Here is a 60,948-nt window from a genome sequence, read left to right as displayed (position 1 = left end):
TGTGAAATAATGTCCAGGGTGGAAGAAAAGACCCTTGTCTGTTTAAAGGGGGTGAGAAAAGTAGGGTATAAGTTCAGAAAATAAATAAATAAATATGTTTGAATGTTGTAATTAGCAAGCTTGAATAGCACTGAGTAGCCTTGTAAAGTCAATCAGTGAGCGTGTCTGGATAGAGGTAGCCTGGCCTCTGTTACCTGGGGACAACCTCTGTTTAGGAGGTGTTAACTGGCACTTGGTTGTTTGCTCTCTGGAGTTCTCCTGTACCTGAGTGTTGTTCCAAACAGAGGATGCCTTTAGGCAACAATAGCCAGGCTACCTCTATGCAGATTCCCTGATTGACTTTGTATCTGCAAAGCTACTCAGGCTACTCAATACACAACTCCACTGGACTGGCCACGTTGTTCAGATGCCCGACCACCGTCTCCCAAAGCAGTTGCTCTTCTCCGAACTCAAGAACGGAAAATGGAACATTAGTGGACAGGAAAAGAGATTGAAAGATGGGCTCAAAGCCAACCTCAAAAACTCTGGCATAGACATTGAGATCTGGGAGCGAACCCTTGAGCGCTCCAGCTGGAGGTCAGCTGTGACCAGCAGTGCTGCAGAATTCGAGGAGGCAAGAATGGAGGGTGAAAGAAACGTGCCAAGAGGAAGGCGAGTCAAGCCAAGCCTGACCGGGACATGGAAACCAATGCCCTCACTGAGGGAGACGATGCAGGTCAAGAATAGGGCTCCACGGTCACATACGGACCCACCCCCAAGACACCAAACTTGGGGGACCATCATCCTCGGACTACAAGGGATCACCTATGTAAGTAAGTAAGTAAGTACAGTAAGTAACTCAATGCTCATTAAGCTGCTAATTGCAACATTCCCCTTTGCTTCAAACAGACAATGATTCTTTCTCCCACCCTGGACATTATTCCACAGGTATATATATTACGGTACATAAGAATTGTTGCTGTTTACAGGTAGGCCTTGGTTTCCCTGTGGCCACTTCCTGCCTCTGTGATGTTATTGGTTCAGGTGATGAGGTCATCGGTCAGCCTCCTAGCAACCAGGGGGGCGGGGTCAGAACCTGAGCAGCGGAAGAAGTGGCCACAGCCTCACCTGGAGGTCAACCCCAAGGCCAGCCTTTCCCCTTTGAGGTGAGATGGTTTGGAGGGTGGGGGTGGGTGGGACCCCAATACTCCCACCAGAGCATCGAAGAATCCCCCAACATATACAGGTTTGAGGATGCTGGGATTCTGAGTCCCCAAATGTAACTTATCCCCAACTTGCTTTATTTATTTCTGATGCCATGAATCTGAAAGTTCCCCCACTCGTTGGCCTGATCGGTGTCTTGTGTCCAAATTTGGTGTCAATTCGCCCAGTGGTTTCTAAGTTATGTTAATCCAACAAACGAACATTACAAGTTTGGTCCAGATCCATCATTGCTTGAGTCCGCAGTGCTCTCTGGATGTAGGTGAACTACAACTCCCAAACTCAAGGTCAATGCCCACCAAATCCTTCCAGTATTTCCCGTTGGTCATGGGAGTTCAGCGTGCCAAGTTTGCTTCAATTCCATGGCGCAAAACAGTTCTGCGTTTGGGATTCGCAGCATTAAAATGGGCCTCGGGGGCACTGTTCTGCAGTGGCTCCGGTCATTTCTGGAGGGCCGCACCCAGAAGGTGTTATTGGGGGACACCTGTTCAACGCCACAGCCTTTGACTTGTGGGGTTCCACAGGGCTCTATACTGTCCCCCATGCTGTTTAATATCTACATGAAGCCGCTGGGTGAGATCATCCGGAGTTTCGGGGTGCGGTGTCATCTGTACGCAGATGATGTCCAACTCTGTCACTCCTTCCCACCTGTCACTAAGGAGGCTGTCGAGGTCCTGAACCGGTGCTTGGCCGCTGTGATGGTCTGGATGAGGGCGAACAAACTGAAATTGAATCCAGACAAGACAGAGGTCCTCCTGGTCAGTTGCAAGGCCGAACAGGGTATAGGGTTACAGCCTGTGCTGGATGGGGTCGCACTCCCCTTGAAGGCGCAGGTTCGCAGCTTGGGTGTGATCCTGGACTCATCGCTGAGCCTGGACCCCCAGGTCTCAGCAGTGACCAGGGGAGCATTTGCACAGCTCAGGCTCGTGCGCCAGCTGCGCCTGTATCTTGGGAAGTCTGACTTGGTCACGGTAGTCCACGCTCTGGTCACATCCCACCTTGACTACTGCAACGCTCTCTACGTGGGGCTGCCCTTGAAGACGGCCCGGAAACTCCAGCTAGTCCAGCGCGCGGCAGCCATGTTACTAACGGGAGTGGGACGCAGGGAGCACACAACGCCCTTGTTGTCCCAGCTCCACTGGCTGCCGATCTGCTACCGGGCCCAATTCAAGGTGCTGGTGTTGGCCTACAAAGCCCTAAACGGTTCCGGCCCAAAATACCTTTCGGACCGCATCTCGGCCTACGAGCCCACGAGGACCTTGAGATCGTCTGGGGAGGCCCTTCTCTCGATCCCGCCTGCCTCACAGGCACGCCTGGCGGGGACGAGGGACAGGGCCTTCTCGGTGGTGGCACCCCGGCTGTGGAACACCCTCCCTGTAGACATCAGACAGGCGCCCTCCCTTATGACATTCCGCAAGAGCCTAAAGACGTGGTTGTTTGAGAAGGCGTTTGAGTAAGTGCTACAACAAATTGGCAATGATGAGTGGAACGGAATATGGATAACGAGATTGGATTGTGATTCTATGATGAGATGTCGCGAATGATTTAGTGTAATGGTATTATTGATAGTGATGTTGTTATTGTTGTTTATGATATTGCTTTCATTGTAAATTGTCTTTTTATATGTTGTACACCGCCGTGAGTCGCCCTAGGGCTGAGAACGGCGGTCAACAAATGCAGTAAATAAATAAATAAATAAATAAAAGGGAGCCAGTTTGCCACCCTCCGCTTCTCCAAAACGCTTGTCTCTCTGCATTTGGGGAAGTGTGGAAACCCCCTTGCAAGCGCAAAACCAGAGGAATCAAAAGCTTGCTTCTCTCCCATTGAAGGCCTGCTGCTTTGGACAGCTCCCTGTCTCTTAAGTGGGCCTTTCCCACAAATCTCACCCACTTCCCTTTAAGCTTCTTCAACTTGTTTATGTTTCATTATTTCTGTTCTTTGAAAACAGTTTGCACTTGTTTACCCTGACTTTGGAAACAAGGCATTCAATTGTGGGCTAGGGTTACGGTTCTTGGCAGAATGAGGTTGGACTGGATGGCCCACGACGTCTCTTCCAACTCTAGCATTCTAAGAGAGATTGGATTGTGTCTTCTTGCCTGGCAGAGGGACTTGGGCTGGATTCTAACCCAATAATTTTCCCAATTTATTTATTATAAATTCTGGGCACCACAATTCAAGAGAGATATTGACAAGCTGGAATGTGTCCAGAGGAGGGCAATTCAAATGATCAAGGGTCTGGGGAACAACCCCTATGAGGAGCAGCTTAAGGAGCTGGGCATGTTTAGCCTGAAGAAGAGAAGGCTGAGAGGAGATATGATGAGGGCCATGTATAAATATGTGAGAGGAAGTCACGGGGGGGGGGGGGGGAGGGAGCAAGTTTCCTTTCTGCTTCCCTGGAGACTAGGACGCAAGGGAGGAATGGCTTCAAACTACAAGAGAGGAGATTCCACCTGAACACGAGGAAGAACTTCCTGACTGTGAGAGCTGTTCAGCAGTGGAACTCTCTGCCCCGGAATGTGGTGGAGGCTCCTTCTTTGGAAGCTTTTAAGTAGAGGCTGGATGGCCATCTGTCAGGGGTGATTTGAATGCAATATTCCTGCTTCTTGGCAGGGGGTTGGACTGGATGGCCCATGAGGTCTCTTCCAACTCTTTGATTCTAGGATTCTATGATTCTATGATTTATTTACCATATTTGTATACCGCCTTTCTCAGCCCTCAGGCGACTCAATCAAGTATTTCTATGCTGCCCTGAGATTTTTTCATATATGTGGAGTAGAAATATTGTACTAAATCTATATAAATAAAAATGTAATGTTCGTTTGTGGAATTAACATAACTCATAAACCACTGGACGAATTGACACCAAATTTGGACAGCATACACCTAACAACCCAATGTATGTCCTCCATTCAAAAAATTGATTTTGTCTTTTGGGGGTTGTGGTTGCTTTCACCTACAATCAAATTGAATGATAGAATTGAACCAAACGGGGCATATAGGACTCCCATGACCAACAGAAAACACCAGAAGGGTTTGGTGAGCATTGACCTTGAGTTTGGGAGTTGTAGTTCACCTATATCCAGAGAGCACCATGGACTCAAACAATGATGGATCTGGACCAAACTTGTCTATATAAATAAAAATATAATGTTCGTTTGTTGGATTAACATAACTTAAAAACCACTGGGCAAATTGACACCAAATTTGGACACAAGACACTGATCAGGCCAACTAGTGACCATCACTCCTCAAAACACTGAAAAACACAGCAAAAGAGATTTAAAAAGCCAACCCCCCCCAAAAAAAATACATTACAACGCATGCACAAAACCACATATATACATGCAAACACACATGTACAGAAATATATACACACATACACAGAAAGGAGGAAGGAAGGATGGAAGGAAGGAAGGAGAGAAAGAAGAAGAAAAAGAGGGAAAGAAGGAGGGAAGGAAGGAAAGATAGAAAAGGAAGGAATGAGAGAAGGAAATTAAAAAGTGAAAGAAGGAAGGAAAGAGAGAAGGAAGGAAGGAAGGAAGGAAGGAAGGAGAGAAGGAACGAAAGAGAGAAAGAGAGAGGGAGGGAGGGAAGGAAGGAAAGAGACAAGGAAGGATGGAATCAAGGAGCAAAGGAAAGGAGCAAAGAAACAGGTAGAGAAGGATGAAAGAAGAAGGGAAAGTGGAAGGGAAAGAAAAAGAGATAATAAAGGAAAGAGGGAGGGAGAGAAAGAGGGAAAGGAGGGAAGGAGAGAAGGAAGGAAAGAAAAAAAGCAGAGAAGGAAGGAAGGAGAGAAGGAAATAAAAAAGTGAAAGAAGGAAGGAAAGAGAGAGGGAAGGAAGGAGAGAAAGAACAAAAGAGAGAAAGAGGGAGGGAAGGAAAGAGACAAGGGAGGGTGGAACCAAAGAGCAAAATAAGGGAGCAAAGAAACAGGTAGAGAAGGAGGAAAGAAGAAGGGAAAGGAGAAGGGAAAGAAAAAGAGGGAATAAAGGAAAGAGGGAGGGAAGGAAGGAGAGAAGGAACGAAAGAGAGAAAGAGGGAGGGAAGGAAGGAAAGAGACAAGGAAGGATAGAACCAAAGAGCAAAGGAAGGGAGCAAAGAAACAGATAGAGAAGGAGGAAAGAAGACGGGAAAGGAGAAGGGAAAGAAAAAAAGGGAATAAAGGAAAGAGGGAGGGAAGGAGGGAGAGAAAGAGGGAAAGAAGGAGGGAGAGAAAGAGGGAAAGAAGGAGGGAGAGTAGGAAAGAGAGAAAGAAGGGAGGAAAGAAAGAAGGAAGGAAAGAGGTAGAGAAGGAAGAAAGGAGAGGGGGAAAGGGAAAGAAAAAGGGAGGGGAAGGAAGGAAAGAGGTAGAGAAGAAAGGAAGGAGAGAAAGAAAGAAAGAAGAGAAAGAGGGAGAGAACGTTGGCCACAGCAATGCGTGGCGGGTACAGCTAGTTATAAATAAATGCATCTCTGTGGTGTGGTATCAGATGCTTCCATTTGAAGTCCTTCAGGTGGAGGCAGGGATGGACCAGTCTAAGCAGGTAAGGCTGCTTCCACCCTGACCAGGTAACAAGTTTGAACTGCATCGAACCCCATTATACTCTCAGTGTAGAACCATATAATGCAGTTCAAGGTGCATGAGATGCTCCTTATAGAACAAGCCTGTGTTCCTCATTCAGGAAAAATGCTCTTTTCCTGCCATCTGCTGGAAGGACATCCTACTGTTCTTGAAAGTGAATGCTAGGCTGACCCCTTGTGTTCATCTGGGCCAAATGACACATACTCTGCTTGGACCTACTCCAAGCCGTCCATGCAATGCACAGCTGGTTCTGCAGCAGAAGTTAATCTTTGAATCCAAAGGGTGGGAGAGGGGTGGGAGGGTTAAGCACTTTATTTATTTATTTATTTATTTATTTAGGGCTTTTATATCCCAGCCTTTCTCAACCTCCAGAGAGGGACTCAGGTTATGAAGATCGTCTGGAGAGGCCCTGCTCTCGGTTCCACCGGCTTTGCAAGCACGTCTGGTGGGGACGAGGGACAGGGCCTTCTCGGTGGTGGCCCCTCGACTCTGGAACTCTCTCCCATTGGAGATCAGAACCGCCTCTTCTATCCTGACATTTAGGAAACAGGTGAAGACGTGGTTATGGAGACAGGCATTCGACGAGTGAGCCAACACCCTGAGATATGAATGGAGGAGGATGAGCAACGACTTTAGTGTGACGACTATTGGGAGGGATAGCCAATAGTCCAGAGGACAGGAGCAGGATTCAAAACGATCTTGACAGGTTAGAGAGATAATTGGCCAAAACTAACAAAATGAAGTTCAACAGTGACAAATGCAAGATACTCCACTTTGGCAGAAAAAATGAAATGCAAAGATACAGAATGGGGGATGCCTGGATTGAGAGCAGGACGTGTGAAAAAGATCTTGGAGTCCTCGTGGACAACAAGTTAAACATGAGCCAACAATATGATGTGGCGGCAAAAAAAGCCAATGGGATTTTGGCCTGCATCAATAGGAGCATAGTGTCTAGATCTAAGGAAGTAATGCTCCCCATGCTCTATTCCGCTTTGGTTAAACCACACCTGGAATATTGTGTCCAATTCTGGGCACCACAATTCAAGAGAGATATTGACTCTAAGCTGGAATGTGTCCAGAGGAGGGCGACTAAAATGATCAAGGGTCTGGAGAACAAGCCCTATGAGGAGCGGCTTAGGGAACTGGGCATGTTTAGCCTGAAGAAGAGAAGGCTGAGAGGAGATATGATAGCCATGTATAAATATGTGAGAGGAAGCCACAGGGAGGAGGAGGGAGCAAGCTTGTTTTCTGCTTCCTTGGAGACTAGGACGCAATGGAGCAATGGCTTCAAACTACAAGAGAGGAGATTCCATCTGAACATGAGGAAGAACTTCCTGACTGTGAGAGCTGTTCAGCAGTGGAACTCTCTGCCCCGGAGGGAGTGTGGTGGAGGCTCCTTCTTTGGAAGCTTTTAAGCAGAGGCTGGATGGCCATCTGTCAGGGGTGATTTGAATGCAACATTCCTGCTTCTTGGCAGAATGGGGTTGGACTGGATGGCCCACGAGGTCTCTTCCAACTCTTTGATTCTATGATTCTATGATTTTATGATTCTATGACTGACCATTATAGTTATTGACTGTAATTGCTGTTTTAATGTTTTACTGTAATATGTATTATGATGTTTTATTGATTTATGTGATATTATGGTTGGAAACCTCAAGAAAGGTGAGAAGGCCGGGATACAAAACTTTTAAATAAATAAATAAATAAATGGCTAACAAAGTGGCACCCCATGGCGCCCACATCAAAACATAAATATACAATTAACAGTAATGTAATAATAACAATATAAAACAGTATAAACAGTATAAAAACGTATAAACAATATAAAAACAATATACTTTCATCCCATTTCCTTGCTCCTTAGCTACAATTTGCATTATCCCATTCCCTTGTCTTGTTCACACTCTGGCCACGTCTTACGATAGTTGTCACTATAGGTTTTGGGTGTTATTCTGAATGTTAAATGGTTGTTTTAAATACTATATGCTTTACTTTAGGTGTATGGTACTGTGTGTTTATTTTATGCTCTGTTTTAGGCACTTTGTGCCATATGTAAGCCACCCTGAGTCCCTTCGGGGAGATGGAAGTGGGGTACAAAAATAAACCTATTATTATTATTATTAGTAGTAGTAGTAGTAGTAGTAGTAGTAAATTAATAAATGTTAATAGTAAATGAATAAATGCTAAAAATTTCTAATAAATCATCAAGAGAGAGGAGAGTGATATGGAGGGTGTGACAGAAAAAACTAATTATAATTGAGATTTTGGCTGAGAAGAAATTACATTTGAAAGGAAGTTGCCTAACTAAGTTGATATAAGTTAAACTATTCTGAAGATTATATCAGTTTTATGTATTCTAAAGAGTAAAGGACAGATGTAATAATATCCAAGTGGAACTGAAGTAAAGTACTGTGTAACAAATACACTTTATGTGCACAAGAATTCATAAATAAACATTACTTTGTTTCACCTAAGATATTAAAGTCTTGTGTCAAGTTACAGAACTGAAGTTAAACTTCTGAAAGTCAGCTGGAGATTATATTGATGTGACCTGTGAGGAGAAGTTGGAAGCTCCATACTGACTACAGTATTGGGTTACACATCAAAGAGACATATACAGACGTTTAGGATTAAACCCTGTAATAAACATAAAGAAAGGTGACACAGAGAGAAAGATAAAGTATTTCAAGGTGTGAACCGCAAGTTGCTGAGTTTCTGCGAGGTTTATTCTTCTCTCTCTCCTTATCAGCATTATTGCCTTGTGTACACATATGCATATAGGTTTATTGGCGGCAGAGGGTGAGATATATATATATATATATATATATATATATATATATATGATAGAAGTTCCCCCTCTTGCCAGAAAGTGTTATTGGCATCACAGAAGACAAGGAAAAATCATTTTACTGTGTTACTTCCTGTTTTTACTAGGCTGTTGTAGGTTTTTTGGGCTATATGGCCATGTTCTAGAAGCATTCTCTCCTGACGTTTTGTCTGCATCTATGGCAGGCATCCTCAGAGGTAGTGACCTCACAACCTCTGAGGATGCCTGCCATAGATGCAGGTGAAACAGGTAAATGTAACCTCCAAGAATGAAAAAATTTCCAAACACAATTCAAAATGCTGGTCTTGGCCTATAAAGCCCTATAAAGCCCTATACGGCTCCGGCCCAGCTTACTTGTCTGAACATATATCCCTCTACATTCCGCCTCATAGTTTAAGATCCACTGGCCCTGCTCTTGGTCCCACCAGCCTCACAAATGCGTCTGGTGGGGACGAGGGACAGGGCCTTCTCGGTGGTGACCCCCTGCTTGTGGAATTCCCTCCCCAGTGAGATTAGATCGGCATCCTCCCTCCTTTCCTTTAGGAAAAAACTAAAACCGTCGTTTTGGAACCAGGTTTTCGGTGAGTGAGCACAACAGCAACAGAGACTTTGAACTCAACCATACGACTGTTATGATAATTGGAAATGGCTATGTGATGTAATTGGAAACTGTTATGTGATGTGATTATTTACTTAATGCTACTATTTAATTTTTTTATATATTCTTGGTTTTATATTGTTGTCTATTGATATTGTGGCATTGAATTGTTGCCTATGTTAGCCTCTCTGAGTCCCCCCCCCCCCCGCCCCAGGGTGTGTGTGTGTGTGTGTATGAGAAGCACGGGGTAAAAATGCTGTAAATAATAAATAATAATAAAAACTCATGGTGCCCCCTTAAGGAGTGCCACCTGTCACTCAAAACTCCCTTTTTGTTTTCTTCTAGCCTTCAGGTCATGGAGAACCGGGGCCCTCTCTCCCCCAGCCTCCCAGGTAAGAGGGCTGGATTTGGGGATAAAGGGGAATTCGAAAGCGGAAGGAGGGGAGCTGATGGCCATCAATGGGGCCATGACATGGGGGACACCGCAAGAGTTGTATGGCATTGCAATAAAATGGAGATTCCATCTGAACACGAGGAAGAACTTCCTGACTGTGAGAGCTGTTCAGCAGTGGAACTCTCTGCCCCGGAGTGTGGTGGAGGCTCCTTCTTTGGAAGCTTTTAAGCAGAGGCTGGATGGCCATCTGTCAGGGGTGATTTGAATGCAACATTCCTGCTTCTTGGCAGAATGGGGTTGGACTGGATGGCCCACGAGGTCTCTTCCAACTCTTTGATTCTAGGATTCTATGATTCTATAAGTACATTCCAGGCCTTTGCACCTGAGAGCAGACAAACACGTTTTTCCAGGCAGATAAAATAGTCCCCAAAGAATCATCCATCTGGTAGTTGAGAGAGTGACGCCTTTGCTTCCTGATAGTTCAACAAATGCAAGCTTTGTTTCATGCCCAAAAATGTCAAAACAACCTTCAGGCTGCGTGTATAAAACATACACGAGTTTAGTGCTTAGACTTGGGTCTCATCCCCAAGATATTGGTATATTTCTGCAAGTATTCTAAAATTCCCAAAAGTAATCTGGAATATGGAACACCAGCATAAGGGAGACGCAATCTGTTTTCAGCAAAGTGAAGTGTTTCAATATAGGGTACATCTGTAGAATGAATGCAGCCTGAAACCTCTTTAGCTACCATGGCTCAATGCTATGAGATCCTGGGAGATGTAGTGTTGTGACTCAGGTAACAGAGATTGTCTTACACAGCAATTGAAGTGTTAATAGCAGTATTTAATAAGTCTCCAACTGAAAACAGCACTTAACAGCAGTGTAATTAGCAAAACAAAAGAGCCTTCAAGCAGGTAAACAAAGAAGTGATAAGCCGGATCTTCCAGGACTTGAGCTCAGCAAAAAGGAAAGCAGAAGTTAACTTGAGCGTGTGGCAAACACAAAATCAAAACAGCTTCAATATCAAGCAGAGTCCAGAACAATAACAAAGTCCGATAAGCAGTTGAGTAGTCCAAAGCCGATTCCAAGGTCAGAGGCAGGATGAAGTCACTCACGTAGAACGGTTCCGAAGTCAAGATACACAAGGCAGGAAAGCTGGATACCAGGGACCCAAACAGAGGTTAGGCAGCACAAAGCACATAAGCAACACTTTGTCTTCTGCAAACTTACACATCCCAGCGTGCTCAATTTATTCACAGTCACTATCACTTGATTGATCTTCATTACTAGCTTCTGACTTATTTCCCTCAGCTGCTGCCTCTTGGCCACACCAACACTGCCATCGTTGGTCTAATTCCTGATCCTGCCAAGATGAGCCTTCCTTCCAAGTATTTTGGAACCCTTCGAACTCATCGCTGGATGTAGCTTGGGTGCATATGTCCCTAATGTTCTTAACAAGAGTCCAATCCAGTTCATCCTCACTGGCTTCCAATTCCCCTGAACTGGAATTGTCAGCTGTATCTTTAAGTCTCTTATTCAGGGAATCATTATCACTGTCAGACTCACTGGCCACCCGCTTTACTCCCCGGTAATCTGACTCTACTAGGTCCTCAGGGCTGAACCCTGCAAAGTCCTCCGAATCGCTCAGGGACAAAATGATATCACGAATGCGCTTCAGCTGACGCTGATGCAAGTCTGACTCAGCATCACTCCTCCTTCTCCTGCAACTGGTAGTAGATACGTTGCTTTGACGCTGAGCCTCAACATGTAGCCCGACGAGGGCTTGAGCCTTCTTTGCCTGAGTGCTACAGCCTCACCAAACTGCATCTCCCAGGACTGCCTGCTCTTGGGCCGTGGCAGTGAAAGTGGTGTCAGACTGCATTCATTCTATAGTGTCAATGCACCCAAAGACCAGGTATGGAGAATGCTCAACCCAGTGTGCATCATGCGTTTCTAGGAGCCTTTCCTTTGCAAATCTGGGTCCCTCTGCCCCCTTTCCTGACCCTTTCCTCCCTTCCCCACAGAGCCTCGGTCTTCCATGACTGACATCCCCAGTTATGTGGACGAAGAGCTGGATCAGGACACGATGTAAGTAGTATCTTCTTAATGCAGGTATGGGTAAACCCAGGCCGGGGGGGGGGGGGGTGTGCTTTGGGCTCTTTTCTCAGAAAAACAATCCATCCCTCAGCACTAAACTCCTTCTGTACTTTCCAGTTGCAGTCCCCTTGTATACAAAACAACACGAGGCTTGCAGTAGGCTTGAGCAAAAGAAAATACTTTATTCTTTCCAGCAGAGAAAATACTTTACAGAGTTCCAGCAGAGAAACTAAACAGGCTTCTGTAATTGGTTAAATGGACGAACCCAGAGGGCGATTCTCCCCAAGGCTTCCTCCTCTTCATCCTGGAAAGAAATTACGAGTGGAGTGCCATCAGGAGGGTTCCCCCCTGTTTAGGATCTTTATTAATGACTTAGATGAAGGGCTAGAAGGCATGATCCTCAAGTTTGCAGATGACACCAAATGGGGAGGGAGAGCCAAGACTCCAGAGGACAGGAGCAGGATTCAAAACGATCTTGACAGATGAGAGAGATAATTGGCCAAAACTAAACAAAATGAAGTTCAACAGGTACAAATGCAAGAGACTCCACTTAGGCAGAAAAAATGAAATGCAAAGAGACAGAATGGGGGACGATGAGGCCTGGCTCGAGAGCAGGATGTGTGAAAAAGATCTTGGAGTCCTCGTGGGGAGGAAGTTAAACATGAGCCAGGAATGCGATGTGGCGGCAAAAAAAGCCAATGGGATTTTGGCCTACATCCATAGGAGCATAGTGTCTAGATCTAGGGAAGTTATGCTCCCCATGCTCTATTCTGCTTTGGTTAGACCACTGTACCTGGAATATTGTGTCCACTTCTGGGCACCACAATTCAAGAGAGATATTGACAAGCTGGAATGTGTCCAGAGGAGGGCAACCAAAATGATCAAGGGTCTGGAAAACAAGCCCTATGAGGAGCGGCTTAAGGAGCTGGGTATGTTTAGCCTGAAGAAGAGAAGGCTGAGAGGAGATATGATAGCCATGTAGAAATATGTGAGATGAAGCCACAGGGAGGAGGAGGGAGCAAGCTTGTTTTCTGCTTCCCTGGAGACTAGGACATGAAACAATGGCTTCAAACTACAAGAAAGGAGATTCCATCTGAACATGAGGAAGAACTTCCTGACTGTGAGAGCCATTCAGCAGTGGAACTCTCTGCCCCGGAGGGAGTGCAGTGGAGGCTCCTTCTTTGGAAGCTTTGAAACAGAGGCTGGATGGCCATCTGTCAGGGGGGATTTGAATGCAATATTCCTGCTTCTTGGCAGAATGGGGTTGGACTGGATGGCCCATGAGGTCTCTTCCAACTCTTTGATTCTAGGATTCTATGATTCTGCAAAAATAGCAAAAATACAGTCCTTCAGTAATGCAAAATATAGCACAGCTTAATTCAGCTTAGCAAACGTGTACGCAAAACAGATGACCTTTTCCAGAGTGCATGGTACCTACAATGTACAGTAAAACGCAGAGTTTGGCAGGTTACAGCAAGGGTTTGTAAAGAACTCCAAATGGTATCATGTAACCTTCCTTGATTGTAGTAAAAGGGGGGGGGGGGATCATTTGCTTTTATTGACACCTGCAATGCACCTGCATATGGATTCTTTCTGTCTTTGCACACATACATCTGCAGTAAGCTTAGTACTGATCCTCACAAAAGCTTGCCCAGTTTTCTATATACCTTAACCATACCTGCAGCTGGCACCAAATTGGGAGTAGAACAGGGTTTCTCAACCTGGGGGTCGGGACCCCTGTGGAGGTCCTGAGGGTGTATCAGAGGGGTTGCCAAAGACAATTAGAAAACACAGTATTTTCTGTTAGTCATGGGGTTTCTCTGTGGGAAGTTTGGCCCAATTCTATTGTTGGTGAGGTTCAGAATGCTCTTTGATTGTAGGTGAACTATAAATCCCAGCAACTATAACTCCCATATGTCAAGGTCTATTTTCCCCCAAACTCCACCAGTGTTCACGTTTGGGCATATTGAGTATTTGTGTAGAGTTTGGTCCAGATCCATCATTGTTTGAGTCCACAGGGCAAAGAAGGGGAAAGACCTTGTCAAACTATAAACTCTAAGACATTAGGGAGAGGAAATAGCATTTGGGGATTAGAGTCCCCAGAACAGTTCCACTCTCCCAAGCCCTGGGAATGATAGAATCCTAGAGTAGGAAGGGAACCCCAAAGGTCATCCAGTCCAACCCCCTTCTTTCTGCCAGCAGGAAGACACCATCCAAGCCCTCCAGACAGATGGCCATCTAGCCTCTGCTTAAAAGCATTATGGCTCCAGATCCATCATTGTTTGAGTGCACAGTGCTCTCTGAATGTAGGTGAACTACAATTCCAAAACTCAAGGTCAATGGCCACCAAACCCTTCCGATATTTTCTATTGGTCATGGGAGTTGTGTATGGCAAGTTTGGTTCCAGTTCATCATTGGTGGAGTTCAGAATGCGCTTTGATTGTGGGTGGACTATCAATCCCAGCAACTACAACTCCCAAAATCAATTTGCCTAGACCCCACCAATATTCAAATTTGGTTGTATTAGGTATCTGTGCCAAATTTGGTCCAGTGAATGAAAATCCATCCTGCATATCAGATATTTACATTACAGTTCATAACAGGAGCAAAATCATATTTGTGAAGTAGCAACGACAATAACGTTATGGTTGGGGGTCACCACAACATGAGGAACTGTATTCACGGCATTTGGAAGGTGGAGAAACACTGGAGTAGAAGAAAAAGGACGAGGGGACAGAATCAGAATCAGTATAGTGTTGAGACTGAGGGAAGATAGAGCCCCCTTCTATTCCAATTTGCTCAGGTCTCACCTGCAACAACAACAACAACAACAACAACAATAATAATAGCAAGAATGATGAACACGTCAAAACACGATTACATTCAACTAAATGTACAATGTTGGATATTGGTTGGATAATGGGGTTGTAAAATATGTAGAAAATGCCTAACAGCTACAACGACAAAACTAGGTACTCCATTCCAACCAGCTACGTTCTCTGCAGGAAAGGGCCTACAGGAAAGGGCCGGCTTCCCATGGCCTTCCATGAGGATTGTGGGCAGCAATTCTGGCTACTGCAAGAAAGTGATGCCACTAAAACAGATAGCCTGGTCCAGCAGGACTTTCTGGCCACAACCTTCTATGGTCCAGTCTAGCAGGCCCATCTTCACTGACATCTGTTGAGGTTCTCCAGGAATCTCAGCAGATGATCATCTTCCACTGAGGATATCTTCCACTGAGATCTGTTGAGGTTCTCCAGGAATCTCAGCAGATGGCCATCTTCCACTGAGATCCCTTTGAGGTTCTCCAGAGATCTCAGCAGATAACCATCTCCCACTGAGGATGTTGTCTACTGAGCTCCATTGAGGTTCTCCAGAAATCTCATCAGATGACCATCTTCCACTGAAGACATATTCCATTGAGCTCCATTGAGGTTCTCCAGGGATCTCAGCAAATGACCATCGTCCACAGAAGACAACATCTACTGAGAGCTGTTTAAGTTTTCCAGGGATCTCAGCAAATGACCATCTTCCACGGAGGATATCTTTCACTGAGATCTGTTGAAGTTTTCCAGAGATCTTAGCACATGGCTATCTCCCGCTGAGGATGTTGCCTACCGAGGTTCTCTAGAGATCTCATCAGATGACCATCTTCCACTGAAGACATCTTCCATTGAGATAAATTGAGGTTCTCCAGGGATCTCAGCAGATGACCATCTTCCACAGAAGACATCATCTACTGAGATCTGTTGAAGTTTTCAAGGGATCTCAGCAGATGATCATCTTTCATGGAGGATATTGTCTATTGACATTCATTGAGGTTCTCCAGAGACCTCAGCAGATAACTGTCTTCCTCTGAGGACATTGTCTACCAAGATCAGTTGAGGTTCTCCAGAGATCTTAGCAGATAGCTATTTTCCACTGAGCTCTATAAAGGTTCTCAAGATGTTTCAGCAGATGACCGAAACAGGAGCTTCTCTGATTCCCCATCATTCTCACCAGGCATGGGATAGCTGTTGGACTAAGGGTGGGAGGCAGTGTGATGGGAGGAAGGTGATACTAACCTCCTCTTGGGCTACACTGGGCTACCGAGATGGCACTCTCTTGATGTCCTTGAATGCTGGAGAGTTCCTTGCCAAGCCAAGCTTAACCTGGCACCTCTTCTCAGGAACTTCATCTCTGCCCTGTACTCTGCTCTGGGGCCCCTCCTGCCAGAAGTGACGCAACTGCAGATCCACCAGGACCCCCCTGCCCACCTGATGGTTGACATGAAGGCCAAGCTGAGGGAACTGGGCTCCAGTGTCTCAGATGCCAGGAAGAGGCTGCTGAGGTACAACATCTACCTGGTGAGTAGCCTCCCCAAGTACTGATTGCATGTATCCAAGGAAGCAGAGTTTGGGTATGTCTACACTGAAGAGTGAATGCATACCATTTGAACTTCCATGGCTCAATGCTGTGGAATCACAAGAGTTGTATTTCTAGGACTTTAGCTTGCCTTGGCCAAGAGTGCAATGAGAATTCTCTCCCTTAAAATATATTTGGTTTGAAATCATGCTCTCAAGAGACAAAAATAAATAGTCTTCGTTAAAAGTGACATAGTTGGCTTACTTAAAGACTTCATACATTTATTTATTTATTTATTTAGAGTTTTTATAATCCGGTCTTCTTGACCTCCGAAGAGGGACTCAGGCCAGCTAACAACAGGAATTCATACACAAGTAGGATAAAACATAATAGCGTCATAATACATTAATACATAAACTACATTAAAATACAGATCATACAATTACAAAAAGCCAGGTCGTCAAAGTAAAATCACAAATTCATCACCATCTGCCAGTGGGGTCAGCAGTTATTGACTCGATCATCATTCTGCAAATGTTATATTCCAAAACCAAGATTTTACCAGCTTTCTGAAAGTCAGGAGGGAAGGGAGAGAGTTCCAGCAGGAGAGAGTTCCAGAGCCGAGGGGCCACCACCGAGAAAGCCCTGTCCCTCATCCCCATCAAATGCGATTGCGAGGGTGGTGGGACTGAAAGCACGGCCCCTCCAGAAGATCTTAACAACCTTGATGGTTCATAGGGGAGAATCTGTTTGGACAGGTAAACTGGGCCGGAGTCATTTAGGGATTTATAGGGATTAATGTATTGTCGAAGGCTTTCATGGCCGGAATCACTCAGTTCTTGTGGGTTTTTTCGGGCTATATGGCCATGTTCTAGAGGCATTTCTCCTGACGTTTTGCCTGCATCTATGGCAGGCTTCCTCAGAGGTCTGCTGGAGCTGGGAAAAAAGGGGTTTATATATCTGTGGACTGACCAGGGTGAGACAAAAGGCTTTTGTAAGTTGGGCTAGGTGTGAATCTTTTCAACTGACCACCTTGATTAGCATACAATGGGCTGACTGTGCCTGGAGGAAACTCTTCTTGAAAGGTGCTTAGATGTCCCTGCCTGTTTTTCTCTCTGCTGTTTTAATTTTAGAATTTTTTAATACTGGTAGCCAGATTTTGTTCATTTTCATGGTTTCTTCCTTTCTGTTGAAATTGTCCACATGTTTGTGGATTTCAATGGCTTCTCTGTGTAGTCTGACATGGTGGTTGTGAGAGTGGTCCAGCATTTCTGTGTTCTCAAATAAAATGCTGTGTCCAGGTTGGTTCCTCAGGTGCTCTGCTATGGCTGACTTCTCTGGTTGAGTTAGTCTGCAGTGCCTTTCATGTTCCTGGATTCTTGTTTGGGCAATGCTGCGTTTGGTGGTCCCTATGGAGACTTGTCCACAGCTGCATGGTATACGGGATTATAGGGATTTATATATATTCAGCATTGTTGGACTGACTGGCCCACGAGGTCTCTTCCAACTCTAGGATTCCATGATTCTATACAGGTACATAACTTATCAATCCAGTTGCAGATAGGATTTCAAGTGGTTTCTCTGTGCAGATAACCCAGGACATCTTTCTCAGAATCAACAGCAACATCTTTACATTCTGAGGGTCTAATGGAGTCTGCCCTCTCAAATGGAGTGTTGGGGTTCAGCCTGAGTTTGAACTTGAACCTAATTCTCTGTTTGTTCCTCCTGATGCTAATGAAAGTATATTTACTGATGCTAGTGGAAATGTACCTTTCGATGCCAATGCTCCTGAAATTAGTGAGGAAGAAACTGCTGTAGGTTTGGAAAATGCCAATGTTCCTGAAATTAGTGAGGAAGGAACTTCTGTAGATTTGGAAAATGAAAGTACCAGTGTTCATGAGAATGTTTCAGAGGGAGACCTTGACCTTTCCCTCCCTTCTGCACCTGTTAACTGTAATGACAACAGAAGGGGCCAAATTTGGGAAGACAGAAATAAATCACTCAGTTTGCGTCGATCCTCCCGAATTCAAGAATTAAAAACATTGGCTTCAAAACAGAAGGGCGGTTCACGGAACCGATTCTTGAGTTTTAATTGCAATACGCCGAGCTGATTGTCTCAGTTCATCGTTTCAGAATTGATGAAGACCTTGGCAGTTCTCCCGGTTCCCTGGCCATAGTCTGGGAAGATTTCTAGGATATCAAGTACGGTTAGTGGATTGCTAACAGGTTCCAGTATTTCCCAGTGAGGCTTTTGGTTTTGCTTTGTCCATTTAAATTCATGTTTGCTGATTTTGCTGTGGCTTTTGACTTGCATTTTTCCTTTATTTCGTAACCATTTTTCTTCAATAAAAAAGGATTGTTTTTCACAGCCAAGTGTGGTGGATAGTTATCTGAGGGCCTCGTTCCCTGCTCTGGATTGCAACATGGAGTTTCAGTTGAAAAGTTCCAGATCTGATCACATGGTCTGCAGCCCCTCCCACAACCTCAAACATAGAGTTAAGGGAAGCTGCATACCCAATCATACACATACAATACAGTAAACCAGTGGTTCTCAGCCTTTCTAATGCCGTGACCCCTAAATAAAGTTCCTCATGTTGTGGTGACCCCCAACCACATTTTCGGGTAATTTTGCAACGAGGTCGGAAGGGCACGGGGGTGGGCAGAAAAGGCTTCCCAAGCCGCAAGGCCGTGCAGGGGAAGCCCTCCACCTGGCCCCCGTGCCCTTCTGAGGTCGGAGGGGGGGGGGGGCGAGGGCCAGGCAGCAATGGCTCCCCAGGTGGCCAGGCCATGAAGATGGCAGGAAGAAGTTAGAAGTCTCCCGGCTTGGCCTGGCTGTCTGGGGAGCCTTCGATACCCTGCAGGCCAGAACCAAAGGTCTCAAGAAATGGTGAGACTAGGTTCTTGTGGGTTTTTTCGGGCTGTAGAGCCATGTTCTAGAGGCATTTCTCCTGACGTTTCGCCTGCATCTATGGCAAGCATCCTCAGAGGTTGTGAGGTCTGTTGGCATTAGGACAATGGGTTTATATATCTGTGGAATGGCCGGGGTGGGGCAAGGAGCTCTTCCCTGCTGGAGCTAGGGGTGAATGTTTCCACTGATCACCTTCATTAGCATTTGGAGGCCTGCCTGAGCCTGGGAAAGTCTGTTGCTGGGAGGTGTTAATCTGTGCCTGGTTTTTTCCTCTCTGTTGTTTAGCTGTTATAATTTTAGAGTTTTTTAATACTGGTAGCCAGATTTTGTTCATTTTCATGGTCTCTTCCTTTCTGTTGAAATTGTCCACATGCTTGTGGATGTCAATGGCTTCTCTGTGTTGCCTGATATGTTGGTTGTTGGTGTGGTCCAGCATTTCTGTGTTCTCAAATAATATGCTGTGTCCAGGTTGGTTCATCGTGTGCTCTGCTATGGCTGACTTCTCTGGTTGGAGTAGTCTGCAGTGCCTTTCATGTTCCTTGATGCGTGTCTGGGCAATGCTGCTGCATTTGGTGGTCCCTATGGAGACTTGTCCACACTGCATGGTACACGGTAGACTCCTGCAGAGGTGAGAGGATCCCTCTTGTCCTTTGCTGAACGGAGCATTGGTTGGATTTTCTTGGTGGGTTTGTAGATGGTGAGACTTCTTCCTGCACCTGCTCCTCTTGCCTCCCCACAGCCCTGTGGGAAGAGGAGGAGCTGACCTGTAGTGCCAGCTTTTTGACTGGCACAGGGGGTCGGCAGCTATCTTGGAGGGGGCGGGGCCAACCAAGGCGGCTTCGCCTCCCCTCGAAAATGGCCCAACGACCCCCCTGGGGGTCGCAACCCCCAGGTTGAGAACTGCTGCAATAAACAATCTGAATTACATTCAAAAACCAATAACTATCATAGGAGGCTTGTGTTGTTGTTCATTTGTTCAGTCGTCTCCGACTCCTCGTGACCTCATGGACCAGCCCACGCCAGAGCTCCCTGTCGGCCGTTACCACCCCCAGCTCCCTCAAGGTCAGTCCAGTCACTTCAAGGATGCCATCCATCCATCTTGCCCTTGGTCGGCCCCTCTTCCTTTTGCCTTCCACTTTCCCCAGCATAATTGTCTTCTCTAGGCTTTGCTGTCTCCTCATGATGTGGCCAAAGTACTTCCGCTTTCCCTCTAGTCTCCTTCCCTCCAGTGAGCAGTCGGGCTTTCTTTCCTGGAGGATGGACTGGTTGGATCTTCTCGCAGTCCAAGGCACTCTCAGCACTTTCCTCCAACACCACAGCTCAAAAGCATCGATCTTCCTTCGCTCAGCCTTCCCGAAGGTCCAGCTCTCACATCCGTAGATGTGACTACAGGGAAGACCATGGCTTGGACTAGGCAATGGATCTTGGTTGCCAGTCTGATGTCTCTACTCTTCACTATGTTATTGAGACTGGACATTGCTCTCCTCCCAAGAAGTAAGCGTCTCCTGATTTCCTGGCCACATTCTGCATCTGCACTCATCTTTGCACCTAGAAATACAAAGTCTGTCACAGCCTCCACGGTTTCTCCCTCTATTTTCCAGTTGTCAATCATTCTTGTTGCCATAATCTTGGTTTTTTTGACGGAGGCTTGTAGAAGGTTGCTATTTCCAACCGTTTCTGCATTGCTCCTTGCAGAAGAAGAGGCTGGCCCGGGCGATCCAGGAGAAGGCGGCCTGGAGGGAGCAGCAGGCACAGTTGGCCCAGATGGCACAAATGGCACAGGCGGTGCAGATGGCGGACCTTGGCACCCAGCAGGTGGGCCACCTCAACCCACCCCTAGTCCCCCGTGGCACCCCAGTTTCCCTCTGCATTGCCCTGACCCTCTCTGTTCTCTTTCCCCACAGCCCCCAGTGCAGAGGGGGGTCAAGACAGAGGCGGCACCAGGGAAGTCCAGCGCTGGGACGGAGAAGAACATCCAGGTGAGTGGCCAAGGAACCCAGAAACTTTGGGTACCTTAAACTTGCTAAGAGGCCAACACGTAAGCGAATGGTTGACCAAACTACCAAACTTTGCAGAATGTTGATAAATTGACTTGTCTCCTTAGAAATAAGACAAGGCAATGTTTTATAATAATAATAATAATAATAATCCTTTATTTATACTCCGCTATCATCTGATATTGACAAGCTGGAATGATATTGACAAGCTGGAATGTGTCCAGAGGAGGGCGACTAAAATGATCAAGGGTCTGGAGAACAAGCCCTATGAGGAGCGGCTTAGGGAACTGGGCATGTTTAGCCTGAAGAAGAGAAGGCTGAGAGGAGATATGATAGCCATGTATAAATATGTGAGAGGAAGCCACAGGGAGGAGGAGGGAGCAAGCTTGTTTTCTGCTTCCTTGGAGAGAGACTAGGACGCAATGGAACAATGGCTTCAAACTACAAGAGAGGAGATTCCATCTGAACATGAGGAAGAACTTCCTGACTGTGAGAGCCGTTCAGCAGTGGAACTCTCTGCCCCGGAGTGTGGTGGAGGCTCCTTCTTTGGAAGCTTTGAAGCAGAGGCTGGATGGCCATTTGTCAGGGGTGATTTGAATGCAATATTCCTGCTTCTTGGCAGAATGGGGTGGGACTGGATGGCCCAGGAGGTCTCTTCCAACTCTTGGATTCTATGATTCTATGATTCTATGATTCTATGATCTCCCGAAGGACTCGGTGCGGCTTACAAGAGGCCGAGCCCAAGTACATCAGTAAAAACAACAACAACAGCAATACAGACAATAAACAAACTCATAAACAAAACAATAAACAGTAACAATAACCACGATGCATTAAAAACCTATGGCAGGGCCAAATGTAATAATTAAAAATTTTAAAAATGCTGGGCATGACCAGGTGACATATAACTAGGATGGGTATTTGGAGAGAGATGGAGCGAGCAGACAATCCTAGATCATTAGTAAAGTGCGATTAGGGACATGTTGCTTAGGCTTTCCTTATTCTGGGAAGGCACACTGGAACAACCATGTTTTCAGGCTCCTCTTAAAGACTGCCAAAGTTGGGGCATGCCTAATGTCCTTGGGGAGTGAGTTCCAAAGTCGAGGGGCCACCACCGAGAAGGCCCTGTCCCTCGTCCCCACCAATTGTGCTTGCGATGGAGGTGGGATCATGAGCAGGGCATCTCCAGATGAAAGAAGAGATCGTGTGGGTTCATACACAGATATGCGGTCACGCAAGTAGGTGGGCCCCAAACCGTTTAGGGCTTTGTAGGTAAGCACCCGCACCTTGAATTGGGACCGGAAAATGAACGGCAGCCAATGGAGCTCCTTAAACAGAAGGGTTGACCTGTCCCTGTAAAGAGCACCAGTTAACATCCTGGCTCCCGCCTGTTGGACCAGTTGAAATTTCTGGGCTGTTTTTAAGGGGAAGCCCACATAGAGTGCATTACAGTAATCTAATCTGGAGGTGACTAAGGCATGTTTTCAAAATAACTGGAAGCCTTTTACAGATTGTATAGGTAGAACATGTAAAGACTGGTACCTCGGGAAGTCTGACTTGGCCACGGTAGTACACGCTCTGGTCACATCCCGCCTTGACTACTGCAATGCTCTCTACGTGGGGCTGCCCTTGAAGACAGCCCGGAAGCTTCAGCTAGTCTAGCGCGCGGCAGCCATGTTACTAACAGGAGCGGGACGCAGGGAGCATACAACGCCCTTGTTGTACCAGCTCCACTGGCTGCCGATATGCTACCGGGCCCAATTCAAGGTGCTGGTGTTGGCCTACAAAGCCCTAAACGGTTCCGGCCCAAAATACCTGTCTGACCGCATCTCGGCCTATGAGCCCACGAGGACCTTGAGATCGTCTGGGGAGGCCCTTCTCTCGATCCGGCCTGCCTCACAGGCACGCCTGGCGGGGACGAGGGACAGGGCCTTCTCGGTGGTGGCCCCCCAGCTGTGGAACACCCTTCCTGTGGACATCAGACTGGCGCCCTCCCTTATGACATTCCGCAAGAGACTAAAGACGTGGTTGTTTGAGAAGGCGTTTGAGTAAGTGCTGCAACAATTGGCAATGACGATTGGAACGGAACATGGATAACGAGATTTGGATTGTGATTCAACGATGAGACGTTGCGAATGACTTAGTGTAATTGTATTATTGATAGTGATGCTGTTTAATGTTGTTTTTGATATTGCTTATGTTGTAAATTGTACCTGTTTTTACATGTTGTACACCGCCGTGAGTCGCCCCAGGGCTGAGAACGGCGGTCTACAAGTGCAGCAAATAAATAAATAAATAAATAATGGCATTGAGTGACTAAAAATACACTGACAGAAAGAAGAGCAGGATTATGATAAGTGTTATACCCTCTTTGGATAAAATCTATTCTTGTATCTATTCCAAACGTGCAACAGTCATCTCCTAATGAAGTGGTTTATTAACGTGAATCTGCTATTATTTTTATTAGGCCACTTCAGTTTGGTAAGCGATGGAACGTTTCCATTTGGCTCCCTCTGATCTCGTCCTAAAGAGGGCCAAGTTTGGGAAACTAGATTCTTCATGGACAGTTCAAAGAGATTTCCAGCTAATGGAATTGAGGTTGGAATTTAGGTTGCAAAAGACTGCGGATAACGAGGGCTGCCTGGTGGGTTCCACTAACCGCCAAAGTTCCAGAACAGAGATCCGGACCCAGCAGTTGAAGGCCAATGACAGAAGCTTTATTCAGCAGTGGAACTCTCTGCCCCGGAGTGTGGTGGAGGCTCCTTCTTTGGAAGCTTTTAAACAGAGGCTGGATGGCCATCTGTCAGGGGTGATTTGAATGCAATTGTTGGGGTTCAGCCTGAGTTTGAACTTGAACCTGATTCTGTGTTTGTTCCTTCTGATGCTAATGAAAATATATTTACTGAAGCTAATGGAAATGTACCTCTTGATGCCAATGCTCCTGAAATTAGTGAGGAAGGAACTTCTGTAGATTTGGAAAATGAAAGTACCAGTGTTCATGAGAATGTTTCAGAGGGAGACCTTGACCTTTCCCTCCCTTCTGCACCTGTTAACTGTAATGACAACAGAAGGGGCCAAATTTGGGAAGATAGAAATAAATCACTCAGCTTGCGTCGATCCTCCCGAATTCAAGAATTAAAAACATTGGCTTCAAAGAAGAAGGGCGGTTCACGGAACCAATTCTTGAGCTTTAATTGCCTTACGCCGAGCTGACTTTCTCAGTTCAGGCATCGTTTCAGAATTGATGAAGACCTTGGCAGTTCTCCCGGTTCCCTGGCCATAGTTTGGGAAGATTTCTAGGATATCAAGTACGGTTAGTGGATTGCTAACAGGTTCCAGTATTTCTCAGAGAGGCTTTTGGTTTTGCTTTGTCCATTTAAATTCATGTTTGCTGATTTTGCTGTGGCTTTTGACTTGCATTTTTCCTTTATTTTGTAACCATTTTTCTTCAATAAAAAAGGATTGTTTTTCACAGTCAAGTGTGGTGGAGAGTTATCTTAGGGCCTCGTTCCCTGCTCTGGATTGCAACAGCAATTTTCCTGCTTCTTGGCAGAATGGGGTTGGACTGGATGGCCCATGAGGTCTCTTCCCACTCTAGGATTCTATGATTCTATGATTCTAGGAGGGATTGGATGGTGTCTTCCTGAAGAATGGGGTACGGCTGGATGGCCTCTGGAGGTCCCTTCCAGCTCTAGGATTCTATGATGTTATATATTGGACTTCTTTGCTAAGAGCCCGTCTTCTAGCTATCGCCACATGCCTTGCTCTCATTAGGCTCCATGTAACGCCGTTAAGGGGTAAATTAGTCATGAAGAGCAATTATCTTTCGCAGGCAGGAAGCGCAGCTTGCCTCCGTAAGGCTTGGCAGGCCCGCAGAGCGGTACAAAACAGCACACGCATGCAGCCTTTGCTCTAAGCAGAAGGAGAGACATAAACAGGCTCCTAGACAAGCAAACACTGAGTAGAAATCTTGAATGCTCTGGAAATCTCTTTCTTTATTGGGGATAATGGGCATCCTCTGCTCCCTGTTTAGTCAACCCAGCCAGCAAGTTTGAACCTTCTCTGTTGCCCAAAATCATTCGCCCATCCTGCTGTTCACGGGGCATTGATTAATTCATTGTTTACTTATTAGAGACAAGTCTTCCCCTCCCTCTGCCTTGATATCTCAAAGCTTTGCACAAATAGGCCATCACTTACTTACTACTTGGGTGATCCCTCATTGTCCGAGTAGGATAATCCTCCAGGGTCAGTGTGCTGGCGGTGTGTCCATAGGTGACCGTGGAGCCCTATTCTTGATCTGCATCATTTCCCGTAGTGAGGGCATTGGTTTCCAGGGGTTGGCTTGACACGCCTTCCTCTTGGCATGTTTCTCTCTTTTGCCCTCCATTCAAGCCTCTTCAAATTCATCAGCACTGCTGGTCACAGCTGACCTCCAACTGGAGCACTCAAGGTCCAGGGATTTCCAGTTCTAAGTGTCTATGCCAGAGTTTTTAAGGTTGGCTTTGAGCCCATCTTTAAACCTCTTTTCCTGTCCTCCAACATTCCATTCAAAATAGTGGCATGAATGGGGAGAAGACTGATAGAGAATGATGGGAACTGTACCCCATCTCTATTTGGAGAGCCACAAGAAGCCCATCCACAATGAATCAGGACCAACTCCATCAAATCTGGGGCTGAAGGGAGCTGCAAGTTGTCCCTGGGTTATAAACGTCATTCCCTAATTGGGTCTATCAAAAAACTTACTTACTTACTTAGGCAATCCCTCTTTTTCCAAGGATGATTGTCTTCCAGTGTTCTTGTGGGTCCGTATGTGTCTGTGGAGCCCTCTTCCTGCTCTGCATCTTCTTCCGCAGTGAGGGCATCGGTTTCCAGGTGGAAGACGGTCTCGGTTGGGGTTGGCTTGACGCGCCTTCCTCTTGGCACACTTCTCCCTTTCGCCCTCCATTCGTGCCTCTTCAAATTCATCAGCACTGCTGGTCACAGCTGACCTCCAGCTGGAGCGCTCAAGGTCTAGGGATTTCCAGTTCTCAGTGTCTATGCCAGAGTTTTTAAGGTTGACTTTGAGCCCATCTTTCAATCTCTTTTCCTGACCACCAACATTCCGTTTTCCATTCTTGAGTTCGGAGTAGAGCAACTGCTTTGGGAGACGGTGGTCAGGCATCTGAACAACTTGGCTGGTCCAGTGGAGTTGATGGTGGAGAAGCATCGCTTCAGTGCCAGCATGCTGACATTTGTCTGCTTGTCTTCCCAAGAGATTTGCAGGATTTTCCAGAGACTGTGCTGATGGAATTGTTCTAGGAGTTGCATGTGATGTCTGTAGACAGTCCACGTTTTGCAGGCTCATAGCAGGGTTGGAAGGACAATAGCTTTATAAACAAGCCCCTTGGTCTCCCTCTGGATGTCCCTCAAACACTCTCTGCTTCATTCGGAAAAATGTTGCACGCACAGAGTTCAGGCGGTGTTGTATTTCGGTGTCGATGTTGTCTTTGGTGGAGAGGTGGCTGCCAAGAGAGCGGAAATGGTCAATATTTTCTAATGTTACACTATTAAGCTGTATTTCTGGCATTGGAGAGGGATTGCCCTCTCCAATTAGGCCATATAAACTGCAGGCTGTAGGAGCAGTTGACTGAAAATACTGTGCAGGAAGAAGCTACTGGAAAGCGCTGAAGTTGTGCAACTGATCTGCTGCTGAATTGTATATAAGGAAGTCATGTACAGTGTGTATTTCTCTCCTTGTGCTGTGATGTTGTTAGTCTTCATTTCTGGTGAGTCTTTCACCTGGAACTCTGATCATTAATTTGGGTTAGAAATGCTCATCTCAACTATAAATCTCAAGATTCCATAGCCCTGAGCCATAGCAGTTCAACTGGTATCAAAGAGCAATCATTCTACGGTGTAGATGCACCCACTGAGCTCAATGTGTCCCAGAGGGCATCTAGTCCAGGCATTAAAATGCTTTAAAGAAACACTCTCTCGTCTTTCTAATGCTGTGCCTTTCTTCTCTTTTAGGAGGCCCCAGTCCCTGATTTCCCACGGATCAAGCCCCCCGAGAGAGTTCATCGGCGGACTGGGAGCCTGCAAGACCCCCGTTTTCCTACAGTGGGGCAGGAAAGCATGAGGGCACATGTAAGGGAGCGGCTTGGCTGAGCGGGAGACCTAGTGGTGAAGGGGGTCAGGACCAAGGGCCCAGAGGGTGAAGAGTTCAGCATGACACATTCCACTAGAGTCCAAAACTGTTGTATGTCAGCCTGTTCAGCCTGTGATTGTGTCTGATGATCAGGTTGCTTTGGATAATGGGAATGACAATGATGTTCATGTTCAAGATGATTTCCGTGATGGAGATGTCAGGTTTTACAATGTATTGTAATGTAATATAGCTAAGTCATGCACTGCTAATGGGCTTCTATTGGTAATGCTGAGTCATGCATTAACTGTATATAGGGAATCATTTGGGGAATGTGTTCTGGCCTAGTCCAGGTGATTGTGAATGATGTAATCCTGGGTCTGAGTTAAGTTAATGAGTTGGGAACCAATCAGAGATTACTATGTGTAATTGTATAGAATTGTATATAAGGAAGTCATGTACAGTGTGTATTTCTCTCCTTGTGCTGTGATGTTGTTCGTCGAAGGCTACATGTAATTGATTAAAAGAACCTGTCTGCTAAGACAAGATATAACTGTATGCTGTGGTAAGTTTGTAATGTTATCTAGACTGGGGGAAAGACAATAGTAAAAATGACAATGGCTGGGCATGTGCTCAAGTGTCTGTAAAAGGTTCCAGAGTGACTGCAGGCTGTAGGAGCAGTTGACTGAAAATACTGTGCAGGAAGAAGCTACTGGAAAGTGCTGAAGTTGTGCAACTGATCTGCTGCTGAATTGTGAAGTTAATCTCAACAGGTTATGGGCCCAGAACCAGAAAGCTGTCTCTGCCATTATGGTCTTCAGTGGTCTCTGCTGCTAGTCCAGGAGGAATCTCTTTGAGCTAGATTGTCTGTGTTTTGTCAGTTTTTCTGTTGGTTTTTTTTTTCTTTTCTAGTGGCAGTACATTCTGCTCAGCCAGGAAATTATATTATCTTGTCTAGATAGGGTTTTCAAAAATTACTAACCTTATCTGGTGATGGCGTTCTCAAGACAAGGAGGGGCCGGAGCTGCTTTGTTTTCTTTTCAGAAGCTGACCTCGGAGAATTACCTGATGTGGGCTGAACGGATGCGGTGCCTACTGACTAGAGAGGGATTATGGAAAGCTGTTCAGACCAGACCGGATCCAACCAAGTCTGAAGAAGTGGAGTTGGATGAAAAAGCAAGAGCTACTATTATTCTCAGCTTAAGTGATAGGATGCTTTGTCATGTGAGGAGTTTTAAAACTGCAGAAGAGGTCTGGAATGGGTTAAAGGAGCTGCTACAAAGACCGTCAGCTGGGGCAAAAGTTTCCTGTGTAGAAGGCTTTATAGCATGAAGCTGAATGCTGTGGAGGATGTGAAACTGTTTATTGATAACATTATGTGTTTGTTTAAGGATTTGGCTGCTAGAAAACTAGAGTTTTCTGAAGAGCATAAAGCTATGGTGTTACTTTCTGCTTTAAACAAAGGCTATGATACGCTTGTGGGTTCATTAGGTGTGCTGCCGGATGATCAACTTATGCCTAATCTGATTGTAAATAAATTTTTGGAATTTCAAAGCTGCCAAGAGATGAAAAAGAAAGACTTTTCTGGACTTGGTTCTTCCCAACAGTGTGGCTTGAGTATGTGCTGCAGTTAAAACTTGTTATTTCTGCAAGCGTCCAGGGCATTTTGCCAAATTTTGTCCGGCGAAAGATAAGGGGAGAAGAAAAACTTTTTTCAAGCCAGCAGCAGAAGATAAGGAAGCTCCGTGTCAAGGTTTTTCAAAGCAAAGATTAATGTTATTAGATAGGATAGACAGTAATCAGAATGGTCTCCATTTCATTGTGGATTCTGGGAGCTGTTTTCACATTGTAAATAGAGAAAATGTTTTGCTAGATGCTCATTCACCCAGTGTTAATCATGTATGTTTAGCTAATGGAAAAACTTTGGATGTTCAAATGCAGGGCTTTGTGTTTGTGAACAGTTTAAAGACAACACTTCCTGATGTTTTGTTTGTAAAGGAGTTAGAACACAATGTGTTAAGTGTTTCTCTGTTACTTAAACAGGGTAGTGAAAGCAATCAACTTGTGTGCAAGAAGAGTGGGGTTGCAACACAGTTGGTTGAAAAGAATGGTTTATGATTTTGACAATGTTGTAAATTGTTTAAAAAATGTTCCTCTGCATATGAATTGTGTACATGCATTCCATAGGACGATGGGACATCTGGGTTACAAAGCTTTAAAGAACACTGCGCTTTTATGTGGGTAAAAGCTGTCTAGCTGTGATAATTTTCTTGACTGTAATATTTGCAACAGAACAAAGTTGAAGAGCTGTTCTGTGGCCAGAAAAGGTTTTAGAAGGACTAGTGACATTCTTCAGTTAGTTCATTGTGATGTTGCAGGCCCAATGCCTTTGAGCTTGGGAGGGGCTAGATTTTTCCTGATACTTGTGGATGATTTTTCTAGATCTAATTTTGTTTATGTGTTAAAAGGAAAACATGAAGTTTTTGAAAAGTTTAAACAGTGGCTTAATCTGGTTGAATGGCAGTTCCCAAGTAAGCATGTGATGAAGGTGCAAACTGACAGGGGAACTGAGTTTGTTAATGAGAATATGGATAGGTTGTTCAAGGAACATGGTTTGATTCATCAAAGGAGTAATCCGCACAGTTTGGCAGAAAACAGGGTTGCAGAGAGGTGGTTAGCCCTCTTGGAGAGAATGATGAAGCGAATGCTTGAAGATGCTCAGATGAGTAGTGGTTTTTGGGTGGAGGCCATTAATACAGCTAGTTATGTTCTGAATCGTGTGTGGTCTTCCAGTGTTAATGATACCCCATACAGTCTGTTTTTTTGGGAAGAAGCCAGATTTAAAGTATCTTCGTGTGTTTGGTAGTTTTGCACATGTACTTGCGCCAGTGCAACAGCGTGCCAAGAGGAGTCAAGCTTGGCGAAAAATGAGGTTTTTAGGGTACGAAGCTTTTATTAAGGGATACTGGCTTTTGGGTCCTGACAGAAGAGTGGTTGTTTCAAGGAGTGTGAAATTTGACGTGCACTCAGGATGGGATAGAATTCATGCGAATGAAGAAGTGTTTTTGCACATGGGGAATCAGTTGGCCACAAACATGGAGAGTGTGAAAAGAGAGTTGATAGATGAAGAGGATCCATTGGAAGGTGGCAGTGATGTTTCTAAACAGATTAGTAAGAGAAAAAGGCATGAAAAAGGGGAAAGTTCTTCCAGTGAGGAAGATGAGTCTTTAGATAAAAGGAAGGTTGTAAAAAAAGAGGAAGTTGTGCCAGTGGTTAGGCGAAGTGAGAGAAAGAATAAGGGAGTACCACCTAAACGTTTTCAAGTTGGTCAGGTATCTGGACAGTGGACTGAAACTCTAAGTTATACTGAAGTTTTGGAAAGGTCTCCAAGTGAGCAAGAGTTGTGAAAAATAGCAATGAAGAAGGAGTTTAATTCGTTAAAGAGACTTAACGTGATGTCAGTGGTGGAGCCACCAAAAGACAGCAATGTGATTGGCTGTAGGTGGGTTTTTCGTAGAAAGGTAGGGGAAGATGGTAGTTTTGTTTACAAGGCTAGACTTGTTGCAAAGGGTTTTCAACAAAAGTTGTTTGAAGATTATGATGAAGTGTTTGCTCCTACGGTCAAATGTGAGACACTCAGGTTGGTTTTGTCAGTGGCTTGTACCAAACAGCTGGTGGTAAGACATTTTGATGTTGAAACTGCATATCTAAATGCGAACTTGGATGAGACAGTGTTTATGTCAAGAGTTCCTGGTTTTGAGGATGATTCTCTTACTGGTATATACAAATTGAACAAAGCTTTATACGGGTTAAAGCAGTCAGCCAGAAACTGGAACCATCATTTGCATGGATTATTGTGTGGTTTAGGTTTTGTAAGAAGTTCTCAAGATGCGTGTTTCTATACACGTGGTTCTGGTAAGGAACAGGTGTTATTGGTTGTGTTCGTAGATGATGTACTTGTGTTAGCACTTGTTGACGAAGTTCATAAAAGTCTGAGTAAAAAGTTGCATATCAAAGGTTTAGGAAATGTCAGCAAATATTTGGGCTTATGTGTAGTCAGGACAGAGCATGGAATTTTGCTAAGTCAGTGTGATGTTTCTATTGGAGAAGAGGAGACTGAGAGGAGATCTTAGAGCCAGGTTTCAGTATTTAAAAGGCCACATTGAGGAGAGAGATAGCTTCTTGCCTGGGACACCAGTGGAGTATTTTCACAGACATTTTTGAACAGAGGCTGGATGGCCATCTGTCAGGAAGCCTTGGATGGTGTCTTCCTGCCTGGATGAAAGAAGGGGGTTGGGCTGGGTGGCTCTACGATTCTATGAACCTGCCACCTCTTCCTCACCCAACTCTCTCTCCTTTGTGCCACCCCCAGGACAGGGCAGATGACCACTGCAGGGGGAACCTGGGGGTCCAGGCAGCGCTTCAGCGAAATGCGGCCAGAGTGGACCCTATGAGTAAGTGCCTCCTCCTCCTCCTCCTCCTCCTCCTCCATGCCATAAGAGCTACGTGGCAGTGCTATAAGTTGAACATCCCCTTATCTGGAATTCCATAACCCCAAATGCTCTCATACTATCCCCATTGGGGCCGAGAGAGTGTCACCCCCTTTGGTCTCTGGTGGCTCAGTGTAGTCAAACTTTGTTTCATGCCCAAAATACTGTGTATATAATGACTTCCAGGTGTGCATGGAACATTAATGAATTTAGTTTTCAGGATGGTCTGTTGGGTGAGTGGTCTTATTAACAAAAGGCTCTCTTCAGAAACGTACAGCAGTGTAACTTATTAGCAGCACTGTGACCCAGCACCAGTGGCCCAAAGTGACAAAAAGAACAAAAACACACAGGTCAATGTTATCTCTCCCTTAGGAGGCTTTTCTTTTTAGTAGAAGAATAGGGTAGCATTATTTACAATAACAAAGTTTCCATAACATGAATAAAGGTATTTATATTCTGTTCTGCTTCCATGCAGATAAACAGCTTCGCTCTCAAAGAGCCTCTTCTCACACTGAAGTTACACAGGAGCTTCACACAGTAGTTTTTTTTTTGCACACAGCAGCCTTCACACTGGAGCTTCACATACAATGGTCTTCAACGTGGGGCTTCTTTCACTGAAGCTTCTCACACCAGGCCTTCTCAAACTGAGGCCTATCTCCCACTGAGACGTTCTTACACTGAGGGCTCTCTCAGAGGTGAACTAACACTGAGGCCACCCAATCCTTAATAACACACTGAGGTCCTTCTTCCATAGAGACCTCTCACAGACTGAGGGGTACTAACACTGAGGCCATCTCATACTGAGGCCTACTGACACACTGAGGTCCTTTTTCCACAGAAACCTGTCACAGACTGAGGGGAACTAACACTGAGGCCATCTCATACTGAGGCCTACTAACACACTGAGGTCCTTCTTCCACAGAAATCTCTCACAGACTGAGGGGAACTAACACTGAGGCCTTCTCATACTGAGGCCTACTAACACACTGAGGCCATTCTTCCACAGAAACTTCTCACAGACTGAGGGGAACTAACACTGAGGCCATCTCATACTGAGGCCTACTGACACACTGAGGTCCTTTTCCCACAGAAACCTGTCACAGACTGAGGGGAACTAACACTGAGGCCATCTCATACTGAGGCCTACTAACACACTGAGGTCCTTCTTCCATAGAAATCTCTCACAGACTGGGGGGAACTAACACTGAGGCCTTCTCATACTGAGGCCTACTAACACACTGAGGCCCTTCTTCCACAGAAACTTCTCACAGACTGAGGGGAACTAATACTGAGGCCTTATCATACTGAGGCCTACAAACACATTGAGGTTCTTCTTTTACAGAGGCCCTTCTCAGACTGAGGGGAACTAACATTGAGGCCATCTCATACTGAGGCCTACAAACACACTGAGATCCTTCTTCTACAGAGGCCCCTCATAGACTGAGGGGAACGAACACTGAGGCCATTTCATATTGAGGCCTACTAACACACTTGAGGTCCTTCTTCCACGGAAACCTCTCTCAGACTGAGGGGAACTAACACTGAGGGCATCTCATACTGAGGCCTACTAACACACTGAGGTCCTTCTTCCCAATCCCAGCAACTACGGCTCCCAAATGACAAAGTCAAATTTTTGAGTGAAGTACATACATTGGGTTGTTGGGTGTCTTGTGTCCAAATGTGGTGTCAATTCGTCCAGTGGTTTTTGAGTTATGTTAATCCCACAAACGAACAGTACATTTTTATTTATATAGATATACAATTACAAGACAAAACACTCATCTTTCCACATTCTAATTAGCATTGCACAAACTCCTAATGCTACACAGTGTGAAACCAAAATAGGAAATTGGGGAGATGGAAGTGGGAGAAGGTCGAAAAGGAGGATTTCATGATCTAAAGAGAAGGAAGGAAGGAAGGAAGGAAGGAAGAAGAAAATGGCTGGAATAAAGAAAGATAAGAGGTGCCCAAAGAAGGACAAAGAAGCAGAGAATGAGAGAAAAAAGCTTGTGTGCACATGTTTAGAAACTTTGGAAACTTCAACTGAGTTGCATCACAGTCGTGTGGCACTATTTTCCTGTTGCACACCCAATACCTTTGTCTGGCCAAAACAAATCTTTTGAGTTGACCTCTTCACTGCTAGTGTCTGCTTGAAACGGAAATATTAGGGGTTTTGGGTTGCACTGAACCTCAACAATAGGTCTCCGAGTGTTGCTCCGAACTCTAACCGAATGTTTCTTCTCTCTTCTCCGCAGCTCCCCGGCCTACACAGGACAAAGGCCAGTAAGCCCAGGGTCTGCAAGCACCATCCTCCATGAAAAGCCCGGGACAAGGCTGAGCTTGTGTGCGTGCTCTCCATCCAGGCCGCAACAATAAAACCAACCCTTCTTCCTCAAAGAGTCCAAGCCCTTTCGTTTCTTCTGCCACCGCCTTCGTACTGCACTGCAAAGGATTCGTTACAGAGAACCAGTTAGAATCATAGAACCATACAATCGGAAGAGACCCCCTTCCAGGGCCATCCAACCCATCCCCATTCCTCCAGGCAGGAAGGCACCATCTGAGCCTTCCCAACAGATGGGCCTCCAGCCTATTTAAGAATATCCACTAAAACATGAGGAAGAACTTCCTGATGGCTAGCGTTGTTTGACTTCAGGATATGCTTCAGCCTGGGAGTCTGGTGGAATCTTTCTCTGGGGTTTTTTGAAACAGATGGACATCTATCAGGAGGGTTCGAATGATGTCTTTCTGCCTGGCAGAAAGTGGTTGGACTGGATGGCCTTTGGGGGGCTTTCCAACTCTAGGATTTTGTGATTCCGTTTGTTTCTTTCTCTTTTGTTCTCAGTGTCTTTTTGGAGATACATAAACTCTCATGCATATCATCCTCCAAATTCATCATGAACCATTGCAGCTTGCATTGAGATGCCTACCAGATGTCAATTTGTTTATCTGGCAGTGGGGTCTCCTTTTCTGGAGGTTTCTATGCAGAATCTGGATGACTTTCTGTTGTGACGGATTGGGTTGTGTTGAAGGGGTTTGGACCGGGTGGCCCTTGGGAGCCCCTTCCAGATCTAAGATTCTAGAGATTGTTGTTGTTCATTCGTTCAGTCGTCTCCGACTCTTCGTGACCTCATGGACCAGCCCACGCCAGAGCTCCCTGTCGGCCGTCACCACCCCCAGCTCCTTCAAGGTCAGTCCAGTCACTTCAAGGATGCCATCCATCCATCTTGCCCTTGGTCAGCCCCTCTTCCTTTTACCTTCCACCTTCTAGAGATATTGACTCTAAATTGGAGGTCTGGAGACCATGGATGATCCCTTTGAGGAGCATCTTAAAGAGCTGGTCTGGTTTTAGCCACAGAAGAGAAGATTGAGAGGAAACATGAGATGAGCCATGAATAAATATGTGAAAGGATGCCATGAGGAAAAGGGAGCAGGTTTGTCTTCTGTTGCCCTGGAAACTAGGACTCAATGGAGCCATAGGTTCAAATGACAAGATTCCATCTGAACATGAAGAAGAGCTTTCTGACTGTAAGAAGAGCTGTTCAGCAGTGGAACTCTCTGCCCCAGAGTGTGGTGGAAGCTCCTTCCTTAGAATAATGGAATAATAGAGTTGGAAGAGACCCCATGGCCCATCTAGTCCAACCTCATTCTGCCATGCAGGAAAAGCACAATCAAAGCATCCCTAACAGATGGCCATCCAACCTCTGTTTTAATTCCTTTACTACACTTTGAAGCAGAGAGTTCCACTGCTGAACAGCTTTTCTTACAGTTCTTCTTCATGTCCAGGTGGAATCTCCTTTCCTGTCATTGAACCCATGGCTCCATTGAGTCCTAGTCTCCAGTGTTGCAGAAAACAAGTCTGCTCCCTCTTTTTTATGACACCCCGTATCTAAACACGACTCCTCCCAACCTCCTTTTCTGTAGGCTAAACAGACCTAGATCTTTAAGCCACTCCTCAGAGGAATCCCTAACCCATGCCTCCAGACCTTTGATCCTTTTAGTTGCCCTCTGATGCACCCCTTCCAGTGTAGAGTCAATCTCTATTTTGAATTGTGGTGTCCAGGACGGGACACAGTGTGTTTCCACAGAAAGAGGTCTGGCCAAAGCCAAATAGAGAAGCACCAGGACTTCCCTCGATCATTATTATTATTTATTATTATTTGCGGTATTTGTATACCGTCCAGGGCAGTTCACAGTGTTGGCAACACTAGACTAAACACTAGACTTCTTTTGATGCAGATAAAAATCCCATTGGCTTTTTGAGTTGCTGCAACACTCTTGGCTCATGTCCAGCTTGTTTCCCATGATGAGTCCAAGCTCTTTTTCATATGGATAGTTGTCAAGCCAGGCACCACCCATTCTCTATCTTTGCTTTTCATTTTTCCTGCCTTGGAGGTTTTTAAACAGAGGCTGGATGGCCATCTTTTGGGGACGCTTTGATTGTGCTTGACAGGGGGTTGGACAAGATGGCCCATGTGGTCCCTTCCATCTCTTTTAAGCTTTTAAGCAGAGGCTGGATGGCCATCTGTCAGGGGTGATTTGAATGCAATATTCCTGCTTCTTGGCAGAATGGGGTTGGACTGGATGGCCCAGGAGGTCTCTTCCAACTCTTGGATTCTATGATTCTATGATTCTAGGATCAACAGCCAGGGCCACAGAGCCACAGAAATCCCAGTCTTCCTGTTTCTCCCCTGCCATGCTTCCTTTTGCCACCAGGTGGCAGCAGCAGATGGCCCTCTGGTCCCCAAAGCATCCTCACATGTCCTGGAGCTTTGGATGGCAAGTAAAGCTGGACCTCTGGCCAGAGAAACAAGGCTGTGTGTGTGTGTGTGTGTGTGAGAGAGAGACAGACAGACATAGAGACAGACACACACAGAGCTGTCTAAGGCCCCATCTACACTGCGATATATGGCAGTTTCATAATGCAATTTAACGGCATTGAACTGCATCGTATGAGTGTATGCTGCCTCCATACCATCCAGTTTAAATGTATTTAAAATGCATTATGAAACTGCATGGTATGGCTATGTAGATGGGGTCCAAGAAAGTTTGTGTTATGTGTAAATCAAGGGTGGGTTGCACATTTTGCAGACCGCATCTCTGTATACGAACCCACACGATGTCTTCGATCATCTGGAGAGGCCCTGCTCACGCTCCCACTTGTATCGCAAGCGCAATTGGTGGGGACGAGAGAGAGGGCCTTTTCAGTGGTGGCCCCTTGACTCTGGAACTCACTTCCTAAGAACATCAGGCAGGCCCCATCTTTGGCAGTCTTTAGGAGGAGCTTGAAGACGTGGTTGTTCCAGTGTGCCTTCCCAGAATAATGATCCCATAGCACTTTGTCCTCCGAAGCACTTTATATTGTTTTAGGTCTGCTTGTATGTTCCTACAAACTGCCCCATCACTTTTTTGCCCGTGTCCAGCATAATTTTTAATTTTAATTACATTTGGCCTACCCATAGATTTTAAAGTGTGTTGTCCTATTGATAATGCTTAAGTTATTGTTTTGTTGTTTTGTTGTTTTTAAATTGCTTGTGTTGCTGTTGTTATTGCTTGTATTGTTGCATTTTGGGTTTGGCTTCATGTACGCCGCACCGAGTCCCCTGGGGAGATGGTAGTGGGGTATAAATAAAGTATTATTATTATTATTATGATTATTATCTCCACTCTGCTCTGAAGCTGTTTCCCTCTGACCAGTCACAGACTCATTCTCCCAGACAGAACCATGATCCAAAATCCCCTCCTTTCCCACACTTGGAAAGTCCATCATTCCTCACAACCTCTGATTGAACAATCCCCTTGTCTTCAGCCTCTGGCTGAACCACAACATTCTCCATCTCTCCATGGGAACTCCGGATGGTGAACAACATAAAAGGCAAACATTCATTGCCAGAAAAATAAACAATAAATTAAGCCATACGGGGAAATAGTATAAAACGTCGATACAAATAAAAATGTAATGTTCATTTGTGGGATTAACATAACTCAAAAAGCACTGGACGAATTGACACCAAATTTGGACACAAGACACTAGGCCTGGGTAACAACGGAAAAATTTGTTTCTAAAATCGATTCGTTTTTTGGGGTTTTTTGCGTTTCGTTATTTAAAATAATTACAAAATTTTCCTTTTAAAAAGTTTGATATTTACGAAATTTCGTAAATGTGAAAAAAATTACAAAACAATAACGAATCGATTTCCGAAACAATAACGAATCGATTCGTTAATGGCGGACGCGACCGCGCAGTACGCTAAAAAACCTCCAAATGGGACAGGGGGAACTTCTGACGCTTAATTAAACCAAAAACAACCATAAAAACCCTTAGAAAACCAAAAACAACTATAAAACTTGCCCCAGACATGCAGAAATAATAACGAAACGAATACAATAACGAAATACAAAACATTTACGAAACGATTTAAAAATTCGTTTTTTGAAAAAATTGCTCCAGACTGGTTCGTTATCGTTTTGTAATTGAAAAATTAACAAATTTTTTAACGAATTACGAATTAACGAAATGAAACCGCCCAGCCCTACAAGACACCTATCAGGCCAACAAGTGACCATCACTCATAAAAAACTGAAAAACACAGCAGAAGAGACTTAAAAAGCCCAAACTCTCTCTCTCTCTCTCTCTCTCTCTCTCTCAATATATATATATATATATATATATATATATATATATATATATAATGTAATTTTCGTTTGTGGTATTCACGGAACTCAAAAACAACTGGGACAATTGGCATGAAATTCGAACACGATACACCTAACAACCCAATGTATGTCCATCATTAAAAAAATGATTTTGTCATTTGGGAGTGGTAGTTGCTGGGATTTATAGTTCACCTACAATCAAAGAGCATTCCGAACCCCACCAACTATGGAATTGAAACAAACTTGGCACACAGTTCTCCCATGACCAACAGAAAATTCTCAGAGAGTTTGGTGGGCATTGACCTTGAGTTTGGGAGTTGTAGTTCACCTACATCCAGAGAGCACTGTGGACTCAAACAATGATGGATCTGGACCAAACTCTACACAAATACTCAATATGCCCAAATGTGAACACTGGTGGAGTTTGGGGAAAATAGAATCTTGACATGTGGGAGTTGAAGTTACTGGGATTTATAGTTCACCTACAAGCACAGAGCATTCTGAACCTCACCAACAATAGAATTGGGCCAAACCTCCCAAACAGAACCTCCATGTGGGCCACAGCAACGTGTGGCAGGGGACGGCTAGTATATATATATATATATATATATATATATATATATATACACACACACACACACACACCCATCTGCAAAACCATACACACATATGCAAACACACATATATACACAAATATATATACACACTAATCACATATACACAGACTGGGCCACAGCAATGCTAGGCAGGAAGTGGCTAGTTAAATCATAAAAACAATCACAATAAAAGACCAATAATACACATTTCACAACATCAATAAAAACAAAGTTAAAAGCCATATCCATAGTCTGTTCCTTATTTGGTAAGGCCAGATCGTCAAACATTCAGCTCTCCTCTGCTTCCCACTTTCTTCCTTTGTCCTCAGCCTTAGTCATTTTCATCTCAAGAACAGAGAAGCATCCCAAGCTCTGAAGATCACCTGGGATGGAATCCCACGGGAGCATTGCAGCGCACCCAAATACCTGGGTGTCACTCTGGACCATGCTCTGACCTACAAGAAGCACTGCCTGAACATCAAGCAAAAAGTGGGTGCTAGAAACAATATCATACGAAAGCTGACTGGCACAACCTGGGGATCACAACCAAATACAGTGAAGACATCAGCCCTTGCGCTGTGCTACTCTGCTGCTGAGTACGCATGCCCAGTGTGGAATACATCTCACCACGCTCAAACAGTGGATGTGGCTCTTAATAAGACATGCTGCATTATCATGAAGTGTCTGCGCCTTACACCACTGGAGAAATTACACTGCTTAGCCGGTATTGCACCACCTGACATCCGCCAGGCAGTAGCAGCCAATAGTGAAAGGACCAAGGCAGAGACATCTCCAGCTCATCCCCTGTTTGGGTATCAGCCAGCACATCAATGACTTAAATCAAGAAACAGTTTTCTAAGATCTACAGAGACATTCGCTGGAACACCTCAGCAAGCGAGAGTCCAAAAGTGGCAGGCTCAAACCCAGAACCTCAACCAATGGCTGATAGCAAATGAGAGACTCCCTTCTGGGCACACAGAGGACTGGGCGACTTGGAAGGCGCTGAACAGACTGCGCTCTGGCACCATGAGATGCAGAGCCAACCTTCGGAAATGGGGCCACAAAGTGGAATCCTCGACATGCGAGTGTGGAAAGGAGCAAACCACTGACCACCTGCTGCAATGCAACCTGAGCCCTGCCACATGCACGATGGAGGACCTTCTTGCGGCCACACCAGAGGCACTCCAAGGGGCCAGATACTGGTCAAAGGACATTTAATCAACTACTAAACTCATAAATTTTGTATTTTGTCTGTTTGTTTGCTTTGTTCTGTTAGAAATGTAATATAATCGACAGGTTGCCCTGATACGACAAATAAATAAATAAGCCTTAGTCATTGTATTGTCGAAGGCTTTCATGGCCGGAATCCATGGAGGATGCTTGCCATAGATGCAGGCGAAACGTCAGGAGAAAAATTGCCTCCAGAACATGGCCATATAGCCCGGAAAAACCTACAACAACCACAGCCTTAGTCATATTGCTGCAATTGGGTCCAAAGTGCAAAAGTCGTTTGCATTTCATTAACTTCCCAGTCCGTGCAGGCAAAAGCAAGCTGCTGAAGCCTCTTCCGGCATGTGCAGTGTTGGACTACAACTCCCATCACTCCTCCCCTGTCCAAAGGTTGGAGAATGCCACCAGAGGAAGCGTATTCCCTCCAAAAGGAGCCACCTGGATCTGGGCTCTGCTTGAAGCTCATTGAGTTTTCCAGCAGCGAAAGCAATTCAGGGCCGATTTCAAAGAACTCCAGCTGATCAAAACAGAACGCTGACAATCCTCCGTTCATCTACAAAAACAATCATTATCTCAAAACTCGGGAAGGAACAATATGACACCGGCTTGAAAAAGAAAAAGAAGAAGCCACCTCCGTCTCCTGAAACGTGGCATTAAAATTCACAGCCCCAAACAAGACTCTCTGGGGAGAGGGAGGTAGAAAGCCCTTAAATCAAGGCACAGACGAGGGAAGAAATAGCATTCCTTACAATGAAAAAAGCAACTATCAATCAAGTGCTTCTATTTGCATATCGCAAGGTAGGCTCCCAACTCTTTTGCAATGACACTGTGTGGGTTTGCAGCAAGACGAGGGGCCTCTGAACATGCGCAGAGTGCATGCATATGGTTTCGAGGCTTCTGGGTGGCTCTGTGCCCTCCCTGCCCTACAGGATTTGCAAGCTCTGATGGTGGCCTTTCAATGGGCACTTCCTTCGAGGCTTTTCTTCCACTGGCATTGAAAGGAGGCAATCAAGCAAATGATCCAGATGCAGCTGCAAGATGGAAAGTAGGTCTTTCTTTCCCAAAAGCGAATACGAAGCAAAGGAATTCATTGCATTATCGCTCTGGGATGTGTAGAATCAGCATTATGCGGTTGGGTGGGATCCTAAAGGTCATCTAGCCCAACCCATGGCTATGAAAGGATCCACTCCCAAAAGGGTTATTCCTACACGAAAGAGAGTTGGACTATGACCTCCCTCAATATGTACACAATGCTCCTATTGCTACATATTATTATTATAATCATCATTATTATATTTATTTATAGCCCACTTTATTTCCCCAAAGGGGACTCAAAGCAGCTTTACATAGAATCATAGAATCAAAGAGTTGGAAGAGACCTCCTGGGCCATCATCCAGTCCAACCCCATTCTGCCAAGAAGCAGGAATATTGCATTCAAATCACCCCTGACAGATGGCCATCCAGCCTCTGCTTAAAAGCTTCCAAGGAAGGAGCCTCCACCACACTCCGGGGCAGAGAGTTCCACTGCTGAACGGCTCTCACAGTCAGGAAGTTCTTCCTCATGTTCAGATGGAATCTCCTCTCTTGTAGTTTGAAGCCATTGTTCCGCGTCCTAGTCTCCAGGGAAGCAGAAAGGAAGCTTGCTCCCTCCTCCCTGTGGCTTCCTCTCACATATTTATACATGGCCCTCATCATATCTCCTCTCAGCCTTCTCTTCTTCAGGCTAAACATGCCCAGTTCCCTAAGCCGCTCCTCATAGGGCTTGTTCTCCAGACCCTTGATCATTTTAGTCGCCCTCCTCTGGACACATTCCAGCTTAGAGTCAATATCTCTCTTGAATTGTGGTGCCCAGAATTGGACACAGTATTCCAGATGTGGTCTAACCAAAACAGAATAGAGGGGTAGCATTACTTCCTTAGATCTAGACACTAGGCTCCTCTTGATGCAGGCCAAAATCCCATTGGCTTTTTTTGCCGCCACATCACATTGTTGGCTCATGTTTAACTTGTTGTCCACGAGGACTCCAAGATCTTTTTCACACGTTGTTCTAGTCTCGAGCCAGGCATTGTCCCCCATTCTGTCTCTTTGCATTTCGTTTTTTCTGCCAAAGTGGAGTATCTTGCATTTGTCACTGTTGAACTTCATTTTGTTAGTTTTGGCCCATCATCTCTCTAATCTGTCAAGATCGTTTTGAATCCTGCTCCTGTCCTCTGGACTATTGGCTATCCCTCCCAATTTGGTGTCGTCTGCAATAAAAGCATTCGTATCCAATTGGTATCCAGTTTAAAATATACATATATACAAACATTAAAACTAATTCTGTTTAACACAAACAGTATTTAAAAATTCAGTTAAAATCTTAGAATCATATTGGCTTTTAAAAGCTGCAGCATCTCAAACAGACTTTTGTTGTTCATTCATTCAGTCGTCTCCGACTCTTCGTGACCTCATGGACCAGCCCACGCCAGAGCTCCCTGTCGGCTGTCACCACCCCCAGGGTCTCCTTCAAGGTCAGTCCAGTCCCTTCAAGGATGCCATCCATCCATCTTGCCCTTGGTCGGCCCCTCTTCCTTTTTCCTTCCACTTTCCCCAGCATCATTCCCTTCTCTAGGCTTTGCTGTCTCCTCATGACGTGGCCAAAGGACTTCCACTTTGTCTCTAGTCTCCTTCCCTCCAGTGAGCTTTAGTCGGGCTTTATTTCCTGGAGGATGGACTGGTTGGATCTTCTCGCAGTCCAAGGCACTCTCAGCACTTTCCTCCAAGACCACAGCTCAAAAGCATCTCTCTTCCTTTGCTCAGCCTTCCCTAAGGTCCAGCTCTCACATCCATAGGTGACCACAGGGAAGACCAAGGCTTTGACTAGGCAATGGATCTTGGTTGCCAGTCTGATGTCTCTACTCAAATAAAACAGACTTTATTTATATTTATTTATATGTTGGCTCATGTTCAACTTGTGGTCTTTTAAGGTTGGATCTACACTGTCATATAACCCAGTTTCAGAATGCCAGTTAACTGCATTGAATTGGGTTATATCAGTCTACAATCCCATATAACCTAGTTCCATGCAGTTAATAACCTGCATTCTTTAACATAAATACTTGCCAGGCACAGACCCTCCATATCCACGGTCCTAGTCTAAATTTATTTACTTACAGTATTTATATTCCATCCTTCTCACCCTGGAGGGGACTCAGAGCAGATTACAGAACACATATACGGCAAACATTCAATGTTGGTTATACAAGGGTTGAATGAAAAGTAATGCCTCCACTTTCGTTACTTGGGTTTGGATGGGAATATTTTAATAAATGAAATGCAGAAATAATCGTTAGAATGTGCTCTTTAACTACCACTATTCACTTTTCCACATGATCATAAAATCATAGAATCCTAGAATCCTTCTGATAGCCAAGCAAAGCAATAATGTGACCCACATGTTCTTGTGAAATGCTGATTATGCTTGAAATTTCTCTCTGAGTGATGCGACAATCATCCTGAATCAATCTGTCAACCTTTTGCTTGTGAAACTCAGTGGTTGCTGTCACAGGATGTCCAGCTTCTTGCTGTCACAGGATGTCGCGCAAGTCAGATGTTCCCATCTCAACATCTTTAAACTTACTTGCCCAACAACACACAGTACTCACATCAACACAATCACCATAAACAGCTTGCATTCTCTGACGAATCTCCTTTAGGGTTTCACCTTCTCCTGTCAATGACTGCACGTTGCTTAAGTCGCATTGACCGACCGTCTGTGCAGGGTTCCATACTTCGCACTTTAACAACACAACCGTTCAATGCTAAAGCTTCCTGCCAAAATGGAACTGTAGAGGAGAGTCTACTGAACAAGCCAGTACCTGCCACATACGTTGCTTAAGTCGCATCAACTGACTGTCTGTGCAGGGTTCCATACTTCGCACTTTAACAACACAACTGTTCAATGCTAAAGCTTCCTGCCAAAATGGAACTGTAGAGGAGAGTCTACTGAACTAGCCAGTACCTGCCACATACCAGTACTCCCATCTGTTGAGGAGTTATGAAGGTAGAGGCATTACTTTTCATTCAACCCTCGTTCAATCACAAGACAGACAACACAGATAGAGGTATATATAGGCTTTCCCATCTTTTTGGCATCTTGGAGGCTGTGCTCAGTTCTGGCCACAGGGGGTGCTATCGCTCTATCTTCTCTGCTAGAGAGCTCTTTTGTTCATAAATTTCCTCCTTTTTGATACAATTACCATGCTTAAATACTTCCCAATTTTTAAAGTGGTCCCTTATTTATCTACTCACATTGCTGTATTCAATCCGTTAGGTGGGGAGGGGGGAGCTGGGCTGAAGGTTAAGAGCTCACCCTGATCCGGGCTTCGAACTGTCAACCTTCCAGTTGGCAAGATTGATTGCAAATTGGTGATTAACCTGCTGTATTAAAGCAGATTAATCTAAATTTGACCACAAGTTTGTTACCGTCAGCAGAGGTTTTGTACAAGCTTGGAAGAAAACATGGACTCTGGAGTCATCTGGTTCAATTTTTTTTTCAATTTTTTACTTAGAGCAGTTCCAAAACACATCCATTACAGTAAGCGAGCAGACATGAAGTACACAGTACGCAGGGCAAAGGAAGTTGAAGTGTAAACAATACTGCTGCTGTTTGGCAGATACTAGACACTCCCTAATTTTCTCATAGTTCCACACAGAGAGTGTCTCAGGGTTACTCTCTCACAGCCTCTAATATAAACATACATCCTAGCAATACAATCTTGTGGCAACCATATTGCTACTGCATGAAATTACATTTAAACACATAACATACGTCAACATACACTGATAAAGTTGACCCCGGGTGCATGTACACTGTGGAATAAATGCAGTTTTGACACCACTTTTACTACCAATGTGCAATGCGATGGGATCCTGGTACTTGTAACACTACAACTCTCACAATTCCATAGCCATGGTAGTTAAAGCAGTGTCAAACCGCATTCATTCTGCAGCACAGATGCCCCACAAAAGAGGGAGCATTTGGTTTTTTATCCAAATCCTTTGGCAACTAGTGGGTTCATGCCAAAATTCGCCTTGCCCTTAAACTGGTTCAACTTTGTAAAACTGGTTTCGTTCTGTTCAATTTTTCCACGGTATTTAGCAGTATAAATTCTTTAGTAGGCTTTCAGTCTGTCTGCATTCTTCTATTACTTTCTTTTTGCGTTAAACTTTAAATTGTTAAGTGATTTCACTTGTCTGCTACTCCGAGATCCTAGGATCCAGGGCAGGATAGAAAGCCTTGAACGGAGCAAATAAGTGTCCAGGAAGACTGGCTAGACACCGTTATACACAATGCCAGAATTAAGGTTTGCTTTTGGAATATGGATACAGAGGACCAATGTCTTTGGACATCGAGAAAACCAAAGTGCTCTTCCAGCAGACACCAGCCAATCCCTCTCCAATGCCAGAAATACGACTTAATGGTGTAACGTTAGACAATGTTTACCATTTCCGCTACCTCCATAGAATCATAGAACCAAAGAGTTGGAAGAGACCTCATGGGCCATCCAGTCCAACCCCATTCTGCCAAGAAGCAGAAATATTGCATTCAAATCACCCCTGACAGATGGCCATCCAGCCTCTGCTTAAAAGCTTCCAAAGAAGGAGCCTCCACCACACTCCGGGGCAGAGAGTTCCACTGCTGAACGGCGTAAATAAGTGTCCAGGAAGACTGGCTAGACACCGTTATATGCAATGTCAGAATTAAGGTTTGCTTTTGGAATATGGATATAGAGGACCAATGTCATTGGACATCAAGAAAACCAAAGTGCTCTTCCAGCAGACACCAGCCAATCCCTCTCCAATGCCAGAAATACGACTTAATGGTGTAACGTAAGACAATGTTTACCATTTCCGCTACCTCCATAGAATCATAGAGCCAAAGAGTTGGAAGAGACCTCCTGGGCCATCCAGTCCAACCCCTTTCTGCCAAGAAGCGGGAATATTGCATTCAAATCACCCCTGACAGATGGCCATCCAGCCTCTGTTTAAAAGCTTCCAAAGAAGGAGCCTCCACCACACTCCGAGGCAGAGAGTTCCACTGCTGAACAGCTCTCACAGTCAGGAAGTTCTTCCTCATGTTCAGATGGAATCTCCTCTCTTGTAGTTTGAAGCCATTGTTCCGCGTCCTAGTCTCCAGGGAAGCAGAAAACAAGCTTGCTCCCTCCTCCTCCTTGCGGCTTCATCTCACATATTGATACATGGCTATCATATCTCCCCTCAGCCTTCTCTTCTTCAGGCTAAACATGCTCAGCTCCTTAAGCCGCTCCTCATAGGGCTTGTTCCCCAGACCCTTGATCATTTTGGTCACCCTCCTCTGGACACATTCCAGCTTGTCAATATCTCTCTCAAATTGTGGTGCCCAGAATTGGACACAATATTCCAGGTGTGGTCTAACCAAAGCAGAATAGAGCATGGGGAGCATGACTTCCCTAGATCTAGACACTAGGCTCTTCTTGATGCAGGACAAAATCCCATTGGCTTTTTTTTGCCACCACATGACATTGTTGGCTCATGTTTAACTTGTTGTCCACGAGGACTCCAAGATCTTTTTCACACGTCCTGCTCTCAAGCCAGGCATTGTCTCCCATTCTGTATCTTTGCATTCCGTATCTTGGCAGCGAGCTCTCCACAAAAGTTAAAATTGTCACTGAAATACAACACCTCCTGAGGTCTGTGAGTGCAGCATTTTTCCAAATGAAGCAGGGAGTGTTTGAGGACTGGGACATCCGTAGGGAGACCACGGTGCTTGTTTATAAAGCCATTGTCCTCCCAACCCTGTTCTACGCCTGTGAAACGTGGACTGTCTACAGACGTCACAAGCAACTCCTGGAACGATTCCATCAGCGCTGCCTCCAAAAAATCCTGCAAATCTCTTGGGAAGACAAGTGGACAAATGTCAGCGTGCTGCAAGAAGAAGCAAAGGCCACCAGCAGTTAAGTGATGGTCCTCCGCCATCAAATCCGCTGGACGGGCCACATTGTCCGAATGCCCGATCACCGTCTCCCAAAGCAGTTGCTCTACTCCGAACTCAAGAATGGAAAACAGAATGTTGGAGGACAGGAAAAGAGATTGAAAGACGGGCTCAAAGCCAACCTTAAAAACTATGGCAGAGACACCAAGAACTGGGAAGCCCTGGCCCTTGAGCACTCCAGTTGGAGGTCAGCTGTGACCAGCAGTGCTGTAGAATTTGAAGAGGCACAAACGGACGGTGAAAGAGAGAAACATACCAAGAAAAAGGCACATCAAGCCAACCCTGACCAGGACCGTCTTCCACTTGGAAACCGATGCCCTCGCTGCGGGAGAAGATGCAGCTCAAGAATAGGGTTCCACAGTCCCTTATGGACCCACCATGAAGACACTATACTTGGAAGACTATCCTACTCAGACAGCGAGGGATCGCCTAAGTAAGTGACGAGCAGGAGCCCAGAGTGTGATGCAGCAGCTTAAAGGGCCAATGCGATTATAGGCTGCAGCAATGGGAGTCTAGTGTTTAGAGGGAAGTCAAAACTCTCTTCTGATTTGCAATAACAAAGGGTGCATCTATACTGTGGAACTAATGCAGTTTGACACCACTTGAACTCAATGCTATGGAATCCTGGCATTTGTAGCTTTACGCAGCTTTTGGCCTTTTCTGCCAATGACTACCAAACTACATGTCCCATGAGGTTCTTGTGGGTTTTTTTGGGCTATAGAGCCATGTTCTAGAGCCATGTTCTAGATGCCCCTAGAACATGGCTCTATAGCCCGAAAAAACCCACAAGAACCTAGTGATTCCAGCCGTGAAAGCCTTCGACAATACATGTCCCATGATTCTATTGCATGCAGCCATGGCAATTAAAGTAGTGTCAAACTACATTTGTTCCACAGTGTAGATGTGCCCATAGAGCTTTGGCGGAGGGAGGAAGCTTTGTGCCCAAATTCAGCGTAATGTTGGGGTTTGGCTCTCCTTTAGTCTGGCCCACGCCCATCCCTTGCACAGCGCACGCTGCTCATTAATATTGATTGGGGCTGAATAATTCAGCCCCAATTAGGGATTCTGTGGTTCAAGTCCAGCTCATGTTGTTCTCCTTCGTCAGAACAAAGCGCACTCACTCTCCAAAGACCTTTCCAGTAATGTGCGGGGATGGGGAGGAAAGGAAGGAAGGAAAGAGTGAGTGTGTTTGAGAGAGAGTATATTTGCAGTAGAAGTGAGGAAGGGAAGGAAGAAAGGAAGGAAAGAGACAAGCACATTTCTGCAGTAGAAAACAACAGCAGCAGCAACAACAACAATAATAAACAACTTTATTTGTAAACCCCCCCCCCCCCTCCATCTCTACAGGAGGACTCTATAGGAAATTATGAAATGAAGAAGGGAAAGAAGGAAAGAAAGTATGAGAGAGAGAAACAAATAATTGTAGTAGAAGTGGGGAAGGGAAGCGAAGGAAGGAGGAGAAAGAATGAGAGAGGAACAAATAATTGCAATAGAAGTGAGGAAGGGAAGGGAAGGGAGGAAAGAAGGAAGGAAGGAAGGAAGGAAGGAAGGAAGGAAGGAAGGAAGGAAGGAAGGAAGGAAGGAGAAAATAAACAATTGCAGTAGAAAATGAGGAAGGGGTGGATGGATGGATGGCTGGATGGATGGGAGGGAGGGAGGAAGAAAGAAATGGGAAGAAAGAATGGGAAACAAATAATTGCAGTAGAAGTGAGGAAGGGAAGGGAAGTGAGGAAAGAAGGAAGGAAGGAAGGAAGGAAGGAAGGAAGGAAGGAAGGAAGGAAGGAAGGAAGGAGAAAAACAATTGCAGTAGACACGAGGAAGGGGTGGATGGATGGATGGATGGATGGATGGATGGATGGAAGGAAGGAAGGAAGGAAGGAAGAGAAATAATGAGAGAGAAACAAATAATTGCAGTAGAATTGATGAAGGGAAGGGAAAGAAGGGAGGAAGGAAGGAAGGAAGGAAGGAAGGAAGGAAGGAAGGAAGGAAGGAAGGAAAGAGAAACAAATAACTGCAGTAGAAGTGAGGAAGGAAAGGGAAGGGAAAGAAGGAAGGAAGGAGAAAAATAAACAATTGCAGTAGAAATGAGGAAAGGATGGAGGGAGGGAGGAAGGAAGAAATGGGGAGAAAGAATGAGAGAAAAACAAATAATTGCATTAGAAGTGAGGAAGGGAAGCGAGGAAGGAAGGAACGAAGGAACGAAGGAAAAATGAGAGAGAGAAACAACTTTAGTAGAAGTGAGGAAGGGAAGGGAAGGGAAGGGAAGGGAAGGGAAGGGAGGGAGGGAGGGAGGGAGGGAGGAAGGAAGGAAGGAAGGAAGGAAGGAAGGGGAGAAAGAATGAGAGAGAGAAACAAATAGCTGCAGTAGAAGGGAGGAAGGAAAGGGAAGGGAAAGAAGGAAGAAAGGAGATTCCATCTGAACATGAGGAAGAACTTCCTGACTGTGAGAGCCGTTCAGCAGTGGAACTCTCTGCCCCGGAGTGTGGTGGAGGCTCCTTCTTTGGAAGCTTTTAAGCAGAGGCTGGATGGCCATCTGTCAGGGGTGATTTGAATGCAATATTCCTGCTTCTTGGCAGAATGGGGTTGGACTGGATGATGACACATGAGGTCTCTTCCAACTCTAGGATTCTATGATTCTCTGATTCTATGATTCTATGAAGGAGAAAAATAAACAATTGCAGTAGACATGAGGAAGGGATGGATGGATGGATGGAAGGAAGGAAGAAATGGGGAGAAAGAATGAGAGAGAAACAAATAATTGCAGTAGAAGTGAGGAAGGGAGGGGAAAGAAGGAAGGAAGGAAGGAAGGAAGGAAGGAAGGAAGGAAGGAAGGAAGAAATCGGGAGAAAGAACAAGAGAGAAACAAATAATTGCAGTAGAAGTGAGGAAGGGAGGGGAAGGAAGGAAGGGAAGGGAAGGGAAGGGAAGGGAAGGGAAGGGAGGGAGGAAGGAAGGAAGGAAGGAAGGAAGGAAGGAAGGAAGGAAGGAAGAAATGGGGAGAAGGAATGAGAGAGAAACAAATAATTGCAGTAGAAGTGAGGAAGGGAAGGGAAGGGAGGAAAGAAGGAAGGAAGGAAGGAAGGAAGGAAGGAAGGAAGGAAGGAAGGAAGGAAGGAAGGAAGGAAGGAAGGAGAAAATAAACAATTACAGTAGAAAATGAGGAAGGGATGGATGGATGGATGGCTGGATGGATGGGAGGGAGGAAGAAAGAAATGGGAAGAAAGAATGGGAAACAAATAATTGCAGTAGAAGTGAGGAAGGGAAGGGAAGGGAGGAAAGAAGGAAGGAAGGAAGGAAGGAAGGAAGGAAGGAAGGAAGGAGAAAATAAACAATTGCAGTAGAAAATGAGGAAGGGATGGATGGATGGAAGGGAGGGAGGGAGGAAGGAAGGAAGGAAGGAAGGAAGGAAGGAAGGAAGGAAGGAAGGAAGAAATGGGGAGAAAGAATGAGAGAGAAAAATAATTGCAGTAGAAGTGAGTGAGGGAGGGAGGGAGGGAGGGAGGGAGGGAGGGAGGGAGGGATGAAAGAAAGGATGAGAGAGAAACAAATAATTGCAGCAGAAGTGAGGAAGGTAAGGGAAGGGAAAAAAGGAAGGAAGGAAGGATAAAAATAAACATTTGCAGTAGAAATGAGGAAGGGATGGATGGAAGGAAGAAAGAAATGGGGAGAAAGAACGAGAGAGAAACAAATAATTGCAGTAGAAGTGAGGAAGGGAGGGGAAGGGAGGAAGGAAGGAAGGAGAGAAAGAATGAGAGAAACAAATAACTGCAGTAGAAATGAGGAAGGGAAGGGAAAGAAGGAAGGAAGGAATGAAGGAAGGAAGGAAAGAAGGAAGGAAAGAAGGAGAGAAAGAAGGAGAGAGAGAAATAGAAGATTCTCTGTGCCAAGTTTTGTCCAGGTCTGTCATTTGTGGGGGGTCTCATTGGTTCATGGAAGTCAGAGCTGAATCGGTTGAAGGTACTGCAAATCCCACCATCCGTTGTCCACACTCCCCTAGATGTGATTAATCACTATGCTTTACTTATGTTCAATTAGTAACAATGAAAATACATCCTATCAGGGATTTACATTACGATTCATAACAGTAGCAAAATGACAGTTGTGAAGTAGCAACGAATGTAATGTTATGGTTGGGGCTCACCACAACATGAAGAACTGGATCAAGGGGTCACAGGATTAGGAAGGTTGGGAACCACCGCACTAGAGCATGATAGTGACAAGGCAAAGGAAATGGGGTTTTAATGCAAACCAACCAAAGCAACAGGATTGGGACGGAGAGTGCAGGTGGAAGCCATCCCTTCGAACCTTTCTTCTGCGCTGCACCTTTGGGCCTCTCTAAGTGCGGCTTGGAGAGAGCAAAGCGGTTGTCTTGAAGCCGTTGTTAAAAGGTTCTCTCTGCACTCCACTTCCAGGCAAAAGGAGGCCTCGTCCGGCCTCCTGCAGGCAAACGCCCTGCGCTTCGTGAATAATTGCTGGACCGCAAAGTCCAAAACTGTGTAGCAAGAGGAGTGTTTCTCTGGGGATCTTCCTTACATAAGACTACGGTAGACCTGGAAAAGCAGGGGGGTTTTGGACTGTGCTTTCCTCAACATGGCTGCTGGGAGTTGTAGTACTTGAAGAAGCTTGTTCCGATGAAGCTCATGCACACCTGGAAAAGCAAAAGGAAGACTCAGTGTCAATGGTACTGCAATGTCATCTAGAAGGAAGTTCTCCTGGATTCATCGTTGAGCTGGAACCCCAAGTTTCAGCGGTGGCCAGGGGAGCTTTTGCACAACTAAAACTATGTGCCAGCTGTGCCCGTATCTTGGGAGGTTTGATTTGACCACGGTGGTCCACGCTCTTGTTACATCCCGAATAGACTACTGCAATGCGCTCTATGTGGGGTTGCTTCTGAAGACTGCTCGGAAGCTCTAACTAGTCCAATGGTCGGTAGCCAGGTTACTTACAGAGAGCACACAACGCCCTTGTTACACCAGCTCTACTGGCTGCCTATTAGCTTCCAAGCACAATTCAAAGTGCTGGTTTTGACCTATAAAGCCCTAAATGGCTCTGGCCTACATGACCTGTCCGAACGTGTCTCTCCCTATTGTACAGGATCACGGGTTTAGGGTGCAGGGTCCCTTTTGGAAGAAGTCCACAGAGTCCAATAGGTTCAGGTAAGACGCCGTTTATTCAAGCTGATCAGCATGAGGCAAACAGACAGCACTGGGGGACCTGGTGGTGCCTGGGTTATTTGGGAAAGACATTGTTTGTCTGTGCTCCAGTTTTAGTCTAGATCCAATGTCATCTGGGTTCAGTGGGTATGAGTGAACTACAACTCCCATATGCAAGTCCCATCGTCCATGTCCCATTCTCTTCCAAACTGCACCAGGATGTGTCATGGGGGCTCTGTGTGCCAATTTGGTCTTGATCAGTCATTGGTGTGGGTCGCAGTGGTCTCAGGAAGTGAGTGAAGGTACTTCAAGTCCCACCATCCATGGTCCATCATCCCACAAACCAGACCAGGATGTAGAGTGGGCATGGGGGCTCTGTGTGCCAATTTTGGTCTTTATCAGTCATTGGATGTGGGTTGCAGTGGTCTCAGGAAGTGAGTGAAGGTACTGCAAGTCCCATAATCCATGGTCCACCCTCCTCCAAACTGCACCAGGATGTAGAGTGGTTCATGGGGGCTCTGTTTGCCAAGTTTGGTCTTTATTGGTAATTGATGAGGGTCGTAGTGGTCTCAGAAGTAAATAAAGATACTGCAAGTCCCATCATCCATGGTCTACCCTCCTCCAAACTGCACCAGGATGTAGAGTGGGTCATGGGGGCTTTGTGTATCAAGTTTGGTGTTTATTGATCATTCGATGAGGGTTGCAGTGGTCTCAGGAAGTGAGTGAAGGTACTGCAAATCCCATAATCCATGGTCCATCCTCACCCAAACCACACCAGGACTTTAAGTGGGTCATGAGGGGGTCTGTGTGCCAAGTGTGGTCCTGGTCTATGATTTGTGGGGGTTGCAGTGTTCCGTGGGAAGTGAATTGGATGAAGGTACTGCAAATCCCATAATCCGTGGTCCATCTTCCCCCAAACTTCACCAGGGTGTGAGGGGGTTCATGGGAGCTGTAATCACAAAAAAGTAACCTGTGTATCTGGTGAGCCTTGTGCCAATTTGGAAAATGCAAAGGGGAGACTTGACGTTCTTGATGCCCCAATGGCCATGGGGAAGGGTTCCCCTATTCCGAGGGACTGCAAATCCCAACATGCAGGTTCAGCAATGAAGGGAAGCATGCTGGGTTTTGTAATCCATCCTACACAGTGTTGCTTAAAATGCAACCACCTTGCCATGAAAACAATGGGGCCTTGGCTTCTCCTCCGGAGAAACCTAGGTATTAATTTTTGATATGCTGAATGGCTTTGCCAGGTTAGGGCCAGGCATTCATTGCTAGGAAGGGAGAAGCAACAGCCGGTCATTGTGGTCGCCTCAGGGAAAGTGGATCGCCCACAGGCATATGCTAATTTATGTAAATGCATGCATACATTGAATAATCCATGCCAGAGGTGGTGAAGAGGTTTGAGCGCTCGGCTGTGGCTGCATCTACTACGCTGTAGCATGAATGCAGTTTGACACGACATGACCTGCCGTGGCTCAATGTTCTGCAATCAAGGGATTTGGAGTTTTACAAGGTCTTTAGCCGTCTGATAACACCTGAACGGCCGCAGCTCAATGCTATGGCTTCCTAGGAGTTGTCGTTTGCATTGTCGAAGGCTTTCATGGTTGGAATCACTGGGTTGTTGTAGGTTTTTCGGGCTATATGGCCATGTTCTAGAAGCATTCTCTCCTGACGTTTCACCTGCATCTATGACAAGCATCCTCAGAGGTTATGAGGTCAGTGAGACAGGTTGCATTAGGCACTTTCAGAGAAAGACGTGCTTCACAACCTCTGAGGATGATTGCCATAGATGCAGGCGAAATGTCAGGAGAGAATGCTTCTAGAACATCGCCATATAGCCTGAAAAACCTACAACAACCCAGGAGTTTGCATTGTTTGTCCTTGTTGATTGTATAATCAGCATTGAATGTTTGCCGTATGTGTGTTCGGTAAGCTGCTTTGAGTCCCCTTTGGGGTGAGAAGGGCGGGGTATAAATACTGTAAATAAATAATAGTCTAGTTTGTCAAGGTCTTGAGCCTTCTCTACCAAAGTGGGCTGGAGTCTCGCCAAAATACAAATCACGTGGACAACTCCAGACAGGAAGCAATGAAGGGCCAGTGAACACCTCCCAAACAGAGGATGCCAGGCAACAGAGCCCAGGCTACCTCTATGCTGATACCCTCACTGACGGACTATCTATCAATCAATCAATCATCTTAGGGGTTGGACTGGATGGCCCTTAGGGGTCTTGTCCAACCCCATGAATGAATCTATCTATCTCTGTTTATTTATTTGTTTATTTATATACAGTATTTGTATACCACTTTTCTCACCCCGAGGGGGACTCATCTGTCTGTCTGTCTGTCTGTCTGTCAGTCAGTCACCTTAGGGGTTGGACTGGATGGCCCTTAGTGGTCTCTTCCAACCCCTTGAATGAATCTCTCTATCTCTCTATCTCTCTATCTCTTATCTATCTATCTATCTATCTATCTGTCATCTTAGGGGTTGGACTTGATGGCCCTTAGGGTCTCTTCCAACCCCATTCCTCTATCCCTCTATCCTTCTATCCCTCTCTCTATCCCTCTCTCTATCCCTCTATCTATCTATCTATCTATCTGTCTGTCTGTCATCTTAGGGGTTGGACTTGGTGGCCCTTAGGGTCTCTTCCAACCCCATTCCTCTATCCCTCTATCCCTCTATCCTTCTATCTCTCTCTCTATCCCTCTATCCCTCTATCTAATCTAATCTAATCTTATCTATCTATCTATCTGTCACCTTAGGGGTTGGACTGGGTGGCCCTTAGTGGTCATAGAACTCCAGTATGCTGATGACAGCATCATCTGTGCGTATTCAGAAGAAGATCTACAAGCCACTCAAAACACGTTTGCAGAAACATACGAGAAGCTCGGCCTGTCATTGAACATTGAGAAAACCAAGGTGCTGTTCCAGCAGACACCAGCCAATCCCTCTCCAATGCCAGAAATACAGCTTAATGGTGGAACATTAGAAAATGTGGACCATTTCCGCTCCCTTGGCAGCCACCTCTCCACCAAAGTCAACATCGACACCGAAATACAACACTGTCTGAGCTCTGCGAGCACAGCATTTTTTCCAAATGAAGCAGAGAGTGTTTGAGGACCGGGACATCCATAGGGAGACCAAGGGGCTTGTCTATAAAGCTATTCCCCTCCCAGCTCTGCTCTATGCCTGCGAAACGTGGACTGTCTATAGACATCACATGCAACTCCTGGAACGATTCCATCAGGGCAGCCTCTGGAAAATCCTGCAAATCTCTTGGGAAGACAGGCGGACAAACGTCAGCGTGCTGGAAGAAGCAAAGACCACCAGCATTGAAGCGATGGTCCTCCGCCATCAACTCCGCTGGACCGGCCACATTGTCCAGATGCTCGACCACCGTCTCCCAAAGCAGTTGCTCTACTCCGAATTCAAGAACGGAAAACGGATTGTTGGTGGGCAGGAAAAGAGATTTAAAGATGGGCTCAAAGCCAACCTTAAAAACTCTGGCATAGACACTGAGAACTGGGAAGGCCTGGCAAATGAGGACTCCAGCTGGAGGTCAGCTGTGACCAGCAGTGCTGCAGAATTTGAAGAGGCACGAATGGAGGGCTAAAGGGAGAATCGTGCCAAGAGGAAGGCGCGTCAAGCCAACCCCGACTGAGACCGCCTTCCACCTGGAAACCAATGCCCTCACTGCGGGAGAAGATGCAGATCAAGAGTAGGGCTCCACAGACACATACGGACCCACAAGAACACTGGAAGACAATCCTCCTCGGAAAACGAGGGATCGCCTAAGTAAGTAAAAGTACTTCCAACCCCATGAATGAATCCCTCTATCTCTCTATCTCCTATCTATCTATCTATCTGTCTGTCTGTCTGTCTGCCTGCCTGCCTGCCTGCCTGCCTACCTATCTATCTGTCTGTCTGTCTGTCTGTCTGTCTGTCTATCTATCTATCTATCCTATCTATCCTATCTATCCTAGCTATCTGTCATCTTAGGGGTTGGACTTGATGGCCCTTAGGGTCTCTTCCAACCCCATTCCTCTATCCCTCTATCCTCTATCCCTCTCTCTCTCCCTCTATCCCTCCCTCCCTCTCTCTCTATCCCTCTATCTATCTATCTATCTATCTATCTATCATCTTAGGGGTTGGACTGGATGGCCCTTAGGGGTCTCTTCCAGCCCCATGAATGAATTTTTCCCTCTATCCCTCTATCCCTTTATCCCTCTATACATCTCTCTCTCTCTCTCTCTTTATCTATCTATCATCTTAGGGGTTGGACTGGATGGCCCTTAGGGGTCTCTTCCAGCCCCATGAATGAATTTTTCCCTCTATCCCTCTATCCCTTTATCCCTCTATACATCTCTCTCTCTCTCTCTTTATCTATCTATCATCTTAGGGGTTGGACTGGATGGCCCTTAGGGGTCTCTTCCAGCCCCATGAATGAATTTTTCCCTCTATCCCTCTATCCCTTTATCCCTCTATACATCTCTCTCTCTCTTTATCTATCTATCATCTTAGGGGTTGGACTGGATGGCCCTTAGGGGTCTCTTCCAGCCCCATGAATGAATTTTTCCCTCTATCCCTCTATCCCTTTATCCCTCTATACATCTCTCTCTCTCACTCTTTATCTATCTATCATCTTAGGGGTTGGACTGGATGGCCCTTAGGGGTCTCTTCCAGCCCCATGAATGAATTTTTCCCTCTATCCCTCTATCCCTTTATCCCTCTATACATCTCTCTCTCTCTTTATCTATCTATCATCTTAGGGGTTGGACTGGATGGCCCTTAGGGGTCTCTTCCAGCCCCATGAATGAATTTTTCCCTCTATCCCTCTATCCCTTTATCCCTCTATACATCTCTCTCTCTCTCTCTTTATCTATCTATCATCTTAGGGGTTGGACTGGATGGCCCTTAGGGGTCTCTTCCAGCCCCATGAATGAATTTTTCCCTCTATCCCTCTATCCCTTTATCCCTCTATACATCTCTCTCTCTCTCTCTTTATCTATCTATCATCTTAGGGGTTGGACTGGATGGCCCTTAGGGGTCCCTTCCAGCCCCATGAATGAATTTTTCCCTCTATCCCTCTATCCCTTTATCCCTCTATACATCTCTCTCTCTCTCTCTTTATCTATCTATCATCTTAGGGGTTGGACTGGATGGCCCTTAGGGGTCTCTTCCAGCCCCATGAATGAATTTTTCCCTCTATCCCTCTATCCCTTTATCCCTCTATACATCTCTCTCTCTCTTTATCTATCTATCATCTTAGGGGTTGGACTGGATGGCCCTTAGGGGTCTCTTCCAGCCCCATGAATGAATTTTTCCCTCTATCCCTCTATCCCTTTATCCCTCTATACATCTCTCTCTTTCTCTCTTTATCTATCTATCATCTTAGGGGTTGGACTGGATGGCCCTTAGGGGTCTCTTCCAGCCCCATGAATGAATTTTTCCCTCTATCCCTCTATCCCTTTATCCCTCTATACATCTCTCTCTCTCTCTCTCTTTATCTATCTATCATCTTAGGGGTTGGACTGGATGGCCCTTAGGGGTCTCTTCCAGCCCCATGAATGAATTTTTCCCTCTATCCCTCTATCCCTTTATCCCTCTATACATCTCTCTCTCTCTCTCTCTTTATCTATCTATCATCTTAGGGGTTGGACCGGATGGCCCTTAGGGGTCTCTTCCAGCCCCATGAATGAATTTTTCCCTCTATCCCTCTATCCCTTTATCCCTCTATACATCTCTCTCTCTCTCTCTTTATCTATCTATCATCTTAGGGGTTGGACTGGATGGCCCTTAGGGGTCTCTTCCAGCCCCATGAATGAATTTTTCCCTCTATCCCTCTATCCCTTTATCCCTCTATACATCTCTCTCTTTCTCTCTTTATCTATCTATCATCTTAGGGGTTGGACTGGATGGCCCTTAGGGGTCTCTTCCAGCCCCATGAATGAATTTTTCCCTCTATCCCTCTATCCCTTTATCCCTCTATACATCTCTCTCTCTCTCTCTTTATCTATCTATCATCTTAGGGGTTGGACTGGATGGCCCTTAGGGGTCTCTTCCAGCCCCATGAATGAATTTTTCCCTCTATCCCTCTATCCCTTTATCCCTCTATACATCTCTCTCTCTCTTTATCTATCTATCATCTTAGGGGTTGGACTGGATGGCCCTTAGGGGTCTCTTCCAGCCCCATGAATGAATTTTTCCCTCTATCCCTCTATCCCTTTATCCCTCTATACATCTCTCTCTCTCTCTCTTTATCTATCTATCATCTTAGGGGTTGGACTGGATGGCCCTTAGGGGTCTCTTCCAGCCCCATGAATGAATTTTTCCCTCTATCCCTCTATCCCTTTATCCCTCTATACATCTCTCTCTCTCTTTATCTATCTATCATCTTAGGGGTTGGACTGGATGGCCCTTAGGGGTCTCTTCCAGCCCCATGAATGAATTTTTCCCTCTATCCCTCTATCCCTTTATCCCTCTATACATCTCTCTCTTTCTCTCTTTATCTATCTATCATCTTAGGGGTTGGACTGGATGGCCCTTAGGGGTCTCTTCCAGCCCCATGAATGAATTTTTCCCTCTATCCCTCTATCCCTTTATCCCTCTATACATCTCTCTCTCTCTCTCTTTATCTATCTATCATCTTAGGGGTTGGACTGGATGGCCCTTAGGGGTCTCTTCCAGCCCCATGAATGAATTTTTCCCTCTATCCCTCTATCCCTTTATCCCTCTATACATCTCTCTCTCTCTCTCTTTATCTATCTATCATCTTAGGGGTTGGACTGGATGGCCCTTAGGGGTCTCTTCCAGCCCCATGAATGAATTTTTCCCTCTATCCCTCTATCCCTTTATCCCTCTATACATCTCTCTCTCTCTCTCTTTATCTATCTATCATCTTAGGGGTTGGACTGGATGGCCCTTAGGGGTCTCTTCCAGCCCCATGAATGAATTTTTCCCTCTATCCCTCTATCCCTTTATCCCTCTATACATCTCTCTCTTTCTCTCTTTATCTATCTATCATCTTAGGGGTTGGACTGGATGGCCCTTAGGGGTCCCTTCCAGCCCCATGAATGAATTTTTCCCTCTATCCCTCTATCCCTTTATCCCTCTATACATCTCTCTCTCTCTCTCTTTATCTATCTATCATCTTAGGGGTTGGACTGGATGGCCCTTAGGGGTCTCTTCCAGCCCCATGAATGAATTTTTCCCTCTATCCCTCTATCCCTTTATCCCTCTATACATCTCTCTCTCTCTCTCTTTATCTATCTATCATCTTAGGGGTTGGACTGGATGGCCCTTAGGGGTCTCTTCCAGCCCCATGAATGAATTTTTCCCTCTATCCCTCTATCCCTTTATCCCTCTATACATCTCTCTCTTTCTCTCTTTATCTATCTATCATCTTAGGGGTTGGACTGGATGGCCCTTAGGGGTCTCTTCCAGCCCCATGAATGAATTTTTCCCTCTATCCCTCTATCCCTTTATCCCTCTATACATCTCTCTCTCTCTCTCTCTTTATCTATCTATCATCTTAGGGGTTGGACTGGATGGCCCTTAGGGGTCTCTTCCAGCCCCATGAATGAATTTTTCCCTCTATCCCTCTATCCCTTTATCCCTCTATACATCTCTCTCTCTCTCTCTTTATCTATCTATCATCTTAGGGGTTGGACTGGATGGCCCTTAGGGGTCTCTTCCAGCCCCATGAATGAATTTTTCCCTCTATCCCTCTATCCCTTTATCCCTCTATACATCTCTCTCTCTCTCTCTTTATCTATCTATCATCTTAGGGGTTGGACTGGATGGCCCTTAGGGGTCTCTTCCAGCCCCATGAATGAATTTTTCCCTCTATCCCTCTATCCCTTTATCCCTCTATACATCTCTCTCTCTCTCTCTCTTTATCTATCTATCATCTTAGGGGTTGGACTGGATGGCCCTTAGGGGTCTCTTCCAGCCCCATGAATGAATTTTTCCCTCTATCCCTCTATCCCTTTATCCCTCTATACATCTCTCTCTTTCTCTCTTTATCTATCTATCATCTTAGGGGTTGGACTGGATGGCCCTTAGGGGTCTCTTCCAGCCCCATGAATGAATTTTTCCCTCTATCCCTCTATCCCTTTATCCCTCTATACATCTCTCTCTCTCTCTCTCTTTATCTATCTATCATCTTAGGGGTTGGACTGGATGGCCCTTAGGGGTCTCTTCCAGCCCCATGAATGAATTTTTCCCTCTATCCCTCTATCCCTTTATCCCTCTATACATCTCTCTCTCTCTCTCTTTATCTATCTATCATCTTAGGGGTTGGACTGGATGGCCCTTAGGGGTCTCTTCCAGCCCCATGAATGAATTTTTCCCTCTATCCCTCTATCCCTTTATCCCTCTATACATCTCTCTCTCTCTCTCTCTTTATCTATCTATCATCTTAGGGGTTGGACTGGATGGCCCTTAGGGGTCTCTTCCAGCCCCATGAATGAATTTTTCCCTCTATCCCTCTATCCCTTTATCCCTCTATACATCTCTCTCTTTCTCTCTTTATCTATCTATCATCTTAGGGGTTGGACTGGATGGCCCTTAGGGGTCTCTTCCAGCCCCATGAATGAATTTTTCCCTCTATCCCTCTATCCCTTTATCCCTCTATACATCTCTCTCTCTCTCTCTCTTTATCTATCTATCATCTTAGGGGTTGGACTGGATGGCCCTTAGGGGTCTCTTCCAGCCCCATGAATGAATTTTTCCCTCTATCCCTCTATCCCTTTATCCCTCT

The 60,948-nt window shown here is 45.5% G+C and overlaps 1 protein-coding gene across 1 annotated transcript; it reads left to right on the top strand.

Moving 5' to 3' along the window:
* The first annotated feature begins 1,026 nt into the window (after positions 1-1,026).
* Positions 1,027-31,605, top strand: LOC137096217 (uncharacterized). Its single transcript, XM_067464863.1, has 8 exons — positions 1,027-1,145; positions 9,535-9,581; positions 11,608-11,671; positions 15,849-16,026; positions 20,628-20,747; positions 20,837-20,911; positions 26,939-27,055; positions 31,426-31,605. The coding sequence occupies exons 1-8, from the start codon at positions 1,027-1,029 to the stop codon at positions 31,603-31,605; spliced, it is 900 nt and encodes a 299-aa protein (XP_067320964.1).
* Positions 31,606-60,948: the final 29,343 nt, after the last annotated feature.

Source organism: Anolis sagrei, chromosome 2 (assembly GCF_037176765.1).
Source record: "Anolis sagrei isolate rAnoSag1 chromosome 2, rAnoSag1.mat, whole genome shotgun sequence".
Taxonomy (NCBI): domain Eukaryota; kingdom Metazoa; phylum Chordata; class Lepidosauria; order Squamata; family Dactyloidae; genus Anolis; species Anolis sagrei.
This window is presented reverse-complemented; position numbering and strand designations above follow the sequence as displayed.

Bases quoted from the DNA above. Each gene is read 5' to 3' on its own strand.
- LOC137096217 (XM_067464863.1), top strand. From the start codon at position 1,027: ATGAGGTCATCGGTCAGCCTCCTAGCAACCAGGGGGGCGGGGTCAGAA. The intron at 1,146-9,534 runs GTGAGATGGTTT...GTTTTCTTCTAG, and splicing joins GCCAGCCTTTCCCCTTTGAG to CCTTCAGGTCATGGAGAACC. The intron at 20,748-20,836 runs GTGGGCCACCTC...CTTTCCCCACAG, and splicing joins CGGACCTTGGCACCCAGCAG to CCCCCAGTGCAGAGGGGGGT.